General features: G+C 50.6%; 2 protein-coding genes across 3 annotated transcripts; one reads left to right on the top strand and one right to left on the bottom strand.

Annotated features, from left to right (window-relative positions):
* Nucleotides 1-33,531: 33,531 nt before the first annotated feature.
* On the bottom strand, nt 33,532-49,263 carry MRRF (mitochondrial ribosome recycling factor). The gene is made up of 7 exons (XM_063144517.1): nt 49,229-49,263; nt 48,065-48,254; nt 45,583-45,732; nt 41,313-41,431; nt 39,059-39,150; nt 35,207-35,366; nt 33,532-34,064 (listed from the first exon to the last, which is right to left on the bottom strand). The coding sequence occupies exons 2-7, from the start codon at nt 48,231-48,233 to the stop codon at nt 33,987-33,989; spliced, it is 768 nt and encodes a 255-aa protein (XP_063000587.1). The 5' UTR covers nt 48,234-48,254; nt 49,229-49,263; the 3' UTR covers nt 33,532-33,986.
* Nucleotides 49,264-49,362: 99 nt separating this feature from the next.
* On the top strand, nt 49,363-65,388 carry RBM18 (RNA binding motif protein 18). 2 transcript variants are annotated; one of them, XM_063144519.1, is made up of 6 exons: nt 49,363-49,409; nt 52,372-52,499; nt 61,072-61,198; nt 63,245-63,331; nt 63,504-63,589; nt 64,588-65,388. In XM_063144519.1, exons 1-6 carry the CDS (start codon nt 49,404-49,406, stop codon nt 64,745-64,747), a joined length of 594 nt encoding a protein of 197 aa, XP_063000589.1. In that variant the 5' UTR covers nt 49,363-49,403; the 3' UTR covers nt 64,748-65,388. The 2 variants fall into 2 exon arrangements, with proteins under 2 accessions (XP_063000589.1, XP_063000590.1); XM_063144520.1 differs by lacking the exon at nt 49,363-49,409 and adding an exon at nt 49,491-49,528.
* The last annotated feature ends 4,685 nt before the right edge of the window (nt 65,389-70,073 follow it).

The raw sequence follows: 70,073 nt of genomic DNA, 5'->3' as shown, positions 1-70,073 counted from the left end.
TGTCTCCTTAGCCTCACTTGCGAAGAAGGCACACTTCACCAAGCCCTAAGCAAAAAAGAGCTTTCCCCGGTTTCCAACAAAAGTACAGAATTAGGGACATGCTTTGGGAGTCGAAGAAGGGCCCTCAGAAACCTTGTCTGTAGCCTATATCTATCTCAGATGTTAATCCCCCTCTCCAGATGTTGGAGGCATAGAAAAGCTGGGCTGCAGACTTGGCATTAAACATTTTGATGGCCGACGGTATAAACATTCCCCCTTTAGTAAAGAAAAAACGTGTTATTGCGGCTGAACTGAATGAAGCTTTGTTAAGTAAGGTATAGAGACATATGGGAAGGGTGTGAAAAAACTGGGGAAACTCTGACAGGCAACCTCTTTTCGTTCTTCTTTGTGCCAGGCATTTGGTGAACATCTCTCCAACGCTCAGATCACAGAGATTGTGCTCCAAGCGATAGACAATCTCACGAATGAAGACAAAGGTTTTTCTCAGGCTGCAGGAGTGCTGCTGAGCTCCTTCCTGGAGGAATGTGGGATGGACATGGAGGATGTAAGAAACAGCAGGGGCTGGGGGAAGCAGGCTTTCTATGAATGGATGTCAAGGCAGCAATTCCTGGGTTGTTTAATCCAGGAATTGCCGGAGATGAGCAGAGCACGTGAGCCATTTCCGCTTTTTCTTAACGACCCAGGAATGCCCTATTCCTGGGTTGTTTCATGATGTGCCAGCCCAGAAACTGTTGTGCCACAGAGGTCCCAGGGATACATGCCCAGGGATTAGGAGGAATAAATTGGAAACGAGCCTCAGAGAGGCTGACCATCATGGGTTAGCGGTCAAATAACCAACCCACGGCGGCTTGTTCTCAGGGTGGGTTATTGTGTGAATCAGTCCAGTATGATAAAAGGGATGGTCTTCGACTAGGACTGGGCAGACCTCAGCCATCTCCCTGGGGAATCACGATGAGCCGGTCACTACCTCTCCACTGATATCACAGGTGCAGATAATGGGGGGAAAGCATGGAGAGAGAACAGTGTAAGCCATTGAGAAAAGGGACAGTTACAACTGCAGTGGAAAAACCAAGGAATGCAACTTTATTTATTTATTTATTTATTTGTTACACTTCTATACTGCCCCCAAAGCCAGAGCTCTGGCACAGGGCAGGGGGCAGGCCCGGTTGCTGGAAACCCTGCACTTTTCGGGATTAGGTGCCACCACCCTGACGCAGCAAACACATGGTTTTGCTTATCCCATCGGCAATCCGTCAACAGGCAGGCAGCCCCCTGCATATGCTCATTTATTTCTAGCAATCTCAATGCAGCGTCAGGCTCAGCAATGCCCATGCTGGACAATCTAATGTTTTTTATCCTTATATCCACTAGCAAGGAGTTCCACAAGTTGCCAAAGTGAAAATGAGATGAGGAGCTTTGGCATTTTGGTTCCTGAGTGAGGAAGTCCAAGTCTCCTCCATCCCATCTCGCTAATAAACATGAGTCCCTATCCACTACTATATTCTTCTGCACACGCCCCATTGAAACGAACAGGAGCTTTGTGCAAGAATAATTGGTAACGTCACAGGCGCTAGCCAACTGGCAACTGCCATTGCACCTCTCAACGGGGCTTGCACAGGGAAAATGTCCCGGTGGATTGGGCCCCAGGGGGTGCAGATCTGTCTGTTTCGGTCGGTCCATCCATTTAGTGGCACCTGGCCTCATGGTAGAGTTGCTCCTGCCAACTATCTGCCCTCACAGTCTAGTCTTTAGCAAGGGTAAAGTAAAATGGAGGAAAAGTCATGACCCAAAAATGTGAAGTGGAGCGATCCATCCATTTTCTAATGCGAGGGGGGCAACTGAATCCCAGGGGCTTCCTTCCCCTGGCCCCCTGCTCATCCATCAATTGCTTGGTAGCTTCCTGACTTCTGCACAGTTCCCCGCCCCACCCTGTCTAAAAGTTTTGAACTGTCTCTCTTCAGGCTTCATCCCTGGCAGGAAGAGCTTCGGGCAGCAGCAATACGCTGGCATTCCAGGGTTCTGGTGCCCATTTGGTGATGGAAGCTCACTGGGTGGCTTTGGGCCAGTCACAGTCCTACCTCACAGGGTTGCTGTAAGGATAAAATGGCAAGGAGGAGGATTATGCACGCCACTTTGGTTTCCTCAAGGAGGGGAAAAAAAGGTGGGATCTAAAAGTAATAGATAAATAAATAAACAAATGTTTTTGCACTATGGCCATGCCCCTTTTTCATTTAGGTCCGCCCCTCCACCTTCAGTCCCACCCACCAGTGGAATGCACCTCCCCTCCTCCCCCCCACCCCTGGCCTGAGAGCGTTTCTGAAACAGAGTTTATTTATTTATTTATTTATTTATTTATTATTTTATTTTATTTAAAATATTTATATCCCGCCCTATATCACTAAGATCTCACTAAAAACATACAGTATAAAACAATAAATATACACAGTTAACAACAAATTAAACCATAATCCAAGTTAATATATAATTTAAAAGCAATAAAAGCAATTAAAACAGTTAAAACAATGTGCCAGTGAGTTTAACCATCAAAGGCTTTGTTGAAAAGCCATGTTTTTACTTGGCGTCGAAACGCAGTCAACGTTGGCGCCAATGGGGCCTCCAAGGGGAGGGCCTTCCACAGTCGGGGGGCCACCACAGAGAAGGCCCTCTCCCTTGTCCCATCATAGCGTATATGTTGCATTGGTGAGATGCGGAGAAGGGCTCCTCCAACACATCTAAGGTCTCAGGCGGGCATATATAAGGAGAGGCGCTCTCTCAAGTATCGAGGTCCCAAGCTGTTTAGGGCTTTAAACGTCATTACCAGCACCTTGAATTCCGACCGGAAGCGTATAGGCAGCCAGTGCAGTTCCTTTAAAACCGGGAAACTGTGTTCCTTTAAAACACAGTTCCCTTTAGCCAAGAGTTTGCCCCTTGGCTAAGAGAGGTTCAACACCTATGAACATCAGAAGAGCCCTGATGCTGGATCTGACCAAGGGTCCAGCTAGTCCAGCACTCCGTTCACACAGTGGCCAACCAGGTGTTGACTAAGGACCCACAAGCCCGACCCAGTGCAGCAGCGCCCTCCCGCCCATGTTCCCCAGCAACTGGTGTACATAGGCTTAGTGCCTCGGATACCTCTCTGCTATACCTGCTTTCTTTTCTTACAGGGTTTTGTCTGTTGGCGTTTCTCCTCCGGGGAAAGATATTACAAGGGGGGAGAGTTTCTTATCTGCTTTGTTGCAGGGTGTTTAAGAACCCAAGCCTGCCATTGGTTTCGCAACAGGGATGCTGGCAAGTTGAATTGTGCTGCCCGCTTAGCGCATAGCAATGTTTCCGTTTTGTGGGTTTTTTGTTTTTGTTTGTTTTTTAAATCTATGTCTGTAAAAATATCTGGAATGGCATATTCTAGTGGAGGAACAGGCAAGCTTTTAGATCCAGCAGATCTCTTCATCGGAGGTGAGGCAGAATCCAATTTTTAAATATGTACCATGATGAAAACTGAAAACAGCCTTCCCCGACCTGGGAAGCCCTCCAGATATGTTGGACTGTGACTCCAATAACTGCGCTGCCTCTGAGCAACGGGAAAGGTAGGAATAACTCTGTGTGACTCAAAAGCTTGCTTTCTTCTGATTCAATGTAATAGGCAAGGAGGAGTGGAGAGAGAAGCCGGGTGGATTCTGGGACTTAGGGCACAATCCTCTGCTGGTTCAGGCAGAAAAAAAGTCCTACAACTCCCAGCCAGCTATGGAAACCAGTTGCTGGGGGTGGGCAAAAAAGGCAGGTGGAACAATGTTGTGGGCATCTCGTTGGCCAAGGCGGGGAACAGGATACTGGACCAGCTAGACTGTTGCTGTCTGTCATCCACCAAAGCTCCTCTTCTTGTGTTCTTAAATGAGCTTTTGCAGGGAGATAAACCTATCTGGACCCCATCTGCTTGGATTTGCCAAGGTCCCCCTCTTAAAGCTCCTGACTATGCCGATTACGCAACGGCGATGTTTCGGCACGTTTTATGATCCGGCTTACCGTTCTCTGCACGTCGTTCTGGTGGTGGTAGTGAAGCCTTAGGATGTTCCGAGGCTGCATCTCAAGGGCCGGATCTTGTACCCAAGCCAACCTTTCAAGCTTGTATCTCAATCGCCTGCTTAGGGAGAGGCTTCCTTCCACAGACACCCACACCCAGCACAGTTGGCAGGCGTGAACTGCACTGCGTGGGGGGGAGTTGAGCTTCACAGATCTTTGTATGCTGCTCACGGAAGTCTGTTGTCGTCGATGGTGTGGCGGAGGCGGGGCTCACAGGAAGGCAGCGCTGGGACCCTTTTATTAGCGGGGGCTCTGATCTCATCTGCCACCCCCCCACCCCCCAGAATTCCCTGTTCCCTCTGAGCTGAGCTGCAACACTCACAGTAGCTGGAGGGGAAATGAATTTCCCCAACAGCAACGCAAAGTATTCCTGTGGTGAAGAAGAAGGAGCCGTTGATCTGCCCCTCCGTTGGGAGATGAGAGGACGGAGCAGGTCCTTCCCACCAGCCTAAACAGTCTCCTTAATTTCTTTTTATTTTCTCCCTCTTCCCTCCCCATCCCCTTTTCCTTGTGTGTCGTGTCTTTTTTAGAATGTAAGCCTGAGGGCAGGGACTGTCTTCTTAATGATCAATTGTAAGCTGCTCAGAGAGCCTTTTTGGCTGAGGTGCGGGATAAAAATACTCTGAATAAATAAATAAATAAATAAATAAGTATTTTGGGGTAGACTGGTCTTGAATGGGCAAAAACTGCTAGGACTATGGGGCTGTCTATACGTCTGGTATACCGCAGGGCGGCTGTGCAGTGGGGCTGCATTGCTTAGATGACACAGCCCCCAACTTACAGCCACCGCTGGCTTCCCTGCCCCCCGCAAACTCACATTTTAAACCTTTCCGACTTACTGCGCCTTTTCCCGTTGTCGTGAGCTCACCACCTTCTTTCTGCCATCTGTCAGTGGTGATTTTACTTTGGGTTCTAGCTGGGGGCATTACCAGGGGTGAACTGAGGCCCAGAGGAGGTTGCAGTAAGCCGGGAAGGCAGGGCAGAGGGTGGGGTGGGGTGGGTGGACTCAATGCTGTGGCTTTTTTGGCCAGAAAGCCCGTGCTGCCTCCTGCAATCGAGACTTTGCATTCCCACCTGATAGCTGCGATGTTGCAGGGTTTGGGGGGAATGAGTGGCAAATGTGTCACTGTCAAGACACAGACTGGTTTGCTGGTAATGGATCAACTCAGCAGCTCGGATTTTGGGACTCTTCTTCTTTGGGCCGCGGCTATGGGGATGGTGAGAACAAACACCTGACTTCAACATGGCCACTGGCCACTCTTACCCCTGTCCAGAAAGTGACCAGTTCAAGGATGCAGGTAGTTATGGGCCATTTCTATAGCACATTGTACACATTTATTTTAATTTCTCTCTCTCTGTCTCTCTCTTACACATGCAGACGCATGCTTACAAAAAAAACCCCATGGCTAGCCTGTCCCAACCTGGCACCTGTTAGATGTGTCAGGCTACAATTCCCATAATCCCCAGCCACAGTGGCTGGGGGTGATGGAAGTTGTATTCTGCCACACCTGGAGCGCCCCAGTTTGCTGTACAGCGTCGTGTCCATTAAGGTAATGTGCATTACATCTTACATACAAACAGCAAGCTGGTTCCTACGAGTATGGATTTTGTGATAGCCGAAAATGGCCCCATCCACGTGCAGGAACAGGGGAACAAAGCCTCTTTAGGTGATGTTTGGGAAACACCCCAGCCACCCCCCGCAAAAGGCAGCTCAATGAGCCCTCAGTATACCCAGTGGGTATGGAACACTGAGCGTCTGTTGGGGCAGGAGACGTAATGGAGTCTCCTTCGAAAGAGTGTGGCTGGCTGGAACTCCACACTGCAACATTTTGATGCAGTGGTCAAGTTATTTTTGAACTGTCTCTGATGGTTGTTGTCTACTATTCAGAATCCATAAGAGCGGAATGCCTTCATCAGCCTAATAAAGGTATTACGCTATATAGATGCCGTTGTTGTTTTTCTAGTAATCAACACACAAAAAACCTGAGCACCAGTTAGGTGGAGACATTATTGTCGGTCTAGTCCAGCCTTCACCAAGATCATGCTCTCCAGATGTATTGGACTACATCCCCCATCATTCCAAGACAGACTAGGGTTGATGGGAATTGCAGCCCATCACATCTGGAGTGCACCAGCTTGGATCAGCTGATCTAGTCTCTTTATATTTTTGGCTCTCTCTCTCTCTTTTTGATATTTGATTTTCTGCTTGGCCTTGGGGTGGGCCACGTGGCGTGGCTGCTCCAGAAATGCCACACGTCTCGTTCCTGCTTCAACCCACGGTCGAACATGATCAGAACTTATCTGGAATTTCCAGCAGCTAGTTAAAGCGATAAAAGAAAAAGTGACACAGTGGTGAATTTTGGACAGCCCTCCGCTCCCCCTCCCTCCAAGTCATGGAGGTGCGTGATCCAGCCTTACTTTGCTCTTCAGTTTGGATCTTTAGAGATCTGCTTGTGGTGTGTATGTGTGTGTGTGGGGGGGGGTGTCTTGGCAAAAATCGCGTGCACAGCCCTTCCACGAAGGCGGATTCCGGATCCAACCCGTAGTTTTATTCTTGCCCAGTGATTTTTTTTCATTCTGCTCCATTGTTACGCTTTTGTGGCTATATTATGGTTCACTGGAAACCCGGGTAATAAAATAAATAGCCCTCCAAGGCTTATTTTGAGATCAGGGGCGGACGTGGCCCAGTCCTGTGTTATGTTTCCTTCTGAAGCTCTGTTCTGAACATTTCTGCAAATACGGAACTCAGAACGGGGAACTGAGAACTAGCGACCAACTTTAGAATCTTGGCAGGATGAACTAAGAGTCAGCATGTAATGCAGTTGCCCCCTCAGGAAGGAAGAGAGGAAGAAACAGCAGGATCCAGGGATAACAAAAGCAGAAATATACATTCATATGAATGTCCATTTTCTATTCTTTAACCCCTACCTTTCCCCACTCACCGTGACACATTGGAGCCGGACATGTTTCGAGTAGACCTGTCTTTCCTAACGAAGTGCCTTCCAGATCTGCTGGACTACATCTCCCAGCATGCCTGACTATTGGCCGTGCTTGCTGGGGCTGATAGAAACTGTAATCCAAAGCATTTAACAAGGAGACTTCGGTTAGTCATCATTTCTTCTATTTATATCACAAAGGGCCCAGGGCAGCAAATAATCTACACAGGACACCACGTAAACGACATTAAAATCATGACTCCAAAATCACACACATATATATATATATATATATTATTTATTTAAAGTATTTATATCCTGCTCCTCAGCCAAAAGAAGGGGGAAAGGGGGGGTTTCCCAGAGCAGCTTACAACCAATCAGTAAAAGGAGATAGTCTCTTCCTACAGACTTACAATTAAAAAGTCATGACACGCAAGGAAAATGGGATGAGGCGGGAAAAGGAAAAAAACACCATATACTATAAACTACAAGCATGACTAACATAGCTATTGATTTCAGTGGAGCTGTTGTAAGCCTATCTAAATCTAGGTGCCGCTCAAAGACTATTGCAAAATCAGTGAATTCAGCTGACGGGGAAAGACCTCAAATATTCGGTAAATTTAAATGAAGGCATGGTGGGGTTTAGACAGAGAATGGCTGTGAACTAATTTGAACGGAGTGTTCCTTTTCCTTCTTTTTCTTAAAGAAAGATTTAAGTCATAAGATTGGCATCTTCTTGGCTTTGGCATTCCGTTGGCTCAAGATTGGATTGCCTGGTTATTTTTTAAATCTCGGCTAGGGTCGCTCACTCAAGCGGTTGCAGTAACAGAGCGTTGACAATGGCAGCTGCTCACAGGAGGCAATGGACCTGATCCATCGCTCTGATTTAGGCGCAGCGGAGCACAACGGTCTTTCCTTACCTGCCCAAACGTCAGGCGTTCCCACTCTTTCAAAGTCAGGTCTTCCGGTGAGTGAAAATGGAAGTGATGCCGCGATCACTGTGGCAGTGCCGGAGCTTCACCAAAGTGAGTCCAGAAATAGAGGAGGCTTCGTGGACCGAAAACAACAAGCTGGTTCTAGCAGTTTCCATCGCCTTCAGGAACAGGGGTTTTGCTAGACCAAATGGATCTCGTTGCGGGGAAAATTCCTCCTCCCTCCAGCTACTGTGAGGTTTGCAGCTAAACTCAATGGGACTTTGGAGGGGGTAGTGGTGGAGGCAGGTGACCTGCTAATCAAAAGGTTCCGGGGCTCTGGCCCTGCGAGCCCTGGGCCCACGACACCACTGAAAAATGGGGTGTGTGTGTGTGTGTTAATTAGGGCCTTATGGCGCCACCTTTTTAGTTCCACTCCCATCCCGCTGCGGACCTGCGATGCCTCAGTCGTGCAATACGGCTCCCGTGTGAGATCCGCTAACGTGGGAGGATGCTGGAATGCAACGATTTGGCGGGAGCCTCTGTAGCGAAGGAGCAGACGGATGAAATCGTGTCGCTTTCAGATAAAACAGCCGGCCTGGAGGCAGCCCAAAGTGTGAAGAACAGTCAGCTACTCCATCTTTACTGGAAGAGGGTGGAGGAAGGAGCATAGGACCCCAAGCAGATCAGAACATTTCTCCATTAATGGGGGACAGCACCCCCCAAATGTCACCCAATATCCCACACAACCTTTTGTAGGAGATGAGCAGCATCGAGTTGGAACCAGTGGAGGCCAGGGGTTCCATGTCAGTGCGGTGGTGAATCCACTCCAGGATTCAGTCCGAACCTTGGATCGCTCCTTCAGAGTTCTGACTGAACCCCGGAGTGGATTCCAGTGCTTCTGTCCCATGGTGTAGCGGCATCAGGGCCCTGCAGGGTCGAAATCCCAGGACCTTTTTCTTAGCAGGGATACTGGTGCCATTTGCCTCAATTCCCCCAACTTCCCAGTTCCTTCTGAACTTAGCTCCAGCCCTCACATTAGTTCAGAGGAAAATGGATTTGCTCTCTGGTACTCGGAAAACAAACGGCTGGAAATTCTTGAGCCTGATGCTGTTTGGCAACTTGTCACATCTCTCTTTCCCTTTCCTGGGCTGCCTCAGGTCTCTCCAGGCGAGATCCAATGTGCTAACTGCTCTTTTGCTCTTTGCCAGCTCACTAGTCCATGTTGATCAGCTAAGAAATTGGTATAATGTTATGTATTTCTGCTCTTGGTTAAGAGCAGAAATATATAACTTCCTGGCTGTTAGAGCAGTACGACAATGGAACCAGTTACCCAGGGAGGTGGTGGGCTCTCCCACACTAGAGGCCTTCAAGAGGCAGCTGGACAACCCTCTGTCAGAGATGCTTTAGGGTGGATTCCTGCCTTGAGCAGGGGGTTGGACTCAATGGCCTTGTAGGCCCCTTCCAACTCTGCGATTCTATGATTCTATGATGCTAAGACAACAACAGCCCTGCTGGATTAGACCGAGGGTCCATCTAGTCCTGCACTCTGTTCACACAGTGGCCAACCAGCCGTCAGCCAGGGACCCACAAAGCAGGACACAGTGCAACCGCCATGTCCCCCAGCAACTGGTGTATGTAGGACACAAGTGCAACAGCACCCTCCCACCCATGTTCCCCAGCAACTGGTGTACACAGGCTTCCTGCCTCTGGTATTGGAGGTAGCATGGAGCCTTCATGGCTAGTAGCCGCAGATAGCCTCCTCCTCCTCCTCCTCCTCCTCCTCCAGGAATGTCTCCAACCCCCTTTGAAAGCCATCCAAATAGGTGGCCATCACTACATCTTGTGGTAGTGAATTCCATCGTTTACCTCTGTGCTGTATGAAGAAGTCCCTCCTTTGATCTGTCCTGAATCTCCCATCAATCAGCTCCATGGGAGGACCCCGGGCTGTGGTGCATAAACATACAGATACACAGCTTCAAAGAGAGGAAGGGGCAGAGACAGAGATCAACGCACAGCTGTCTAGTTCTGGACTCTTCTTGGGGTGTGGCAATGGGCGCTGTCATGACCTGCACTTGCATGTCACAAGCGACAATATATATATATATATATATATATATATATATATATATATATATATATAATATTTTTATTATTTGGATTTTATAACACATACAATAATCATGCTACGTCAACTTAATATACCACAATAATGAAATTAAAAACAACAACTTATTGAAATAATATAATACTGTCTTGTGCACCCCACCCCACCCGGGACCCTTATTCTCCTTTCCAAAATTGTAATGTATCCTGTGACGGTTTACTCCCTTTCCCTTTTTCTAATACAAATTTAACAAATGGACTCCAAACTTGATCAAAGTCATTTCGCGTCAGTAATCCTCTCTTAACTTTAATACTGCTCGTGAGTCTGTCATTAATAGCTATATCCCAGACTACTTGTTACCATTCTTCTATTTGATAATCCCTTTGTTCCTTCCAATTCCTGGCAATTATTAATCTAGCTGCAGTTAATAAGTTGTTTATCAAGTCTTTACTATTTTGTGTACATTTAACCCCTTCGTATAGTGACTATTATCCATTGCTTTTATCACTTTAACTGACTGGTAGAGATCCCAGATAAACCCGGAGAGTGTTCTGATCTTTCTCGCTCATCAGCTGAAGCAGGAATGAGAATCATGGCATTTCTAGAGCAGTCCCTTCTCTCCAAGATGCCTTTTGAGAAGGCTCACTGAGCACAATGAGGCTTACTCCCAGGTAAGTGGGAACAGTACTGTGGCCCTTACTGAGTAGCTGACAGGCTGCACTTGATTCAAAACCTCTCCCAAGTGCAATGGTTACACTTAGAGCACTAAGGCCACGATCCTGGGCACACTTACTGGGCAGTAATGCTCACCGAACACTTCCTTCTGAGTTTGCATGCATAGGAATATTACACACACAATACATCCACCACCCATATCATTGCAACAACAGCATCATATATGGACAGCAAAGCAATCTTCAAAGACTCTCTTTGTCCACCCCAGTCTGTCCGTTTGGGGTAATCTGTTTAGATAAGTGCTGTAAACAAAAGAAATAATAAATAAATTGTCCCCGTCTCTTTGGTGCTTTGTCATTTTTGACTTTGTTGCTTCCTTTGCTGCAAAGATCCTGGCACAGCATTCTGTTTCCATTCGTACAAAAGCTGTCAATCCCTCGCTCCATCTACTCCTATGTTGTCGACACGGACTGGCAGCAGAGCCTCTCCAGGGTTTCAGGCAGGAATTGTTCCAGCCCGACTGAGTGACACCACCGGGAATCGAATCTGGGACCTTCTGCATGCAAATCAAGGTCTCAACCACTCAGGCTCGTAGCCAGGGGGAGGTTAGGGAGCCCGGGCCCAAATGATCACAGAACCCAAAGACCGCCTCCAAGTCAGTAGCCTTTAAAAGGGTTGCACTACAACTCCCATCAACCCCAGCCAGCATGGCTAACGGCAGTCGGCCTCTGGATACTGTTTGCAAAGGAACACAAGCACTTACTGTGCTCATGTCCTGCTTGAAACGTCTCCTTTCCCATTAAAAGCAGCATAGCAGTTGGAGATTCAACACGATAGCCAGAAATTCAACAGGCATCTCTCTTTTTGTCCCAGATGTGCAGCAACTGGGAATGCAGCTCTACCTGTTGAATATCTCATGGGAATTGTGCCTTTTACAGCTGTTTGGCCATCAGCGTAAATAGGGTGACCCTATGGAAAGGAGGACAGGGCTCCTGTATCTTTACCAGTTGCATAGAAAAGGGAATTTCAGCAGGTGTCCTTTGTAGGCATGCAGCACCTGGCGAAATTCCCTCTTCAGCGCAACCGTTAAAGCTGCAGCAGCTATCCCAGAGTGACCAGATGCAACAGAGGGCAGGGCTGCTGCAGCTTTAACAGTTGTGATGAAGAGGGAATTTCACCAGGTTCTCCAGATATACAAATGACACCTGCTGAAATTCCCTTTTCTAGGCAACTGGTAAAGATGCAGGAGCCCCGTCCTCCTTTCCATATAGTCACCCTAGTGTGACACATTGGGAGGGCACCTGGTTGGGGAAGGCCAAAAGTTTTAGCCTAGATCGCTGGGTCTCGATGCTGATCTCTGGGCCCCAACCCTCAGGTCTGTTCTGGCATTGCATCCCCCTTTGGCTCTGCTGGCCCGCCCAAGCCTCGCTTTTCCTCTTGTCCTTAGCTGAGCCGCCGTGCGCCATGCCACCTGACCTGCCGGCAATGTTTACAGATGCCTGCCGTGGCTTTTGCAATCCCGGCGCCCCGTTCCAGGCCCAGAAGAAACCCGGCGTTTACATTCCCAAAGGCCGCTCTCCAAATGTTGCTCTCGGCCTAGCGCTTCCTCCGTAGTCTCTGAAAGATAACATTCCTGGGTTCAAACGCTTCTTACCGGTTTATTTCCCGCTTCTGTGTTCTCTTGTGTTAATATATGGTTTTGTTAGTGATTTCACAGATGGCCACCTTCTCTCTCTCTCCCCCCTTGGCTGGGCTCCGTTGCTTTTGACAGGGGAAACTCACAAGGTGAAACTTTTCCTGCCAGCCGAAGAAATGAGAGGAGGAAAAGGGCGTGACAGACATTTGGAAGCTGCCTTTTGTATTTGTCTTCCTTCGTATCAAAAATGTGACTGTGGTTGCAACCCTAGGGGTATTTAATTAGACGTAAGCCCCATTGAATTCAATGAGATGTATTTATCCGTAAAGATAAATATGCAATATTCTCATGAGGCCTGATGTAGCTCAGTCTCTTAGCTGCAACATCAGCCTTTACCTCGCAATTGCAAAATGGAAATGATAATACCGGCCTACTCTACAGGGATGTTGTAAAGTCTACTGAGAAAAACCTAGGAGAAATGCACAGAAGACTCTAAAGTGCTTTGAGAACTGCCAGGGCTTTTGTCCGAGTCGTGCTTGCAAAATGTTCCATCTGGCTTATTCTATTAGCCTTTGGTATGAAGTAAACTATCCGCTGTTTATCCTACATTTATACAAACGAGGTCGGGAAAAGCCTTTTGTATATTTGCCAAGAATTTGCATGGAGCCCTCTTGTTCACGTCTCTCGACCCTGTGCGTGCTTAACACGTTCTGTTCCAAAACAAAGAGAGGGAGCGGTTGAGGTGGGCAAGCTATCCAGAGCCAGGCTGGGCGGGTGCAGGTATTTGTTATTATGAGCTTATTTAAGCTGCTTCCGCATTGCTGGTCCTCCCAGGATCTCCAAGCGGTTCTCATAAAAACCACATACAATATAGTATAAAAAACCAACGTAAAAACAGTACAAAACCACAAATACTTTGAAAACCTTATGACAAAAGCAGTAAAATAGAACAGTTGTTATGACCGGTTACAAGTCAGGGAAAGTCAGCGAGCTTTTTTACACAAGGTTGTTAATCTGCTGTATCTATTTTCGGTTTTGTTGCAGGATTGAGTTCTGAGCGCTAGACCAGGAATGTTTCCTTTCCTGCTTTGCAGTTACATAGCCTCTAGGTGGCACTGTGGTATAGCGGAACAGTGCAAACACACAAGAGGGAACTGTGCTTTCTTTCACATTCACAATTAAACGCTGCATTTTCCGTGCTCTAGAAAAACTCGCCAAAAGTGCTGCTTAGACACAGATGCGAAACTGGAGAGCCATGTCTTCATCTAAAGAACCCATAAACAACTGTGAGGATGGAATGACGAGGGCACGGTAGATGCCTATTTAGAAAATACAATGTTTAAAGTTCAACAGTTTCCACCTCTTGAATCACACGTGGGTGAGCGTTCCACAGGGTGGGTGTCTCTACTGAAAAGCTGCTGCATGTGCTTTTACTTGACAACATGCTGTTGGTTGAGAAATGACTCACAAAGCCTCTTTGGACAACCTCAAGGGTTGATTTGTTGAATATAATAGGGGAAAGTGGTCCGCTACGGACATAAAATCCACCCAGAGAGCTTTGGCTATTGAGTGCGATAGATAAGAACATCAGGACAGTCGTGGTACATCAGACCCAAAGATTTTGCAGCCAGCATCCTGTTCCCTCCATGAATTTGTCTAAACCCTTTTTCAAGCTCTCAGGTCATCACTACATCTTGCGCTGGCCACTGGGGAACATGGGCGGGAGGGTGCTGCTGTCGCACTCACACCCTCCTTGTGGGCTTCACAGAGGCAGCTGATTGGCTGCTCTGTGGTCAGATCCAGCAGGGCTCTTCTAACGTTCTTTCGTAGCGAATTCCATAGTTTATGAGCTTGATCAGATGAGTGTTTTATTGCACGTTCGTTCCTGGGCACTCACAGATTTTCGCGGGTCCTTCTCACAACGTTGTCTGCCTCCCGTCCCTTCTAGCTTTCTTTGTGCGCACACAAAAAAGACCCTGGTAAATCTGAATTATTTTTAAAGACTGAACTTGCCACTATCCCCTGCTGTATGCAGAAGCAGCGGGATCAAAATGGCCCACTGAATGGGCCACGGGCACGTTGTTTACCTCCTCTTTCAAAAGAGGAAGTAATGGGGGACAAATGTGCGGACGGAGAAGCGATGGTAAGCAAACGGCCTATGTGCTGTGTGAAGAAGTATGTCCTTTCCTCTGACCTGAACAGGGCCGGAATCAAAGCCAGGCCTGGTTGGGCATCTGCAGCCAAGGGACCACACCAGGAGAGGCCCTCTGAAGCTCCGCCTCTTCCCCATTGCCACCTGCCCGTTCACCTGCCTCTTGCTCCAGCACAGACAATGGGCATGGTGAGAAGGTGGAGCAGGAGATGCCACAGCCTCCCTCCATGCCCCTGCCTCTCAAGCAAGCCAGGAGGAGAAAGAGGAGGAACAGGAGCAGGAACAGCTGGTGACCATGGTGGTGAGAAGGTAGAGTCCCTGAGGGAGGGGGCCCATGGAGGGTGTCTTGCCCAAGCCCCTCCCCCAAAACCAAACCTGGAGCCGGCACTGACCCTGAAACTCCCCCTGATCAGCTCCATGGCATGGCCCTGTTGGCTTCTTGCATGATAAGAGAGGGGGGGAAGTCTCCCTCTCCACCTTCTTCCACCCCGGGCCTAATTCTGAATGCCTCCATCATGTCTCCTCTTTGTATGCCTTCTTTCTAAGCCTCAAAGCCCCAAACATGATCCTTCCTCATCGCAGGGTGGCTGCACAGGGGGCACCACCCCCAAAAGAGGGTGATGATGATGCGCATAACATTTGCATGCGCTCATTGATATGTATGGATGCAAATTTAGAAACAATGGCCATCATTTCAATAGAAATACAATACGTCTCGCCATCACGGGGAGGACCGTGACCCGGGTCACCTGCGTGTTTGCAGTTTAGCTATGGGGATGCTCACTGTGGCTGAGCAAACCTTGTCACCCCTTCTTAGGTTTTCATTATTATTATCTTTAAACAGGCTTTGGCCTGGACAGTAGGGTGACCCTATGGAAAAGAGGACCGGGCTCCTGTATCTTTAACAGTTGTGATGAAAAGGAGATTTCGGCAGGTGTCATTTGTAGGCATTCTCTCTTCATCACAACAGTTAAAGCTGCAGGAGCCCTGCCCTCTTTTGTATCTTGTCACTCTAGGCAGGGCTCCTGAAGCTTTAACTGTTGCAATGAAGAGAGAATTTCACCGGGTGCTGCATGCCTACAAATGACACCTGCCGAAATTCCCTTTTCAATACAACTGTTAAAGATACAGGAGCCCGGTCCTCCTTTTCATAGGGTCACCCTACTGGATGGTCCATCAAAAAGGGGACACCTTCAAATAGAGGGCCGCCCTACTCCTAGGGGAATCGCTCCAGCCCCTGGGTCATTTTAGTTGCCCTTTTCTGCATCTTTCCCAGCTCTGCAATAGCTGTTTTGTTTTATTTACTGTTATTTCGTTATTGGATTCATTGCAGAATGCATCACTGCGTATTTTGTAGAAGGACACCTGGCAGGGGATGGGTTGCACCTCGAAAGAACTGGGAGGAACAGGTTCAGCAGAGTCTTGCAAACCTGACCGGAGGTGGCAATGAAATCTTTTTCGGGGAAGGACCCTGAAACAGAAGAAGAAAGCAAGGACAGGGCGCAGGGGGTGAAACTGACATGGGGGTGTGGGCACTCAGTAATATGCACGAAAAACCAGTAAGGGAGCAGCCTGGAAGTGCGACCCATGGTTTGCGTTGTCTCTACACTAATCGCACAGAGTATTGGGGGTGGGGGTAAGAAAGCAGGATGAACTTGTAATCTGAACACAGGAAGCAAATATAGGGAAGGTGTAGTGGTTAGAGCGTTGGATAGGGACAGGGGACTCGGGTTCTAATCCCCAGTGGGCCATGAAGCTCACAGGATGCGTTTAGGCCAGTCAATGAACCTCAGCTTACCCTACCTCACAGGGTTGTTGTGAGGATGACATGGAGAGAAAGAGGAAGATCATGTAAGCCGCCTTGGATTCCTTGCGAGAGGGCTGGGGGAAGGCTGGGATAGAAATGTCATAATAGTAAAATTAAGAGGCATGGCTAAAGATGAGCTTGGATTGTAAGGGTAGAATTCTAGAGGTGTTGGACTGCGACTCCCAGAATGCCTCATCCGCTGGCTGGGGGATTCTGGGAGTTGCAGTCCAACACCTCTGGTTTGAAGAAGGCTGTGCGGCGAGGAAGTGCAGAAATGTTGCAAATCCACCCTGGACCACTGAGGGGCAGCCACGAGCCATCTTTGAAAGAGGAAGGCTTTTTTCCTTTCTTTCACTTTTTCTTTTTAAAACTTCATGGCAATATAGCCTTGAGCTCTTGCCACACAAACCTGCTGGGATTCGCCCCTGCAAAATGAGAACCGCTTTCAGTCTATGAAAATACACAGCCTGCGTAGGAAGAGCCTCCTAGATAAAAAGTGGCCTTGTCCCAACTCAACCCGTGGCCTCAGTACCGTCGACACCAGGGGTGTGCAAGTGATGGCCCTCCAGATGTTTTGGCCTACAACTCCCATCAGCCCCAGCTGTGAAGGATCATGGGAGTTGTAGGCCAAAACATCATTCCCAGCTCTACCTAGGGGTGCCAGAGTTTGGACATGCGACTTTCTCCATGGCAGGCATGTGCTCTATGACTGATCTATTGTCCTTCATCTAGGAAAAAGCTAAGATTCCAGTCCCCAAGGTAATAAAGGGCTGGATTAAATAGCAGCAGAGGACGCTGCTGGACCGTGAGTCAGACTGTTGTTCCCTCGAGGCCAGGATTGTCAGCATGGACTGGCAGTGCCTCTCCAGGGCTTTAGGAAGATTTTTCTGCTCAACTGGAAATGCCAGGATTAGAACCTGGAACCTTCAACGTGCAAAGCAGGGGCCCGACCACTGAACCACAGCCCCTCTGGATGTCATCTACCTGGGTTCATGACCTATCATCTGAAGGCCTAACCCTTGTGGGTTGAGGAATATCAGAGGAGCCCTGCTGGATCAGTCCATCTGGATCATGAGCCTCAGTCACTTATATACTGCCCCATAGCTGAAGCTCTCTGGGCGGTTTACAAAAAGGGATTGTGATGAGCTCCCCAAGGAGCTCTCCAAGCTGGGAGAGCGGGCGTCCGAATGGCAGGTGCGGTTCAATGTCAGCAAGTGTAAAGTGGGTCCAAAGAAATCCCAACTTCACGTATAACCTGATGGGATCTGAGCTGAAAAGGGAAAACCCCACGTTAGGCACGATTATTAGGAAAGGAACTGACAAGTAAACGGCCAGTGTCCTACTGCCTTGATACAAATCTATGGTGCGACCCCACTTAGAACACTGTGTATAGTTCTAGTCACCACATCTAAAAAAAGGATATTGTAGAGCTGGAAAAAGTGCAGAAAAGGGCAACGAAAATGATTAAGGGGCTGGAGCAAGAGGCAGCTGGACAACCCTCTGTCAGGGATGCTTTAGGGTGGATCCCTGCATTGAGCAGGGTGTTGGACTCGATGGCCTTGTAGGCCCCTTCCAACTCTGCTATTCTATGATCCTATGATCTCCCCTAGGAGGGAAGGTTACAACAGCTGGGATTGTTCAGCTTGGAGAAAAGGAGGCTAAGGGGAGACATGATAGAGGTGTACAAAACTATGCCTGGTGTGGAGAATGTGGGTAGGGAGACATTGTTCTCCCTCTCTCAAAACGCTAGAACCCAACGGGGTCCTCCCATGAAGCTGATTGATGGGAGATTCATGACAGATCAAAGGATGTCTTTCTTCACACAGGATACAGTTAAATTATGGAATTCACTACCAGAAGATGTAGTGATGCAAACCAATTTGGATAGCATAAATTCCTGGAAGAGAAGGCTATCAATGGCTACTAGCCCTGATGGTTATGTGCTGCCTCCAGTATCAGAGGCAGTAAGTCTATGTGCACCAGTTGCTGGGGAACATGGGCGGGAGGGTGCCGTTGCAGCGTGTCCTGCTTGTTCATCCCTGGTCGATGGCTGGTCGGCTACTGTGTGAACAGAGTACTGGACGAGATGGACCCTCAGTCAGAGCCAGCATCAGGGCTCTTCTTATGTTCTGAGCAAGGCAAACGGTTCACCTGGACACGTCTGTCTGCACTATGCTGAAATCTACTATATTTCTATTGAAGTTACAATCATGATTTCTACATTTAAATCCAGATGTATAAATTAGAACACACAAATGTTATTCAAAAAGGTATCCTCTTTTGGGGGCAGGGCAGGGGGTGCATTTCCTCTGCCCCTCCCCTGGTAATTTGTACGCAGCCACCCTGAAAAGCGCGGGGCTCGTGAAGGTGCCCCCAGCAGCAAGGGGGAGTTTAGGCGGCTTTTTCATTGACTGTTTCTACCAACCTTCCCCAATGGATCAACTGGAAAGCCACGTCAATGGCCGTCGAAAGCCACGTAATTGACCAGCATTATTTCCCCAAAGATCCGGGGGCCCATCTCCACGCTTCTGGCCCAGGGGGCCACGAAACCTTCAGAGCCTGCAAAGTGGGCAGACGTGGCCCTCCTGCCCAAGAAGGAGAGAGGAAGAGGGCAGCTGTCTCTGGAACCGCAAGGAGCAGCCGACAGGCAGCGCTTAACAAGGAAGAAATGGAAAAGAAAGAAAAAAGAAAAGAAAAAACGCCCAGCCAGGACAGGAAGTCTGGGACCTCGAAACTCAATCCGCTGGGCGAGGGGCTTTTCAGCAATCGGATGCATCGTGGTCTCCGGCGCAGACTTGCCACCACCCGGCGGATCCCCAGCAATCCTGAGCCGCCAGGCGAGAGAGGGATTTATTTCAGAAGCATAAATGCTTCCAGGTTGCCAGGGAGATGCCACAGGTCAAGGGAGCAGTGCTGATTACGCCGCATCTTTCGAGTGCTGGACCCCTGGCCCTGGCTTTTCGTTTTATGTCTGTTGCTGTAGAGCTGTGAGGCACGCTGCCCCAGCTATTCAAAGATGCCAGGCCTGAGTCACGGTGATGGGCACATGCAGTCACAGGCCGCAGCTGGCCTGGGCTGGTTTCTTCCACTGCCCGGTTCCAGAGAGAAGGCCCGCATTGACTTGGTTCACACAGTAAGCTAGAGTACGGGTTGAGTGTGGGTTGTTGTTGAACCATGGGTTGTGTTGTGTGAACCCAGCTGCGCTAACAAACCCATGGTTTGTTAAGCATGAACAACCCACAGTTCACAGCCCAACAGCAAACTATGAGTTCTCTTCATGGGTTGTTTCTTGGCACAGACAGATTCACACAATACAACTCATGATTCAATGAGAACCCACACTCAATCCGTACTCTGGCTTGTCGTGTTGTGTGAACCCAGTGCTAATATTTCTTCTGCAAGGTGCTAGGGCTCAAAGTCACATGTAAAATTACCTGGAATTCTCTCTTTTTAAAAAATTTCTTTTCTACCTTTGTAGTGAGTGGGTTGTTTTGGTTTTTGGGGCTTTTTTATGGGGGTGTCCTGAGGCTTGCTAGGGCTTCATCCAGCTGTTACCTGGTATTTCTCAGGAAATTCTCCGTTGAGTGAAGCTTCTGGGCATGTGTATAAAATGACAGTGTTTTAGAGTTGGAAGGTGACCGAGTCCAACCCCGTACTCTATGCATGATCTGCAATAAACAGGATACAGCAACAGCATCTGTGCCAGGTGGTCGCTCTGCTAAAATCCCTCCAGTGAAGGAGAGCCCACCACCTCCCAAGGCCAAGTCTGTTCCGTTGCAGAACATCTCTCCCTGACTGGAAGTATCTCCTAATGTTTGGCCAAAATCCGCCTCCCTGCAATTTTCACCCGTTTGTTCCAGCCCTGCAACACAGAATAAGGGTGCTCCATCTGCTGCCTGAGGGCCTTTCAGATTTTTCTCCCCTTCATCTTCTCTTCTCCAGGCTAAAGGTACGCAGGTCTTTCAACCCTTTCTCATAGGAGATGGTTTTCCAGACCAAAGTGCCCCAGTGCCAGGAATCCCCTTGGTCAGCCAGCCAGGACCCACACCGAGAACAGGTGACCCATCTACCTCACAGGGCTGTTGCGTCCGTTGACCCAGGGCTGTTGTCCCAGTGGTGTCCTTTGAATCAAGAATGAAATAGGTGCAGGAGCAGAACCCTCCCTGGAAATGATCTTGTGTTTCTCAAACTTTCCGTGCTGTTCCCCCACCCCCCCTTTCACTCTGGTTATATTCTGTTTTAATCTTTTACATTATGTATTGTAATGTTGCATTTGAGGGCTTTAATTTTTGTGAACTGCCCAGAGAGTTTTTGGCTGTTGAGTAGTTTAGAAATATAATCAATCAATCAATCAAGTCTTAACCCACAGGCAGTGGGCATACTGAAAACCCATTTATGCAGCTCCTGGGGAAAAATAGGCTCAGAAAACCCCCACTGGGTGGTTCTGCTGAGATGTGTTGGAAGAGTAGGAAATGCCTTTGGGGAAATGTGTTCAGGGGAAGACTCTCCTTTTTACTTTTACATGAAAAAATATGGCAGCCAGGTTGGTCACTGGTACATCTAGGGGTGACCACATTACACCAGCTTTAAAATCACTACACCGGCTGCCAATTAGTTTCTGGGCAAAGTACAAAGTGTTGGTTATCACCGTTAAAGCCCTACATGGTTTGGGTCCAAGTTACCTGTGGAATCGCCTTCTCCCGTACAATCCGCCCCGCACACTCAGGTCCTCTGGGAAGAATTGACTCCAGCCAACAAAAACAAGGCTGACAACCATTACCCAGAGGACCTTTTCTTCTGCTGTTCCCAGATTATGGAACCGCTTGCCGGGAGAGATTCGTCAACTTAAGAGCCTTCCGGAATTTAAGAAAGCTATAAAGACTGATCTATTCCGGCAAGCCTACCCAGATGAATTTCAAGATGCCTTTTAATAATGTGCTGCTTTTTAATAATGTATTAGTTTTATATGTTGTAATCAATTGTATGTATTTTATGGTGTTTTGCATTTGTGTTGTACCCCACCTTGGTTCAGAGGGAGAGGCAGGTAACATTATATTGATAACTGGAACAAGGAGGTTTGAGCATATAACACCGATTCTGGCCCGCTTGCATTGGCTGCCTATACGTTTCCGAGCCCAATTCAAGGTGCTGGTCTTAACCTATAAAGCCCTACATGGCTTGGGACCACAATGCCTGATGGAACGCCTCTCCCGACATGAACCTACCCGTACACTGCGCTCAACATCTAAGGTCCTCCTCCGAGTGCCTACTCCGAGGGAAGCTCGGAGGATGGCAACAAGGGAGAGGGCCTTCTCAGTGGTTGCCCCCTGACTGTGGAATGATCTCCCCGATGAGGCTCGCCTGGCACCAACACTGTTATCTTTTCGGCGCCAGGTCAAGACTTTTCTCCCAAGCATTTAACACCATTTAACACCGCTAAGTTTGTTTTTTAACAGACCCCCAGAACTGTTGTTTTTAAATGGATACTGTTGTTTTTATACTATAGGTTTTTTATGTTTTTAAATTTTGTATACTTTTAATGTTTACTGTTTTTAACTTTTGTAAACCGCCCAGAGCGCTTCGGATGTGGGGCAGTATATAAATGTAACATACGCTGCTAATATTTTTGCCTCTGGTAGCTGTCATTGCAGGTGGGAGGGAGGGACAGAAGGAAAGATGATGGGCCTGTGGGCATAGGAGCCCCCCCACCTCAAAATTAGGCCTGATGGTTAGCTGACAGGGCGGGGGGGGGATGTCTGGCCGGCTCTCGCTCTCGGAAGTTGGTTCCGGCCTGGCCAAAGGTCAGCGAGAGGCATGAGCAGGGAGCCATGCGCAGGCCGGAGTTCAACATGCGCAGCCATCCGTCAGTCACGGTCAACGCCAGAGGGCAGGAAATTGCAACGGACGTGAATCTAAACAGAGGGCATTGCTTCCCCTCTCCGCCCACCCCAGGTTATCAGCTGCCTCCTGCCCCCAACCTTGACTGTCCCACAGCTTAAATAGGGGGTGATGGGGATTTGCAGAGGCTCACTTTTCTCCTGCAGGGCTTCCCCCAAAAAGCCAGATTCGGTTCTAATTGGGGGTGGGGGGCACGGTTTCTGTTTGCCCCACCTTGCCCCCACTCCACAATTTCCCAAAAAAGAAAAGGAAAGCAGGTTTACCAAGCAGCTGCAAGGCAGTAATTTAGCGTATGGGATCATTTACCTGATTAGAGAGTTTATTTTATAAAAATTGCTTCAGAATGGGGTTTACATTCAGGGAGGAGCAGGAGAAAGAGTGAGTACACTCTGGATATGTTATGGGGCGGGGGGTGGGGAGCGGCCCTCCAGGAAAAGTGTACCTGTAGAGTGACACAGTGGCAAAAGAGGTTGCTCCCATGAATTAAACGCCGATTAAGAAAAACTGGCAAGGAGCAATGTCAAAAGCAAACTGGGGTGGGTGTTTTTCCCCCTGACCCCCTCCGAGGGAGTGTGGGCGTCTATGATTTCCAAATTAAGCTCCAGAAAGTGAGTTCTTTGTGGCACAGGTAGCTTTTGACAAGGGCGGCTTCCCCCTTTCCTGCCAATTGTTTCGCTGCTGGTCTTTTCGTTTATAATGAGGATTACTTTCAATTAGCACGGCTGCTTGAAGAGAGAGGGGGGCTGAGATAGAACAATGCAGGCCTTCCTTTGTAGGGGGAGGGTGTTAACCAGGTGGTAGTGATGGGGAAAGACCCTCTCAAGAGAAAGAGGAATTGATACCTCCAAAATATGCCCTCTTTAACAAATATAAGCGATTCCTCTTTATTTGTGGATGCAAATCTCGATTATCAGAATAAAATGACCCAATACTTAGAAATGTTAAATGGCATTGGGCCCATTCAGAAGACACCTTAAACCATGGCTTTAACCAGGGTGAATAAGGCTTTTTGCTTTATTCACCTTGGTTAAAGACATGGTTTAAGGTGTCTTCTGAACAGGGCCATTAGCTACTAAAATTTTGATATTCCTCCATCTGCTCTGCTAGAAGAGTTCATGCTGGCGTCCTTGTGGGATTGGAGAGGTTGCACCCGTCACCCAGGTCTTCTTAGATGGCGTGTTTTAAGCAGAGATCAGAGTGAAGTTATTGTTGGCTTGGAGGAAATTTTCCCATGAAGCAGAGAAATGCTTTATTTCTGTAAAGAACAGGCATCAGGTTGAGGGTCTTCGCAAGGAATATTACACCCACCCACCCACTTTCAATTATGGGTATAGTTGTATTTATGCTGGTCTTTGACTGTAATAATTCTTTCATTTCATTTGGATATCAGGAAGTCTAATCAATGTTCAAAGGCAGGATGAAAAGAGTGTCGCCAACATTTTCTACCTGGCCCTGCTCCTGTGCTTTCGTGGGGTCACCAACTAGCCAAGAATGGCTTGCCCGGGTGTTTTGGTTTCTGTCCAGTACTTATTAAAAACGTATATTTTCTGCTTTTCTTTCAATAAGCTACTCAAGGTAGCTAACTAAACCCCCCAAATAAGACACACTGAGTCATCAGATGCACAATAACATTGATTAGAAGCCTTAGAAAGCACGTGCATGTCCCGCCCCCAGCAAAATTATTTAAAATAACATGTAGCAGGAAACCAAGATGCTAAACGTGACTCTCTCGCCCCATAAATGATCATATATATATGTGTGTGTGTGTGTGTGTGTGTGTGTGTGTGTGTGTGTGTATACACTTTTGTTCACCTTCTCCTGACCACGTGCCCCTGAGATGTTTTGGACAACAAACCTCCATTATGTATTTTATTTTGTATTATTGCCTTTCCTCCCCCTCCACCCATTTCAAGGAACCCAAAACGGCTCACATGGTCTTCTTCCCCTCCATTTTATCCTCACAACAACCTTGCGAAGTAGGATAGGCTGAGAGCCAGGGACTGGCCCCAAATCACCCAGTGAGCTTTATGGCTAAGTGGGGACTCGAACCCAGGTCTTCCAAGTCCCAGTCCAACCCTCTAACGACTACATCACACTGGTTCTCTGGCCTTTATCCCTGACCATTGGCCATCTGTACAGCACCATGTACAATGATGGTGCTATATAAATAAATAAATAAATAAATAAATAATAATAATAATAATAATAATGCCGGCTGAGGCTGATGGGAATTGTAGTACAAAACATCTGGAGGTTTTGTCATGCAACAGTACACCTGGCCTCCTCAAGGGATACCGGCTTCACTCATTGGACAGTTCTGCCCCCTCCCCTTATGTAGAAGCTCCACCCCTAGACGGCAGAATTTTCATTTATTTCACCAGTGGGCAGCCTCAGCAGATAGGAGCAACTTGACAGGCATCAACGGAGCTGCTTTTCTTGGCAAGGAGATAAAAGGAAAGGAAAGAAAGGTTTTCCCTTGGTGAAATTTCTCCATGGCAGGCTGCTGTTAAAAGCATGGGAGAATCATAGAATAGCAGAGTTGGAAGGGGCCTACAAGGCCATTGAGTCCAACCCCCTGCTCAATGCAGGAATCCACCCTAAAGCATCCCTGACAGATGCTTGTCCAGCTGCCTCTTGAAGGCCTCTAGTGTGGGAGAGCCCACAACCTCCCTAGGTAACTGATTCCACCGTCGCACTGCTCTAACAGTCAGGAAGTTTTTCCTGATGTCCAGCCGGAATCTGGCTTCCTTTAACTTAAGCCCGTTATTCCGTGTCCTGCACTCTGGGAGGATCGAGAAGAGATCCTGGCCCTGCTCTGTGTGACAACCTTTGAAGTATTTGAAGAGTGCTATCCTGTCTCCCCTCAATCTTCTCTTCTCCAGGCTAAACACGCCCAGTTCTTTCAGTCTCTCTTCACAGGGCTTTGTTTCTAGACCTCTGATCATCCTGGTTGCCCTCTTCTGAACACGCTCCAGCTTGTCTGCATCCTTCTTGAATTGTGGAGCCCAGAACTGGACACAATACTCTAGATGAGGCCTAACCAGGGCCAAATAGAGAGGAACCAGTACATCACGTGATTTGGAAGCTATACTTCTATTAATGCAGCCCAAAATAGCATTTGCCTTTCTTGCAGCCATATCGCACTGTTGGCTCATATTCAGCTTGCGATCTACAACAATTCCAAGATCTTTCTCGTTTGTAGTATTGTTACAAACGAAGGGCCAGGAAACATTGGCAAGCGAAGATGGCTGGACTTCTCCAAGGCCCACTATGGAAGTTTAGACACGAAAAGAGTCCGGCAACTCCCAGCATTCCCCAGCCAGTCATTGTAGGATTGTAGGACTTTTTTCCTATCTAAACATGCATAGGATTGTAGGACTGTTTTCTGTCTAAACATGCATAGGATTGTAGGACTGTTTTCTGTCTAAACATGCATAGGATTGCACTCTAAGTGCGCATATTAAGCTTATGGAAATGTAGGGCTGTGTTGTCTCCTTCTGCCTTTGGCCTGGAGACTCAGATTTTGGGCCCCATTCCCATGGTCCCCAAACTTATAGGCCTGTCAGCTCCTAGTCTCAGATGATGTGGGTCTAGGCGCTTTGCAGAGGTGTTATTAAAGCACTTCTTTGCTGGATCATCTGCATCCATCGGCCAGAGGACTAAAGGCGAACTGGGGGGCTGTCCCCCGTCCCCCCCCCGGCCTTTTAGGACAAACATCATAGCAAGGGGGAAACCAACGTGGCCCCACATATCAACCAGGGAGGGAGCCGCTGCAGGCAGTTCCTTTCACACCTCCCTGCCAGAAAGAACCATGCCTCTAAATCCTTTTCCTTTTGCATCATCGTTTCTTTTAAGACTGTACGCCTGAAGGTCGGGACGTCCCTATTATTAATCCGCTATGCCATACTTAATAAATAAATAAATAAGCCATCAACAGCGGTGAAAGAGAAAACAATGCATGTTGCATATTCCCTCCACCCCCCCACCCGCAGACGTCCCTCCCCACCCCACAGCGGAATTCCCCCCAGTGTAAATTAGCCCTCTTTTTTCTTGAATATTTCCATTTGCCAGGAAAGTCCTGTGGATGTCCCCCCGCCAGCCTCCCCCCAGCCTGTGGCCTTTGCAGAATGTGAATTTAGATGCTGCTGCTGCTGCTGCTGCTGCTAGACCCCGTAGCTGATGCATGCAGGGGTCTGTAAGAGGGCAAGGAGAGCCATGGGTCTGCATACATGGGGTCTTCTAGGGAGGCGGCAGGATCGCCGAGGGTGCTCTTTGTAAATGGCAGAGAGGCCATTCATGGCCCTCCTCAAAGGCCGCTGTTCCCAAACCACCTGGCGTCCCTCCATCCCACCCCTCTCCAAACAGTTCCCTGGGGAGGAGCAACGTGTGGGGGGGCACACTTTCCTTAGAAAGAGGTCCTGGGCTAAGAGGGATTCTGTGGCACTTGCTGGACTGAATTTGAATTACGCCCAGGGCATTGGAATATGTCTAGAAAAACTGCCCTTGAGTGGGAAGTTTAAAGGATGTTGGCACTTCCTTTAAACACACACAAACACCAACAACCAATGATTAAGTTTCTAGTCCTTATGCACTAGAAGATCCTGCAAGTCTAAAGTCTCCCTGCCCCACTTCTAGGGGAGCCAAAGGGGGGGGGGAAATGAAGTGTCCTCTCCACCCCCTCCTTGTTCCAGGGATGCTGGGGGGATTGCAGGAGGGACTGTTCCGTCTCCTCCTGGTTTTCCAAATTTCATTCCCCCCTCCTCCAACACATACAGTGGAGTCATCGCTAGGTATTTAAAAGATTCAGAGCCCAGGCCCACAGGATTCAATTTTACATAAAATCTGCATATGCTAATTTATATCTTTACATGCATATTTAAAGATAATTACTAGGATGTATTACAATTTCACCGGAGGCAAAGCCAGTGCATTCCTCATTCAAATCATCTCAAATAAAATATGTTCTTCCATTAATTGGGCACCCTGATCATCCCAAGCCAATGGGAAAAGTTTTAACTCAGCTGAACTGCCATGCAGGGGAAGATATTTTTTTTGGGGGGGGGGAGGGGATTGTTGCTGCCTGTGAGGAGAGGAGAATTAGCCCTTCTTTCCCTAGCTGCAATTGCCCTTGAAAATTGGCCCCTGCATATTATTATTATTATTATTATTATTATTATTATTATTATTATTATTATTTATACACCACCCCATAGCCGAAGCTCTCTGGGTGGTTTAATTGTCATGCCAATTAAACTCAGAAAAACACCTTCCATTCACCTCAATGGACATTCAGGGATCTGTGGAATAGATTCGGGATGCCAGGAAACAGATTCGGGGCCCTGGGAAACAGATTCAGGGCCCCGGGAAACTGATTCGGGGCCCCGGGAAACAGATTCGGGGGCCCAGGAAACAGATTTGGGGCCCCGGGAAACAGATTCAGGGCCCCGGGAAACTGATTCGGGGCCCCGGGAAACTGATTCGGGGGCCCAGGAAACAGATTCGGGGCCCTGGGAAACAGATCATCCAAACTCCCTTTTGTGACAAGATGGAGACGAGGGCAGCCCACCCGGATTCAACAGCAGACCCGCCGGGCCACTAGTTCCTCACCCCTTCCAGCCCCTGAGCAATCCAGACCCACACCCTGCCATTTCTTGATTTGGTGCATTCAAGCCATTTGTAGCCTGGCCTTCGTGCTCACCAAATGGCCAAGAAAGCCTGTAACCCAAGAAAGCCCCAGTGTGTTGGAGGGCCGCTGGTCAAGACACCTTCAGTGGGGGGGGGGGCTTCCTCAGTGAGTCGCTCTTCTCACCAGCTGCTCCTTCTCCTCCTCCCTTGCTCCCTCTTGCTTGCTTGATACCCAGGGAGCCAGGCAGCACGAGGGCCGTGGCGTCTCCTGCTCCTCCTCCTCCTCCCGCCAACATGGCCTGGGCCAGAGCGAGAGGCAGGTGGACAAGCAGCTTGCAATGGTGAAGAGGGGGAGCAACTCCAGGGGCTCTTGGCGGTGGGCCCCTGGCGGGGTGTGGGCCCTCGGCACGCACCCAACCACGCCTACTTGTGACGCCGGCTTTTCCAAAGGCACTGGGCACCAACAACAGAAGCAGCGATAAAGCAAGACAAACAAGTCAAAATCCTTGAACCGCAAACCAGGTGCCTTAGCAAAGAAGGCACTTTAGTGCACAAACATACAACTCAAACGAGTGAGCCAAGCTGCATTTTCGCCGGGAGGGAAGGATTCATGGATATATGTATACGGGGGTGGAAATCTTTGGCAGCTTCTCTGCTGTGCTGACGATTCCCCCATCGGCTTTATTTTGTTTTCGAGCATCCCTTTCTCCCCCCCCCTTTTTCTTTTTTTGGGTGATATATATTTTTTCCACGCCGCCGCTGCTGCTGCTCGGGGCTCATTTGCATGTGTATTGCGCCTACCGCCACGGGTGCCGGGGTCAATTGAAACTCGAGAAAAAGAGGGGAAATTTTATGCAAAACTGTTGATTGCATTTGTATGTAATGAAATCATCCAATATTCATCCGACTCGGGCCTCTAATCTGAGAGGAGAACTGGAGGACATAAAGAGTCACTGGGACGCTGCAAATGAAGCGTCTGCAGTGATTAAAAAAAAGCACTTCAGCCGCTTGACAATCCAGCCGCAAAGCACGCCTAATCAACACTGAATGTGGGAGGCAGGCGATTATACCGCCGCTGCCGCAGGTCCTCCCCACCTTTGCGCATAGCGCACCACAGAAGATGTATGGGCCTCGTAAACTCTTGAAATGCCAGCCCCGCACAAGTCTTGTTTGATACAAATCCAGGAAACGCACAATCAGGGAGCTGGCTCCGACGTCCTCCACACAAAAGCAATTGAGCTGTCGCCTGTGCTTTCCCCCTCCGACAGGGAAGCGTGCAATCACCTCTCTTTTGAAGCGCCGTCTTGGGTTTTGACTCTGCAGAGGGGCTCCAAGCCCCCTCCTGCCTTTCCCACTCCAGCCCACCCACCCCCATTCCCCGCCTTTCACAAGATTGCTTAGAATCCCAGAATAGCGGAGTTGGAAGGGGCCTCTAAGGCCATCGAGTCCAACCCCCTGCTCAATGCAGGGATCCGCCCTAAAGCATCCCTGACAGATGGTTGTCCAGCTGCATCTTGAAGGCCTCTAGTGTGGGAGAGCCCACAACCTCACCAGGCAACTGATTCCATTGTCGTACTGCTCTAACAGTCAGGAAGTTTTTCCTGATGTCCAGCTGGAATCTGGCCTCCTGTCACTTGAGCCCATTATTCCGTGTCCTACACTCTGGGTTGATCATGGCTGATTTATTATTACATTGATTATAGACCTGGTTGTAGAGAGGCTCCTTTGAGGGCCCTCTGGAACAGAATTCCCTTGTGATGCCATGGAATGTTCACTAACATTTTGTTACCTTTATATCCCACCTTTTCCTCCAAAGAGGTTTACATGGTCCTCCTCCTCCTCTCTATTTTGTCCTGGCAACAACCCTGTGAGGCAGGTTAGGCTGAGAGTGAGTGACTGGCCCAACATCACCCAGTGAACTTCGTGGCCTGAATGGAGAATTGAAACCCGTCTCCCAAGTCCCAGTTCAACGCTCTAAGCACTAGGGCACATTCACTCTTGCACTCTTTACTCAGTGCTTAGGTCAACCTTCTCCCCCACCACCCTCCCAATGATGTTGGACTACAACCTCCATCACCCCTGACTATTGGCCATGCTGGCAGGGGATAGTGGGAGGTGGAGTCCCAACACATCTCGGAGGGTACAACGTTGGGGGAGGTTGGCTGAAGAACTCAGCTATCATCTTTCCTGGCAAAGTTGGACCTCGCCATGGTCATTCATGCCGTAGTAACCTCCGGACTACCTTAGGCCAACACACTCTGCCTGAGGCAGACCTCAAAAAGCACCCGGAAGCTTCCATTGTACGCAGAAGGCCAGCACCCGCCAGTTGATCCCTTGAAGTTAGTCAATTGGGACATTTATTTATTTATTACATTTCCCCCCTGTTGGTTGGGCATTTACTGTCTCCCAAAGAGATACACATCAATAAAAAGAGAGAGAGGGAGGGAGGGGCTCTATTATCAAGCTGGGAAATTAAAAAGACAAAGGCACGCAAGGAATGGGGAGTGGAGGGCAAAGGAAAAGGATCATCTTTTTTTTCCCAAGGACAGAGGCAAGTGGTGAGCTGTAAGCAGGCCTTGAAATCCACTTTGGGCGAAGTTGATACCCCGCTTGCTTGTGTTTTTGCTTAAACAAGGCTCCTTTGCTGGATGGCAAAGGGAATTTCCCACCCACTCCCTTACTTCTCAGGGCAGCCACAGTTGGAGCAGAGCGTTCTTCCTGGCAGGGCGGGGAAAGTGAGCTCCTTGCCACTGCTCCTCTTCTGGCCGATAGATGGGCCACGTTGGTCTCCCCCTTGGCGTGGCGAACTTCCTGGGGTTCAGCCGCCACATGGCCCAAAGTCCCTTAGCTGATGAAAGAAGACAGAGAGCGCTTCCCTTCCGCTCTCTAGTTAGCAATCTGGTGCTATCCACCAGGACTTACTGGTTTGCAGCCTCAATTTATGATGCTGGATTCAGCCATTAAAGCCCTATACCTAGGATGGGGAATTTCTGCCCCTTTGGGGGTTCCTCATCCACAAGCTTCTTTTGCTGTTATCTCCGATTACCTATTGGAAATAAGGCGGTATTTAAAGCCAACTGACCTTTAAACCCACCGCAAACAATCCAGCTGTTGTAGATTGCCAGCAGCGCACGTTGCAAGCAGGAAAGCTGCTGCACAGAATGAAGGTGTGCATTTTACAGGCAGGTAGGCCTGCTTACTTTTGAGGAGACATGCACAGGTATGGTATATGGGCATGCTATTTGTACCTGCTGCTGGATGATTCAGTCCTGCTTACTTTCTGTACAGACATGTAAAAGCCTTGTCCTGCTTTCTTCTGAGTAGACATGCAGCAGCCTTGTCCTGCTTAATTCTGAGTAGACATGCAGAAGCCTTGTCCTGCTTTCTTCTGAGTAGACATGCAGCCACCCAGCCGTTTATTTCTGAGTAGACATGCAGAAGCCTTGTCCTGCTTACTTCTGAGTAGACCTGCAGCTGCCTGACCCTTCTTACTCCTGAGTAGACATGCAGAAGCCTGGTCCTTCTTACTCCTGAGTGGGCATAAAATGGTAATAATCACATTTGACCCTGCTCACTCTGCCTTTGGCCCAATCCATTGACAGAATGTGCCCCCATCACACCTTTCCCAATTTGCAGTTTGGCCCCCCAGGCTGAAAAAGGTTCCCCATGCATGCCCTAAATGGTTGGGACTTGGGTGTCTTGAGGACCAGTATCTTGGGTACATGCGTTCACAGATGCTCCGTTCAACACTTGAGGCTTTGCTCTGACTGCCATGCCTTAAAGTGGTGACGTCTGGTGAGCATCCTCCAACAGCAGGTCTTTGCTGTAGTGGTACCAGTAGCAGACCCCCACCCCACCCCTCCCCCACCCCCGGAGAACTTTGCCAAGCCCTGATGCTGGTTTCTTACAGGCGCCACACCAAAGTCTGACTCTCATCTTCCAAACTTATTTGACACTGATGTAGTCTTTTTATCTTTCTTGCAGGTTTTGGAGATTTTATCCCCACGTCCCGTGGTGCTCAAAACACATCTTCGAAACAGCCATGAGAACCACCACGCCACCTGGCTTTGTATCGGCATTTCTTTGCATCATGGGGGGGGGGGGAGAGAAAGAAAGGGGAGCCCCCAGAATACAACCTCCATCACCCTGCAGGCAGTCACACGGCCATGCTGCAAAGAGGGGGGAGCGCATGCACTCCGATCTAAGCCCCCTCCCCGGCGGGGCTCCCTGGTGCTGCGTCTTCTCTGCTCTGCAAATAAACAGCCCAGAGCAGAAAGTTAACTTTTGTGCGTCCGCATGAAGTTGGGAAATGGGGGGTGGGGTGGGGAGAGAATGAAAGATTTTTCATTCCTCGAAGACCCCACATGTCAACAATTTCTCTGCTTTGTGTATTTTGGCCAGAAGCACCTCCTCTCTTGATAAATGAACGGAGGGGGGAAATGAACGCCCCCGCAGTGCTCGCTTGGTTCAGCAAATTGCTTTCAGCTCGGTCGTTGGAGGAAGCGCTGCATTTATCAAACGGGGCCCAAAGAGGAAAGGGAGCAGGGGGGGGCTTGACCCGCATGCCGCAAGCCCACGCCTGAATGGAAGATGCCTCGTGCCTCCACTGCTCGGGAATCTTGCCGCCTCTTCCTCTTTTGGTGCACCCAGATGGGATTTTGCCAGATATACATTTTACGACAAGCCGTAGTGGCAAAAATCCCATGGCTGCCCTTAAAGGTATGTCTCCTCGTGAGGAGACACTGCCCGCCGCAAAATCAGGGATGAGCCTTGCCCGTGCAGATGTCGCACTTGTCAGCCCTGCAAGATGCGGAGGTGATCTTTTACCTTTTGCCCCCATGGTCTCCTCACGGTGCCTGTGGCGACTCACCTATATCCTTATGCACATGTGGGCACACCATGCCCAGTTATCAGGGCTGCGCACTAAAGAAAATTGATATTCAATGACAAGGAAAGCTAGATCCTGCAACCAGAACAATCAAGAGAATTGGAAGAATTGTGCATTCTGATTACTTTGCGTAATTTATGCAGGCTTGGTTGCTCATGGAGAGGGGCCAGAGGGTCGTCGGCCAGCGAGGAAATGTCTTGTTCAGCCGCCCCGAGCTGGCTCCAGAGATTTCAGCGCGCGTTGCCCACCCAGGCCTAACCTTTGCCACCATAAGGACTAGGCTCTTGAACGCTGAGTTTGGTACCCAACAAGAGACCACAACCTGCTTCTCTACGAAACCAAGGGATTCACACAGCCTTGTGCTTTATATCCTGAAAAAAGGACGGCCGGGATCGGTCGAGGGCTCGTGTGGTTTTGGAGTAAAGGAAGGGAGCCTCGCAGGCGGAGGTGGGCTCTCTCGACAGCCGCCGTCGGCAGCAGATAGGTGAGAAGCAGAGAAAGGGCATCACTTAACCTTTCATAGGAACACACGGAGCTGCCTCCTACTGAGTCAGTCCCCTGGTCCACCCAGCCCAGTATTGTCGACACTGACTGGCAGCAGCGGTTCTCCAGGGTTTCAGGCGGGAGTCTTTCCAGCCCTATCGGGAGATGCTGCCATGGATCGAACCGGCGACCTTCTGCCTGCAAAGCAGGGGCTCCGCCCACCGAGCTCCAGGCCCCTCCCTCTGCCGCTTTGCTGAAGAGGCCCTGCCGCGTGCTCCCTGTCCTGCACTGCATACCTTCCTCCAAGGATAGAAGCCATTAGATCATACGAGCATCTCGGGACTCCTGGAATATTTTATTTCACAGGCGAGTTTCCGGGCACGTTCATGAGGATGCCGGTGGCCCCGTGGCGCCGCCTCGGGCCCTTGCCCAACCGAGGGCTGCTTCCTTGGCCCCATCAGAGTTTGCAAGCGAGACACGGCAACACCAAGCACCAGCGGCGGGTGTCGCGTCTGTGTCCGAACGTCCTGCCCGACCGCTCTCAGAGTTGGTAGAGGCAGCCGAGGAGAGAGGCGAGCCCGGCACGCATCAGACGCGAGTCTCCGTCTCCCCCCACCCCAACGCCAAACCAGAGGAGGGCGGCAGGGCCAACCAGACGCTGTGCCTTCGCCTGCGGAGCAGTCCAACGCTGGATCGATGGCGTGAAACGTCACCGGGCAGGAGGCGGCGGCTGCCCAGGAGGCCACGGGGCGACATCGGGCTGGCGGCCTGGTGTTCCCGCCCGGCAGGGACTAACCCAGCAGTTCCTTCGTCTTCGCTGCCAACAGCTTGTCCATTTCGGCCGTCGTGTCGTCCGCCATTTGCTGGATCTGTAGTAAATTTGAGGGAGGGCCGGGGAAAACAAACAAACACTGCCTGACCTCCTTTCAGTTTTAACAAAGGGACGGAGCCCCACCCCACCCCCCCGCTGCCGTGGGGTGGATCCGGCATTTTTTAAAACAAAAACAAAAGCAAACAGCATCAAGACCGGAAGGACGTAACGGCAATCCCAAGAATCGGGCCAAAGGTCCTTCGAGTCCAAACCGAGTTTCCCACCAGTGGAGGCTGGTGGCTCCAATGTCAGTGGGGTGATGAATCTGCTCCAGGTTTCAGTCCGAACCAGTCTGAACTCCCGAGGGGCTCTCCCAGGTCAGCCTGAATAAAAGAGCCTCCTGACGCTTCTACAAACCCCTTGGGTGAACCGTCCACAGGGGGTGGAGAAGGTCAGGAGTTGTGGGCAACTTTCCACGCTCCCCAAACAGGTAACGGAAGCGGCAAGGTGGTGCTCAGGGCTCTTCTCACGCTTTCCCCTTCCCTCCGAACCCTCAAGACACTGAGGACTGGTCTGGTGCAGGGGCTAAGAAGCCGAGCAAGTTAAAATCTCTGCTCAGTCACAAAGTCACGACGCAGCCATAGGCAGGCCTCCCCTTGCCAGCCGGCCCATCTGGCCGCCGATCGCCTTCTGCAAGACGGTGGCAGTACTGCTGGCTTACCTCACCTGTTTGTCGTAAGGATGGCTGAGAAAACGCCTGGGAAGCCCTTTGAACGTTTGTAACATGTTATATGAATGAGAAGTATTTTTACTACATTTTATTTACACAGACGTAGGCCCCCCGCGATTTCATTAGAACTCAGAAGTGATTCAGGAGGGGTCTATACCACCTTTGGGAATGCCCGCAGGAGGGCCACTTGCATGAATGCACGGCGTCCTCCCCAGTGTGCTGGCTTTCCGTACGTGGGGAGATTACTTTTGATGAGGGTCCATGTCCTAACGTGTCCCGAGGGTCTACGTTCCTGTGAGAGGGCCATACCACGCAGTCCAGCGTATCGCTATGAGTCAGCTATGTTCTGCTTCTTACTACCGCTGACTTTAACACACCGCACTGTCTTTGTTGTGCAGTTAGGCGGTAGCCCTTCTCATGACTCTGGGCTAAGGCAAATCAATCAGGCCCGCACGCCCATCAAACGATACCTGTTTCTCTATCAACTTGATGGTGTCCTCTGAGACGGTTCTTTTGGCCCTCTTCGCCTGGTTGACAGCCCCGGAGCGCACTTTCCGCAGGGACTCTTTGGCTTTGTTGGTCAGCTGCTTGGCCGCCACAGCCAAGTTCTCCCGGTGCTCACGGGTGACCCTGGTCAACGAGAAGCAAAGGGGGGAACGGGTGTTGTTGGGGGGAAGCACCCGTCCTTTGCACTCGAGTGCAGGAGGGGGAGGCGGGCCGCAAACGGAGCTTGAAAACCGTGCCCGGATGCAAATCTGGATGGCACTGGAAAGGGTCGGGCGGAGGCAGAAGGAAAGCCACAGAGAAGTAGGGCTTGTGAACCGCCCAGAGAGCTTCAGCTATTGGACGGTATAAAAATGTAATAAATAAATAAAAAAATTGAACACCTCATTCCTTCTAGAGATCTTGGAAGAACCGCCCATTTATACCGCCTCCCCCAACCAGGTGCCCTTCAGGTTTGTTGGAACACAACTCCCATCAATGATGGGAGGAAGGTCGTCTCATGGCCTCTAGCCTCCCCCAATGGCACATGAGTTCTGGGATGCAGTGTAAAGCTATCTTCAAGGGCAGTGGAGGCTGGTGGCTCCGACGTCAGTGGGGCGGTGAATCCGCTCCGGGTTTCCATCGAAACTCTCAAGGAGCTATCCAAGGTGCTCCTTGAGAGTTCTGACTGCGTCCGATGGAAACCCGGAGTGGATTCACCACCCCACTGCCGTCGGAGCCACCAGCCTCCACTGCTCCAGGGGAAAGGCGCCCACGCGCAACTCCGGCCAGATGCGGCGATACTTGCGTCAAGAAGCCGTTGTGCAGATAACCAGCCTGGCTCCGTCGCTGCAAAAGGAAGCGCAGGGAGAGAAACGCACAGACGTGCGCACACCCACCCACCCACCCACACACACACCCCGTCTCTCTTCCCCGTTCTTGGCTTTCTCCTCCTCCCCCGTCATTCAAAGCGGAGGGTGACCCCGGAGCACGTTAATGATCAGGCTGCTGTGCCAGCCACCTGAAATCCCTGGCAATTAGGAGTAGATAATAGCAGCCTCCTTCAGAGTGGAGGGAGGGGGGGGTTGGAATAAGAAGAGAGGCAGGCAGGCGAGAAAGGAAGAACAGGAGATGGAGAAAGCAGAGGAGACACAGGGGCGCCTTCCTTGGCGTGGATCGGTTTTCTCCGACCGATGCTGCACGTGACGAAAGCGAGGCCTGCCTCCACCGTTCAGGAGCTGCCATCTTGCCGGTCTCCTAAGGCGAGGCCTTGCAGGGGGACGGACGGACGTCCGGCGTGTTTTTTTCGTCAGAGCACCCAAATCCAAACAAAAGTTTCTTACCACTTGGAGGCAAATGCAAGATCTTCCAGCGTGCTTTTATAAAAACAAAGGCACACTTCTTGGTGGGGAGAGCTTAATCTTTCAGCCCAGTATTTCTCAGTCCCATCACATCCTCTAAGATCAACAGGGACTAGCCTCTTGTTAATCCCTCCAATGTGCGCCCACCAAAGAGAGGTGCTCTGAGCGACCACATAAAGAGACAATGGATCAGACCAAAGATTAGTCCTGGGCCCTTTCTACACCTAAGGGTTACCCAGGAAAATGGAGGGGTCGTCCCTGTACATCATTTGGATGCACAGGAACGATCCCGGGGGGAAAAGCAGGTGTAGAAACAGCCCTGCTCAGCAGCCTAGTTCCAAAGCGGATGGCCAAAGCATGGCCTTCCTCTGCCCCTAGAATCCGCTTAGGATAGAATCATAGAATCATAGAATAGCAGAGTTGGAAGGGGCCTACAAGGCCATTGAGTCCAAGCCCCTGCTCAATGCAGGAATCCACCCTAAAGCATCCCTGACAGATGCTTGTCCAGCTGCCTCTTGAAGGCCTCCAGTGTAGGAGAGCCCACAGCCTCCCTAGGTAACTGGTTCCTTTGTCGTACTGCTCTAACAGTCAGGAGGTTTTTCCTGATGTCCAGCCGGAATCTGGCTTCCTTTAACTTGAGCCCGTTATTCCGTGTCCTGCACTCTGGGAGGATTGAGAAGAGATCCTGGCCCTCCTCTGTGTGACAACCTTTTAAGTATTTGAAGAGTGCTATCATGTCTCCCCTCAATCTTCTCTTCTCCAGGCTAAACATGCCCAGTTCTTTCAGTCTCTCTTCATAGGGCTTTGTTTCCAGACCCCTGCTTTGAAATAAGGAGGTTCCATTTTACAATTTTGGCATTCATAGACTTGGTTCGCACACAGTGAGAAGCCGCCATGGGTGAATTTCCACGCAGGGCTTCCCGTTGTGGTGGCGACCGCCATTTTGAATATTCAGGGCACGGCGGCGCACGCTTCCCGTTGCGTGAGAACCTGGCAAAGGCAGGTTGTGGTGATGGTTGACAAGCCACCCAGAACCCATGGGCTGTTTTCAGGTGACTTGTCAACACCTAACAACCCACCATCGCCTGGTTTGTGTACTTTGACGGATAACTGTTGTACCTGTTTTAACCTTGTACGTTTTAATTCTATTGCCAGTCATCTAAATAATAATGAAATAATTATTACTATCCATAATAAGAATAATAAAATATGTGTGAAGAGAGCAATTTGCCTCTCTTTAGTCATAAAGGAGATTGCCAGCCAGCTCTTCTGGGCAAGTCTAAATGCTGAGAGAGGTAACTGCTCCACCATGGAAAACTCCCCTCCAGGAGACTCACCAAAGCATCGAGCTTCTTTGATACCCTGTTAAAAGCATGTCTGTCTGTCTGTCTATCTATCTATATCATGTCTTCATTGTTAACACAGAGATGCCAGTGCTGCCTTTTAATCTGCCTCAACCAGGTGGGACGTTCCTCCGCCGCAAAACTTGCCCATTTTGCCTGTCTTCTTTATTTATTTTAGTGGGGGTGGGTGGGGCAGTGGAGTTGCCCTAGGAGGCTGGGGGCATTAATACCGGCTGTGTTTTTAAGGACATGGCTGCTGTTCCTTGCTCGGCACAGCAGGCCCTGGAGGGACTTGTGGAACGTCCGGACCTTGGGCAGGTAAATTCAGAGCCCTGTTTCCGATGCCTAGAATACACAGGGGTTAATTAGAGGAGCTGCCTTGTGACAGCAAAACAGCAGCAGTGAAACAAGAGCTTCAGCGGGTGTCGTTACGCAGCTCCTCCGCCGAAGTAAAATTAAACCAGCCACACCCCGAGGGGTGCAGCGGAAGCCCAAGCCACCCACTGCCCAAAAAATGTCTCCTGCAAGCCGGGGAGGAGGCAAGAGAGGAGGGGGGGAGTTCTTTGCAGCAGATCTCTCTCTCTCTCTCTCTCTCTCTCTCTCTCTCTCTGGGGATTCTCCTATTCATTTAACTTTGAAAATATATTTCTATCCCTGCCTTCTGACGAAAAAAACTCCCGGACTTCCAGACTGAATACGCGAAGAACGTTAAAATAGTAAGAAGGCAAGAGAACGCTGCCAATAATAATAATAATAATAATTAACACGCAAAACAAAAGAAACTAATGCACAGCAGATACAGCGGCAGCCTTAAAAAGGGAGTCTGTCATTGGGACATTTTTAAAAAGCCTGGGAAAACAAGGAAAATTCCCCCGGCATTGAAAGGACATTGCGATGGGCATGGGGTGGGTGGGGTCACAGCTGAGAAGGCCCCGTGGTTCGCCGCAACCCGTCTCACTCAGATCGGAAGCCGTACCTGGAGGGAGGTTGATGTAGGAGACACCCCTTCAGAGAGGTTCTTCCCAGGCCCCCACATATCTGGGATGCACAGAGCTGGAATCGCCCGGGACAATACTGTGCCGCCCTGCCCCCACTCAGTCCCCGAGTCAGAGAGACGGCCGTTGCGGTTCCTTACTTAGGCAGTGGCACGCGGATGATCGGGCCATCTGCTTCCGGGTTTAGGTTCATTCCACTCTCTCGGATCGCCTTGATAGCCGCAGCTGCGCTCTGCCGAGAAGAGATCAAAAAGGCAGAGGGAATTAGCAAATAATTATTACCAGACGCCGGAGCCCTCCATCAATGGGGAGCAATCCATCTTGACAGAACATGGAAACGTTTAGTTCAGTTACCAGCGAGACCAGGAAGTTACATCGGCGCAGGCTGCTTTGATCAAACTGAATTGCACACTGCGGCGCTCCCCCTCGCCGCCCCCCCCAGTACAGAGGTATCGGTGAAGCGGCTGGGACGGGGCGGGGCAGGTGGGGAACGGCGGGTGGGGAGGGAAGAAAGCAAAAACGAAAATGGAAACCATTCTGACGGTTTGAGGCAAGGCAGATTTTCTAAAAAGACAGCGAATTCTCGAGGGGGGCGGGTGGGTGGGACGAGACCCTGGGAGTTCGCAAGATGTAGGACGAAAGCAGATGAAAGGTTCCGGGGCCCGACGCTGCGTGCCAAAGATCTCACGCGCCGGGGAGCTTAGAGGGAAGACGTGAACCGCGGGAACCAGTTCCACATTGCCACAGGCAAAGTGTGAAAAGAAGGGGGATTAACACGAGGCCTGCGCTTTACAGCTGCGGATTTTCAGGCTGCGCCGGAGAGCTGCCAGCTCCATCCGCAGCACCACTGCGAGGCAATGAGGGCAGGGCGAGGGAGCAGGCAGCCCCTCAGGCGGGCAGCGTGGGGGAGGGCTGCCTTTTCTCTGGGACAATTTTAGGGGGGGGGGGAACCACGTAGTCAAAATTCCACACCCTGAAAAGCTGGATCCTGCACCTTGCATGACTTCGCCAAATTTGCCTGAGTTATTCTGCTTTTTAAATGGAAAAGGAACAGCCAATTTCGCACAATTTACTGTAGTTTTGCTAGTTGCGCGGAGGGGCTCGGAGCAGGCAGGGCATTCAAGTCAAGCCTCCTCGATGGGCCGTAGCGCAGTGGTAGAAGATGAAGAGAAGATGAAGCCAAAGGAGCCCCTCCAGGAGTTTAGGGCAGCCGTGTTTGGAGCAGCTTTACTGTAACATAATATTCAGGCTTTGCTTGCAGAAGGTCCCAGGTTCGATCCCCGGCGGCATCTCCAGAAAAGAATCCCGCTTGGAACCCTGGAGTGCTGCTGCTGCCAGTCAGTGCTGACAATGCTGGGCTAGATGGACCAAGGGACTGACTCAGTACAAGGCCGCTTCTGACGTTGCTCCTGAGAGCTGGACATCTTAGCCGCCGTCACCCCTTCTGGCTTCACACATTTCAGCAGCCCAGGTGTTTTTAAGTGCGTCATCATAGCCATAAGGGCTAGCCATTTGTTTGTGCTTTTATTAAAACTGGATTTTTGATGGGATGGCCTGCTCGAAATCTGAACATGACGAAGCTGCCGTATACCAAAGCCGGTCGGTGGCCCGTCCAGCCTAGCCTAGCAGAAGGGCCTCGGTTCAGTGGCACAGCCCCCTGCTTTTTGTGCAGAAGGTCCCGGGTTCAATATCAAAGACCCCCAAGCAGAGCTGGAAAAATTCCTTCCTGATCCTGGAGAACTGCTGCTGCCAGTCAGTGCTGACAACACTGGGCTAGATGGACCAAGGGCCTGACTCAGTATAAGATAGTTTTGATGTTCCTGTTTAATTCAGCCCTTTATTTAGAAACATAAGGACTAGAAACTTAATTTAAGGGAAAGTGCAATGGCTCAGTGGTAGGAGATGACCTTTGCGGAGATCCCGGCTGCATCTCCAGGTAAGGCTGGGAAAACTCCCGCCTGAAACTCTGGAGAGTCGCTGCTGCCAGTCAGTGTCAACAATGCTGGGCTAGATGGACCAAGGGTCTGACTCAGTAGAAAGCAGCTTCCTATGAGGTCTCTCTCAGCCTTCCCCAAATGTGCTGGACTACGACTCCCATAATTCCCAGCCAGCACGGCCATTGCCCCAATGGGCCCCTATTTCTCCCCACCCTTCCCCTGATTCTTTTTGACCCTGCATCAAACCACAACAGCAAGAAAGGGGAGATTCACTCCCCCAGGAAGTGTGCAACCTGAATATTTCAACCATGGGGCAGAGGCAGGACGGACACAAGATGGCTGACAACAAAAAAGACAATGGCAGGTCCTCCTAAGTCTTACACACACACACTCACACACACACACGCACACAACCAGGGCCCAGCTATGCAGGAGTCCATGGAGAGAGTCAACTTACCTCTGGGAAACTGCTCATGTTGACAATGATGAGCTGTGGGGACTTCAGGGAGACCTGCGCAAGCTGGTTTAAAGGAAATTTCCCGTCCTCAGTTGCGACTGTTATATGATCGAGAGCCCCTTCAAGGAGAAATAAAACCGGGTCAACACCCCCTGGGTGCTTGTGGCGACAAAAAGGACACGAGAACAGCTAAGTGGAGCCGTGCAACTCCGGGCCAATAGTCCAAACTCTCCAAGAGGGTGAGAACAGACAGTCAGAGAAACACAGATTTGGAAGGGACCGCGGAGGTCATCCGGCTCACCCCCTGCCCAATGGAGGCCCCTGCAATGCCGGATACAACAGCAGCATCCTTGAAGGACGGCTGCCCAGATGCTGCTGAAATCCCTCCAACGAAGGTAATACAAGCCCCAGCCCAAGGAGCTGCCGCCGCCGCTGAAACACTTTAGGAGCGGGGGCGGCTTCTGTTTCGGAGGCGGGGTCTTCTACCTGGCCACTTTTCTCACATCAGCCTCTTCATCGTTCATTTATTCTGCAGCCAGACCAACCTGCAAGGGAGGCCGTGGCTGCTCCCTGCCTCGCTCGTGCAGGACTGAGGCTGAGGGCAGAAGGCTGCAGCCGGATTGGCAACAGGGGCGGCTTATCGCCGGCACAACGCACCTACACCGAGGGAAGCTGCCCTGGCTGCCTGCCTGCCTGCTTCCGGGCCAGGTTTAAGGTTAGGGTCCTTGTTTAAGGCCAGGTTTAAGGCTTGGAAGAGCCTCGTGTGGCACAGAGCGGTAAAGCAGCAGTTTCTGCAGCCGAAACTCTCCCCACGGCCTGAGTTCGATCCCAGCGGAAGCTGGTTCTCAGGCAGCCGGCTCGGGTTGACTCAGCCTTCCATCCTCCCAAGGTCGGTAAAATGAGTACCCAGTTAGCAGGGGGAAAGGTAATCACGGCCGGGGAAGGCAACGGCAAACCACCCCGCTATAAGGCCTGCCAAGAAAACGTCAGCGAAAGCTGGCGTCCCTCCAAGAGTCAGTAATGACTCAGTGCTCGCACGAGAGGTTCCTTTCCTTTCCTTAAGGCTTGGGTCCTGACCCCCTGCCAGCCTGCTCAGTTACAGCATTAACCAGGAGATACCTTCCTGGTGGTACCCAAGGTTTCGGAGGTTCAGTCCACGAGGGCTCAGAATAGGGTCTTTAGTATCATAGCGCCCACTCTCTGGAACTCCCTCGCACTCCAAACTAGGCAGGTGCTGACCTTTCTGGGTTTTCAGTGCCTAGTGAAAACATATTTTTTCCAGCAAGCATTCCCAGGAAGGTAATCTTGTCTTCTGCGTACAGTGATAAAATGCAGTCTTCCATGATAACCTTACACTGCACTATGCTCCCTCCAGTATCCGAGGCAGTAAGCCTACATGTGCCAGTTGCTGGGGAACATGGGTGGGAGGGTGCTGTTGCACTCGTGTCCTGCTTGGGGGTCCTTGGCCGACAGCTGGTCGGCCACTGTGTGAACAGAGCACTGGAATAGGTGGACCCTCGGTCTGATCCAGCCTCAGGGCTCTTCTGATGTCCTCATTGTTTTATACATCGCTTAGAAATTCCTTTTAAGGTAAGCAATTCATAAACACAGTTAAATAAAGATAATGTCCACCACATGCAAATCGAACTTTCATTCGTTAACCCATTTAAAATGTTAGTTCATAGAATCATAGAATAGCAGAGTTGGAAGGGGCCTGCAAGGCCATCGAGTCCAACCCCGCTGACTAACTACTTATGAAGGCAAACGGTTCAGCAGCCTGCAGCAATTCAAATGTCAGCCGCCCAACCTGTTTGGTGCAGTACAGAGGGCCTGGCGTGAAACCACAAATTGTTACCTGTGGCTTCAAACTTTCACCCCCTACAAGCTTTTTGGACCAAGCCTTCATGTTTCCTGTGACAGAACATTGTGAGCCAGAAAAGGTTAAGGAAGGGGGCGGCCGGGGGGAAGCACTTGAACCGAAACAGACAGCTGAGCAGTTAACAGCTACAATATTTAAGACGATTCACGTGACGCAAGCCCAGCTCTGCATGTGTCCGTGACACTTTCTGTGGCTGAGCGTTTCTAGTCGTTTGCCTGCGTGTCTCCCTAATTTTGGATCGGTAAAATTTAGTCTAACTCCTCCTACAAAAGGACAGACCCACGAAGGCCGCGAGGCGAGGGGCGGTCTTGTGGCTGCACGGATCCAAATCTGCCGCCAAAGAGCCCCTCCCCCACGTCTGGATGGCAATTTCCAGGAGGCTAATTTAGTGCCAATTGCACCTTTCCTGCCCGGCCACGCTGGTAGCTGACAAGTCCTTTCTCCGTCACATCTGCAAACGGTTCGCTTAGACGCTTCTGACGTCTCCCACTTGCCATGGCCGCCTGCAGGAAGCTATTAGCAAAAATGGGCCCTTCCTGGTCAAGCTCAGGGCAAGGAAAGTGGGCTGGGGGTGGGTGGGATTGGGTTAAGGATGTCAAGGCAGCCGTCAGCGTGGTGCCCAGTGCGCAACTTCAGAGACGTTGCAGCGGCTACAGCTTCGACAGCGGTGGTATGCAAGGTTGCTGTCGTGGCACGTTGAAGAGCCTAAATCCTCCCTTCCTGTTTATTTGCCTTTTAAAAAGCAGGGCAAACGGAGCAGCCTGCTGGATCAGGCTGAAGGACCATCGGAAGCTGCCTCATACTGAATCAGACCCTTGGTCCATCTAGAACAGTACTGTTAACACGGACTGGCAGCAGCGGCTCTCCAGGGTTTCAGGCCAGGTTTTTCCCCCCTGTCCTACTGGGATCTGCTGGGGATCAAACCTTGGACTTTCTACATGCAAAGCCAGGGGCTCTACTAATTTAGCCCCGGCCCCTCCAATGTCCTGTTTCCACAGTGAAGAATCCAGATGCCTGGGGAGGGGCTGTGTATCCATGCTCTGATAACCTCTCGTTTGGATGACTGCAATGCGTTATACGTGGGGCTGCCTTTGAAAATGGTCCAGAAACTTCAACTGGTACAAAACAGGGCAACACGCTTACTAACAGGGACTGGCCGAAGAGAGCACATTATGCCAGTCCTTTTCCAGCTTCATTGGCTGCCAGTCCAGGTCCGGGCCCGATTCAAAGTGCTGGTATTAACATTAAAGCCCTAAACGGCTTGGGGCCAGGCTATCTGAAAGACCGCCTCCTCCCATATGTACCTGCCCGGACCCTAAGGTCATCCTCAGGGGTCCTTCTCCGCGAGCCCCTGCCAAAGGAAGTGAGGCAGGTGGCTACCAGGAGCAGGGCCTTCTCTGCTGTGGCACTCTGGCTGTGGAACAAGCTCCCTAAGGAGGTTCGCTTGGCACCTACATTATATGCCTTTAAATGCCAGGTGAAGACCTTTTTATTCTCCCAGCATTTTAACAGTCTATAAATAAATTTTAACTTGGTGTTTTAAATTTGTAATTTTGCATTGCTGCTGTTTTTATCTGGCTGAGCTTTTATATTGTATTTTATATTATGGTTTTATACTGTTGTTTTATACTTTGAATATTTTTAATTTTTGTGAACCACCCAGAGAGCTCCGGCTATTGGGCGGTATAGAAATGTAATAAATAAATAAATAAATAGCTCAGTGGTAGAGCTCCCCGCTCTGCAGGCAGTTCAATCCCTGGCATCTCCAGGTGAGGAAAGATTCCGGCCTGAAACTCTGGAGAGCCACTTCTGCCAGTCAGTGTCGACGATACTGGGCTAGATGGACTTACACTGAGTCCATCTAGATGGCCTTGACATAAGGCAGCTTCCTATGTTTCTATGCCTCTGGGAAGCCCGCAAGAAGAGCTGCCAGTTTCCTACCCCCAGAAGGCTTAATTTACGCCTTCTGAGAGCTCCTGTTGTAAAGACATGTCTGAAAATGCCTCCTGTGTTGTTGTTGTTTTGCTGAGCTTCTGATCAACAGGGCCGCTCCAGTAACGGTGCGGAGCTCCTGTATGTATGAGCGAAACTTGGCCTGTCCGCTGAAGCGAAGGCGGAAAGTTCACACCTGCAGGAGCTCCTGGTCCTGAAAAGGAATTGCTAGAGGGAGTCTTGGTGGGGCTTCTAACCATGAGAAATGGGGTGGGTGGGTGTGAAAAGGACCAGACCTCTTCACTCAGCAAACGCTCCAGGACGCCTGTGTGACCACCTATAAACCCCTACCTGTTATAAAAGGTGTTTGCATGTGACGACGTCTCCACGCACCACAGGTAAATACGAGGCTGTCACCACGAGGCAGGCCCAGCAACCCCAAAGAAGCAAGGGACTCACCTGGAGAAGTCCTGATGCTCAGGTTCTTGCTGAAGTCCTCCTGCAGGGCTTTAACCACGGAGTGCATCTCCTCGTTCACCTCTTCCAGGCTGATGATGTCCTCGACTAAAGAGGCGTTGATGCTCACGCGGGGCTGGGCTTTCCCTTTAGCTGGCAAGAGCGCACAGAAGGTTAGCTCCCTCGCATGCCAGCGAACAACAGGAACGAAAGGGGCCTGGAAGCTGAGTGGCGCCCCTCCTGTTCATTTCTTGGGGGCTTGCGTGCGGGAGAACTTCCCAACGGACAGGGGCCTTTGGTAGGCAAAGGCTCGAGTTGCACAGAACTCTTCGGCCGGCACAGAAAGATCGCTACATCTTCTGCGTGTTTAGCAAGCAAGTCGTGCCACCTGGGTTCAGATGCCAGATGCTTCAGGAAGGCTGACAAGCAGGGTAGGAATGCAAGACTATCTGCTACTCTGGGCTAGACTGCCTCTGGACCTGGAGGTTCCATTCCTATCATGGCTAATAAGAACGTCAGAGGAGTCCTGCTGGATCCAGGCCAAAAAGGATCTAGATTGGCATCTTTCTTCTGGGAAGTAGCGCCCAAAGGAAACAGCCCTCCTCTGTTCCCTGTCCACAGGAACTCATCTTTGAAGCAAGACTGCATTTGCACGTGGATGTCCCCTTAGCCATCATGGCTAATAGGTGCCAAGAGGCTTGAGGCTGTACTTAGGGAGAGGAGGAGACGGGGCCATTCCACCAGCCCTGCTGAAAGACTTGTGGTTTCCCCCTCCCCTCTTCCTCCTGACTTTTTAGACTGTAAGCCCCCAGGCAGGGGCTGCCTTATTTAACTGATTATACCTAACCCATTACTGGAGAATTTTTTGGCTGAGGAGCAAGATAAAAAAAAACCTTTGAATGAATAATAAAAAAAATCTCTTCCATTATTTGTTTACCCCTTTTTTAAAAAAACTTAAGGCAGTGGGTTTGGGGCACGTTTGGGGCAAGGGAGTTCCATCTTTATGTACTGGGGGAAGAAATCCTTTTCTTCTGTCCATCCTAAATCTCCTTCCAATCAGTTTCATTGGGTGCTCATCTACCCTGGCCCAAGTTCTAGCATTATACGAGGGAGACAAAACTCTCTCATCCATTTTCCCCACACCATTTAGAATCATAGAGTAGTGGAGCTGGAAGGAGCCTATAAGGCCATCGAGTCCAACACCCCACCCCACCCCGCTCAATGGAGGAATCCACCTTAAAGCATCCCTGACAGGTGGTTGTCCAGCTGCCTCTTGAAGGCCTCCAATGTGGGGGAGCCCACAGCCTCCCTAGGTAACTGATTCCATTGTCGTACTGCTCTAACAGTCAGGAAGCTTTTCCTGATGTCCAGCTGGAATCTGGCTTCCTGTAACTTGAGAAGAGATCCTGGTCCTCCTCTGTGTGACAACCTTTCAGGTATTTGAAGAGTGCTCTCATGTCTCCCCTCCATCTTCTGTTCTCCAGGCTCAACATGCCCAGTTCTTTCAGTCTCTCTTCATAGGGCTTTGTTTCCAGGCCCCTGATCATAGAATCATAGAACAGTAGAGTTGGCCTATAAGGCCATCAAGTCCAACCCCTTGCTCAATGCAGGAATCCACATTGCCCTCCTCTGAACCCCTTCCAGCTTGTCTGCATCCTTCCTCAAGTGTGCTGCCCAGAACTGAAAGCAATATTCAAGATGAGGCCTAACCAGGGCCGAATGAAGTGGAGTCAGTGCCTCACGCAATTTTGGAAGCTATACTTCTATTAACGCAGCCCAAAATAGCATTTGCTTTTTTTGCAGTCACATCACACTGTTGGCTCATATTCAGCTTGTGATCTACAACAATTCCAAGATCCTTCTCATTTGTAGTATTGCTGAGCCAAGTATCCCCCATCTTGTAACTGCACATTTGGTTTCTTTTTCCTAGGTGTAGAACTTGGCATTTATCCCTATTAAATTTCATTCCGTTGTTATCAGCTTAGTGCTCCAGCCTATCAAGATCACTTTGAAATTTGGAATTGTATGAATCACTATCATGTCCCCTCAAGCTTTGGGCGCACTGTTGGCTAGGGAATGCTGGGAGTGTAGGATATTTCCTGCCTAAACAGGCATAGGGTCCAATGCCATCCAATGCAGGGCTGGAGGAGCGGTGGAGATGACCTTTGCCTCCCTGTCCTCCTGTTTCATATTCAGAACCATGAGGACTGGAATGTTACATTATTTTTAGGTGAAGGACAACAGCTCAGTGGCGAGCTGAAACCCTGGAGAGCTGCTACAAGTCCGTATGGACAATACTGAATTAGATGGACCAAGCGTCTGATTCAGTATGAGGGATTATGTTTCTAATAATACAACTGTTTAAAGCTTGGCATCGTTTCTACTGAGGGAATCAGTGACTCCTGCACTTCCCCAGTCATCAGGATCGAGTGGTCTAAAATATACAGATGAATAAAAAGGGCAGAAAAAGACATTCTCCTCTCACCTTTGGCCTTCTTGGTAGCAAGATGCCTGGCCTGCATCGTCTGACCAGCCCAGCTTCCCACACGGCCCCTGAACTTCAGAGGGGCTTGTGGGGACGGCCTTGTGACGCCCGAGGCGGAGTAACGGAGCAGGAGAGGGAACTGGCGGAGGCACCTGAGTGGCCCCGCCATGATACGCGGCTGAAGAGCAACCTAGAAAGGAAACGACCCAAAGCTGGGATCAGGCGATCCCTTCACCAGTCCAAAAGGCTCAACATTGTAGGGAAGGTTTTGAGATCAACAAAAGACGTTACAAAAGATACTACAAAAAGCAGGGTGTCTGAGGAGGGGAAAGAAAAGGCTGATCTGATGTGGAAGTCTGTACTAACAGGGTCTTATGATGGACTTCTCCAACCTGGTGCCCTCCCAGTGTGACGGACAGCAACTCCCAGTATTCCCAGCCAGCATATTTTATTGTTTATTTATTTGTTACATTTATATCCCACCTTTCTTGCAAGAACCCCGAGGAGGCCGACATGACCCTCCTCCTCCTCTCCATTTTATCCTCACAACCACCCTGTGAGGGGGGCCAGGCTGAGAGTCAGGGACTGGCCCAAAGTCACACACTGAGCTTCGTGGGGGCTGAAACCCGGGCCTCGTCCAACCTGGTGTGTGGTCCAGATGTGCCAGACTACAACTCCCATCAGTCACCATGGGCCATGCTGGCTGGGAAGGACGAACAGGCAGCAGACTGGGGAAACCTGGATAAGGTACCCAGGGGGGAGCCAGAAAGAGGAATGAATGGGGTTTGGAAACCGGGTTAAGCGCTGTGATGTGGACAGGCTTAATCCAGATCCTCCTCCATGGGGCCCTTTAGCTATGCAGGAGAGAAGCAGCCAGGCCCCGCCCACTCAGGCCACTCCCACTCAGGCCCCGCCCACTCGCTCCTCCAGCGAGGCCGATAGGGCTCTTAAGCCCCGCCCCTCACGGCCTTTTCTAAGCCCCGCCCACCACGCTCGCTTCTTTTCCTAAGCCACGCCCCCTTAACCCGGAGCCCCCGCAAACGCCAGAGAAAACAGGAGGGTCTTTTTCCGTGGGCCCTCTCGCCTCTTCCCGTCGTCCCCTCTCCCTTCCTTCCCTCCCTCCCTTCCCTCAGCCTCAGGCGCCGCAGCCGACCCTGCGCTCACCCGCCGCGCCGCCGAGAAGAACCAGCCACAGAGCGTCGCGGCCTAGTGACGTAAGCCCTCCTTCCTCCGCGCGGACGGGTGACGTCACCGGGCCGGGACCGCCGCCGTTCTCGGCGCGGGCCAGTGACGTCACAGCGAGAAGAAGACGGGGAAGAGAGAGAGACGCGCTGAGGGGATGCCGGTGAGTCTGGCTCTTGGGTGAGGATTTTGCACATGCTCAGAGGCCCGCTCTTGCTTCCTCTCCCTCCCTCCCACCCCTTATACGTGGTTTCTCTCTTCTCTTCACAACGACCTGGCGAGGTAGGCTAAGGCAGAGAGGAAGCCAGCGGCGTTGGGCTGAGCTGAGCAGGGGGCTCCGTGGCTTTATAGGCCCCTTCCAGCTCTCGGATCCCATGACTCCACAGCTCCCATCAGCCCCAGCCAGCGCATGTTGCCTGGGGCCGATGGGAGCTGTAGTCCAACCCCCGTTGGAAGGCGCCGAGGTTTGCGGAAAGCTCATTCATATTTCTGTTTATTTCTTCGTGATGTTTTATATACTACTAAATGCTATAAAATCCCTAACCGGTTTGCCTGTAAATATTAAAACTACGTTTAAAGTACAAATATAATATTAAAAGCAATTGGGCTCTTTTGGAGCTCTCCTAGAAATGGGCCTCCTGGCCTTTGAAGCTGGGAGGCCTTGGAAGCTGGGACTCGGTCACCAGCCCTGGAAAGGGGACCGAGGAGGACCAGCTGGGAGGGGCAAAATGACAGCACACACCCACACACAAACACACACACACACAAGCACACACACACACACAAGCACACAAGCACACACACAAACAAACACACACGTACAAACACCCACGGCTGCTGCCCCTCTCCCTCACACCGCGAGCCGACGGGCTTGCTCAGCCGCCTGTGAACGGCAGCCGTCAAAACTCCCAAGGAGGTAGATCACTGTCCTATCTCTGTGTGGTACCTTCTGTGATGGGTTGGTTCCCTCCACCCCACCCCACTTCCTTGTTTTTGTCTGTAAAATGTCTGCTTCCTTTCAGTTGCGGCAAGATCTTGGGCTGACTTATGGAATTGGACAAAAAACATACACTGATAGTTGTAAAATAAAATAAAAACCATAACAGGTCTGCCTAATCCAGCATTCTGCTCCCACAGTGGCCCACCAGCTGTCGAGCAGGGAGCCACAAGCAGGACACGGGTGCAACAGTACCCTCCTGCCCATGTTCCCCAACAACTGGTGTATATAGGCTTACTGCCTCTGATGTTGGAGGTAGCACATAGACATCAGGACTAGTGCCCAAGTCTTCTCCTCTTCCTCCAAGAATTTATCCAATCCCATTTATTTATTTATTTACAATATTTATATACCACTCCCCATTCAAAATTTCGGAACTATGTACAAGATAAAATACAATAAAAAGAGAATAAAATATCTATTTAAAATAGATATTTAACAGCAAAATGAAAGTTGAACTGTGAACCATGGCAGGTTTTTAAGGAAAAGCTTCCTGAAACAATGATGTTTTCAGGAGGTGCCGAAAGGTTAGTGCCCACCTGACCTCCAGAGGCAGGGAATTTCACAGGAGGGGGGCCACCACACTGAAGGCTCTTCCCCTGGTGGACTCCAATCCAAAGCCATCACTACATCTTGTGGTAGCAAAACCCATTGTTTAACTCTGCACTGCGTGAAGAAGGACTTCCGTTGATCTGTCCTGAATCTCCTCCAGTCAGTTCATGAGATGACCCTGGGTTCTAGTATTATAAGGGAGAAAAACCTTTCCCTAGCTACTTTCTCTACATCATGCATAATTTTATTCATGTCTGTTATGTCTCCCTCTTCTATGCCTTTTTAAAGTAAAGCGCCCCAAACATAATTATTTTTTATGCAGGGTGGGGGTGGTGTTGCTAACTGTTATCAATCTCCACAGTGCTGCCACAACAATATATATTATATTAACACTTGCTTTGTGGAGTGTATCTCATCTGAAAAGCAGAGGATACAAATAGTCTATATATTTAGTATGTGCCAATTATGTAGTTAATTTCAGGGGTGGGGTACACTCCAGCCAAAGCAATGCACTGTGTTTTAGTGGCACACCAACACTGTGTACTCTGCTAGTCTGCTGTAGTAATAATATTAATAATGAGAATAATAAATAAGAGATTATTTCACAGCATTCTATACTGTATGTGGAGTTTACAGTCTCATAAGCAAGACAAGAGCGGTTCCTGCCCTGATGACGTTTACAGTCTAAATTTTGACAAAGGGGGGGGGGTGTTTGCATGTATGAATTATGTGTAATTACATTTATATCCCACCTTTCATTCAAGTTGATCACGATGGCACAGATAGTTTTCTCCCTCCCATTCTATTCTCTCAATGCTCTTGTGAGGTTGGTGAGGCTGAGAGGTGGATCACCCAAGATCACCCAGTGAGCTTCATGGTTGGATGGGGATTTGAACCTGGGTCTCCCTAGTCCAGAGTTGGGGGAGGCGGTGGGGCTATGGGTGAGAGGTCAAGGGCTTGCCGAAATCTAATTCTAGTGAAGTCACAGCCAATGCGTCTCCCTTATTTCTCTCCCACCTTTCTTCCTTGTTGGAACGCAAGGTGGAAAACATGGGCTCTCCCATCCAGGTGCTGACCAGACCAGACCCAGAACTGCTTCGCTTCAGCAAGACGCTGCATCACCAGAGTGTGTTAAGCTGGGACTCAGGAGATCCCCACTCGGCCATGAAACTCACTGGGTGACTTTGGGCCAGTCACTGACTCCCAGCCTAACCTACCTCACAAGTTTGTTGTGAGGATAAAATGGCGAGCAGAAAGATTGTGCAAGCCGCCTTGGGTTCCTTGCAAGAGGAGCACAGGTGGGATTTAAATGAAAATGATAATGATAATAAGCAGCAGCAGCAGCCCATGCAGATACAGGGCCATGCTCAATGCCTTTGCCTCTATGCTCTCCCAGTGCATTCCACTGCTGTGTTTTGGGGCTGAACATGCAGAGGGCATGGATTCAGAAGCCAAGCTGTTGCTTGCAGCAAGAACAGAGCTTAGTTATCTTGTGCAGCAGCCCTTCCCAACTTCGATCCTAACCCTGCCCCTCATCAGCCTCTCCTCATTGTCTTCTCGCCTGGCCCTCCCGCAGGTGCGGATGGCGGCCGCGGTGCCTCCCACGCAGAGCCTGCGCCTGGAGAACGCGTCCATCCTGTCCGAGGGGGCCCTGCAGGATGGGCATCGCCTCTGGATCGGAAACCTGGACCCCAAGATCACGGAGTAAGTGAAGGGCGATGAGCGGAGGGAGCGGGGAACGCAGCCCGGAGGGATGGGAGGAAACGGAAGGTTGCCTTCCAAGAAAGGGGGACGACACACGATGGTTACTTTCCGCTGCTCTTTGAGTTCTTAATTAGCACTGACGATACGTGCCAGGGTTGGAGAAATCACTGCTGTCGCCCTTCTCTGTGCGTCTCCCTCAGAAAGGTCTGTCTAGGCATTAAGACCCAGAGAGAGAAGGGAGTCACACAGTTTCTTCTTTCAAGCTAGTTCTTAGGACTTATGTGAGAAATCCTTTCTGGGGCCACCGAAGCTGCCCCTGCTACCTGACTTCCTCGTCACAGGGGCTCTCTCCATCCACAGTTTAGTTCTCGATTCTTGTCAACTGCACGGGCCAGATTGCTTTCGCCCGCGCCTCCGAGGTTCCCCCAGCGGCCGAGTAATGGGGATGCCCTTGGCGAGCCTTTGTGAGGATGGACAAGGGCCCGGTGGACGAGGGGGCCTTGGAAGCGCCGTCGGCCCAAACCGCTTTGGGCTTTTCTATTAACCGCCTCTAATAACTGCAGCTGCGTGAGCCCCGGGCCCGTTTCTGGTGGCAGTGAAACGTTAAGTGTGTGCGTTTGACATTCCCTTGGCCTCCCAGTGATTAGCGCCTTTAAATTGCGTGCTAACGCGTTTGAGCAACCTGAAGTAGGGCAATTAAACACCGAGGGAGGAGAGCTTGATTGCTCAGAGGCATTTGAGATGCGCTGGGCCGGGGTTCTGGCGGCTGTCTCCCCACCCCACCCCCGGGCCTCCAGCTTTACAAAACAATCTCGGATTTATGCATTCCAAGTGGCTGCTCCCGCTTTATCCCCGGATATTGTGTGCCTCTCAGCTGTGGAAGCAATTTTTGCCCGGCTTCTTGTGTTCCGGCAAGTGCTTTGAGTTTTTTGTTCCAAGTGCTGCTCCTTTCAGCCGGCCGGCGTCCTAATCGCGCCTCTAAGTGGAGTCCATCATTAATGTAATGCCCTCTTCAGGCGGCTCATTCAGCGCTGCGCTGACTGGCCTCTTCTCGGTTTTGCATTAATTACCATTTCCTGCCCAGTGTTGATATTGCTGCGGCTTCTTGGCGCTGGGTAATTGTGCACGTTGCTCAGCTGACAGGCTGCCCGGGCCTTTTGAGAAGGCTTCGCTTGCTGAAGTTTGGGGGAATGAAAAGCCCAGGCGTGGCGTGAGGAGAAAGAGGCTCTCGGGCCCGTTTGACTTCCACCCAGGAAACCCGAGATTCTCGACTCTGCCAAAACTTAGGCATTGTAGTGTATTTTGTTTATTTTTGGAAGGCAGGAAGGATCCGCAGCGCTCCCCCGACTCCCAGCTCCTTCGCAAACTGCCCCTCATCTGGAAGCCTGACGGCCTTCTTATGCCTAAAAATCTGATTCTGGCATCTGGGGAATGGAGGTGGGTTAGGGCTGTTTGAGGCTTTGTGAGGGCGGGGTGGGGTTTGCAGCTCTGTAAACCCTGACCTTTTCAGGTATTTGCAGAGTGTTGAGCCCGAGAGCCAGACAGCAGCCTGCCGCCTGGTCTTGGCACCCAGCAACTGGTGTTCAGAGGGGGCCTACGTCCCAACCTGAAGGCTTCACTTAGCCATCTTGCCTCTGCAGCCTTCGAGAGACTTCCTGTCTGGGAATGGGTGCAATCCAGGGGTGTCCAGTGTTGTGCACTTCCCTTGGCACAACACTGGTTTTTATTTGATTTCATAAGATTAGTAAAATGATAATTATTACTATTTTAAACTGGGAGGCCGGCCTCCTGCAAAGCGAAGGGCTGCCCTCTGGCTCCATCTTTTATTTGGGTTCAGGGAGTGCTTTTAGAGCTCAGAACTCACCTCTGCCTTGTGCTTAGTTTTGTGGGCAAGTTTCTTTTCTTTTAATCTCACCAGTTTGCCTTCTGGGAAATGAGTATTTTATAATTGCCTGTGCCCCCCCCCCCCCCGTGGCAGCCATTTTCTGATTGGGCAAGCCCCCCCCCGGCACCCATTTTGTGGGAATCCTCGCAACATGTGCCAGTAGATCCCAACATTCCTTCTGCCTCCGCCCCCACCCCCAGTCCTGAAGACGCTGCCGTGGATTCTCGCTCTCCGATAGTGCTACGGCTGTCAGTGCATTGCAGCTGTCTCTGTGCGCTTCCGTTCACCCCTCTGCAAGGAGTCTTTCTCACAGAGGGGTCCACAGAAAACAGCTCTGTATGGTTAAGATGTGCCTTCCAGCACCGCTCCTTTGGGTAGGGGAGAGGGGGCTTGGGCAGGCACTTGGCCTCAGCTCCCTGCATCTCCTCCACCTGAGGAGCCTCCCCCCACAAACGACGACTTGGACAACAGCTTGCTGACTCCCAGCAGGGCGAGATTCTCACCCGTAATGGCTTTAGCATGTGGCCGGGGCCATTCCCGTATCCTTGGGACGGCATTGTTCAGAGGAAGCTCTGACTTGCCGTTTGAATAGCTCTTAGGGTGCCAGGAGGAAAGCTGGCGGAAAGGGAAATGGGACTTTGGACGGGTTGTCCCCCATTTGCTTCGGATGACAGGAAGCAGGAACGAGGCCTGGCTGCAGCCCGCGACGGAGATGTGACCCTCCTCTTCCCCTGCCTCGGGGCACATCGTTCCAGGTACCCCATCAGGATGGCTCTGGCCGTTTCCAGCAGCCTGGCTTCCTGTTCCCGCTTCATCATGGAAGTCTCCCATTGCTCGTAAACGCTTTCTGGGCCCCTGTAATAATTCCTTGGAAATAGCAGTCAAAAAAATTGGAAGTGAAGCGGGGAGAGGGAGAGACTTGAGACTCTGGTGATGAATCCAGAGCAAAATGTGCAAGTAGCCTCTAGGAATGTGCCTCCTTATGACTCTAGCAAGTGTATTTATTTACTGCTACATTTCTATATTGCCCAAGAGCCAAAGCTGTCTGGGCGATTCACAAAAGTTAACCCACCCACCCAAATATGACATGCTAAAATAGAAAAGGTTTGAAAGTCAAGGTTGTATGCCGATTACTTGTCTCTGGGGCTGTTCACAGAACATGCTGATCCACCCTCGGTGGTTGAGTGTGGGTTGTTTTGAACCGCGGGTGAGCGTGTTGTCTGAACGCAGCCAGGGTGGCTTATTTTTCTTGGACAAGTCACCTTGAGAACCCGTGTTTTGTTGTTGGGTTGTTCAGCGTGGTTAACAAGCCAAACTGCATGGCTAACACGCCACCCTGGCTGCATTCAGGCAGCATGATAACCAACCCTGTGGAAAACATGCTGTGTTCAGACAACATGCTAATTAATCCACAGTTCAACGAACACCCCATGGTTCAAAATATGTATCATGTTGTGTGAACACCCTGTCTATATTATTGATCGGCTCCCAGACTCTGAGTGGATGTGGTTTCAGGATACTGAACCGAAGCAGCTACAGTTTGGGTAAACCATGCAGCATATAGATTTGCCAAATTCTCCAGTGGCGTTAAGGCGGGCAGTGCCATGAAGGGAAAAGGCACATGGAAAGCTGAAACCTTTGTCAAACTGGCTTCTCTACCTGAACATAACTAGAGCGCTACCAGATCAGACCAAAGGTGCATCAAATCAAGTATCCACAGCGGCCAAGCAGCAGGACATAAAAGACCAGTTTTCATTTTGATGTACCCAACATATGCTGCGTCAAGATAGACTGCTTCTGAACATGGAGGTTTCACTCCTAACCATCATGGCTAATAAGAATTTCAGCAGAGCCCTGAAGCTGGACCAGGACTGTGGCTGGATGACAAACTGGAAGTCCTACCAAATTGAACATCCTGTTTCCCACGGTGACCGGCGAAATGCCTCTGGGAAGCCCATGCAGCGTTCAGGAGGGCTTCTTCTCGTTGCCCTCCAACACCTGGTACTCAGAGACACGCAGGCAGCCCCTGGGAAACACTGTTTTCGCTGCTGCTGCTGCTGCTATTATTATTATTGCCATCTTTCAAAATACATTTTCTCAAGGCAGTGTTTAATAAAATCAGTTTAAAACATTAATCAGAATAAAGAAATACAATTAAGAGCAGGAAAACAATAAAATAAAATCAGTCCTACTAAAACATCTAAAAAAGCCAGGACTGCTAAGAACAAATAGTAATCTATCCTACCTCCTTAATAGAAAAACAGTCTGATTTCTTTTTAGAAAAAACAACATGCTGTTAGAGCCACCCTGAAAGACAACAGCGGGCCCTGCTTAATCATATCTCCCCAGGTAGGGAGTTCCACAGGTTTGGGGCTGCCGCCAAAACGCCGCCCCTCATCTCTCTTGTATCGTCCAACCGAGCAGGGCATCTGTACTGCTCTCAATTTGGGGGTGGGCCTGTGTGGGTGTGGTCCAGCTTTCCTCAACTCAGTGTCTTCCAGATGTGCCCGGGACAGTGGGAGTTGTAGCCCAGCACATCTGGAGAGCATCAGTTTGGGGAAGACAGATGTAGATGGTTGTTTAAGTCAGGGGTGGGCAAAAAGGTGGATCTGCAGCAACTGGTAGATCTCTGGGTGTTTTGCACTATTTGCCAGGGATTTCTGACTGCCAGTTGTTTAGCAAGAGCAGCAAAATTACCCCTCTTCTCCTAACACAAATTGTGCTATAGTAGTGAAGAAAGTTTGAGGGGTCACCAGGACTGTGGGTTTTTTTGTATGTAAAAGGACTTTGAGCTCCGTTTAGTCCTGGTACTGAAAATGAAGTCCTGGTTTCAGAATTCTTTAGTTCTTAGTCTTTTGCACCAAGCTCTGGTTGGAGGCTCTTGGGACTCCAGTAAAAAGCAGAGAGGATTCTGCAAGTCTGAAGTCTGCCTACCCTCAATTGGGGGACTTCCTTCAGCCAGCCTAAGAACTTCACCAGAGCCTTGCAGCTGCGTCAGACCAAAGATCCATCTAGTCCAGTAGCCAGCCGGGTGCCTGTGGGAGGACCTCCAGCAGGGCCGTGGCTAGGAGCTGAGTGCAGCGCTCTGCTCTCCCTCCTCCAAGCCTTCATGTAACGCCTTTTGAAAGGCCCTGAGCTGGGGGCCGTTGCCCCATCTCCTCGCAGTGAATTCCATCCATGGGTGGCGCGCTGCAGGTGGAGGTTTTTTCTCCTCCTGGGAACTCCTGCCGATGCTTTGAGTGCGGGAAACACTTTGGTTTATTCGACAGCCTGTCTGGGAAGACAGTGGGCCGTTTTTGCAGCTGAGCAGGCAAATTATTTCTGTCCTTGTGGAAACCTTCCCCAACTTGGTGCCCTCCAGATGTGTGGGGCTGCAGCTCCCAGCCAGGTGAACACAGTGGAGGCTGGTGGTTCTGATGTCTGTGGGGCTGGGAATCCGTTCCGGGTTTCAATCAGAACTGTCAATCAGAACGGATTCACAGCCCCACCGACCTCAGACATTGGGGAATGTTGCCTTACAGCACAATTCTACTGAGTCTACTGAGAACGAAGCCCCGTTTAGTTCAGTGAGACTTCCTCCCATGTGAGTGCATATCTTGAGATTGAAGCCTTACATCATCTTCTTTTTTTGGACTGGTCCAGAGACCATCAAGGCAGCTATGTAAAACCCCACTTCTGTGTGAGCATTAAAAAACAGTAATAGCCAAGCTGTGATCACGCTGCAGGATTGGAAGTTCTTTTCTGTACAGCTTTGGTTTTGCCTTGGTTTACCTCCTCTGAAGCCTTTTCTCTCCCTCGCCTGCTCAACGTGCTTTGGTTAAGCCCTGGTTAAGCACATGAGAGCCCTGAGGCTGGATCAGACCGAGGGTCCATCTACTCCAGCACTCTGTTCCCACAGTGGCCCAACAGCTGCCCATGGCAAACCCACAAGCAGGACAGGAGTGTAACAGCACCCTCCCACCCATGTTCCCCAGTAACTGGTATACATGGGCATACAGCTTCTGATACTGGTGGTAGCATAGAGCCATCCGGACTAGTAGCCATTATGGCCTTCTCCTCATCCACAAATTTGTGCAGTCCCCTTTTAAAGCCTTCCAAGTTGGTGCCCATCACTGCATCTTGTGGTAGTTAATTCCTCTCCGCTGCATGAAGGCTTCTTTCTTTTTATCTGTCCAGCTTCATGGGATTTGACCCCGCTGGGTTCTACTATGATGAATCATAGAATCATAGAATAGCAGAGTTGGAAGGGGCCTACAAGGCCATCGAGTCCAACCCCCTGCTCAGTGCAGGAATCCACCCTAAAGCATCCCTGACAGATGGTTGTCCAGCTGCCTCTTGAAGGCCTCTAGTGTGGGAGAGACCACAACCTCCCTAGGTCATGGGTTCCATTGTCGTACTGCTCTAACAGTCAGGAAGTTTTTCCTGATGTCCAGCCGGAATCTGGCTTCCTTTAACTTGAGCCCGTTATTCCGTGTCCTGCACTCTGGGAGGATTGAGAAGAGATCCTGGCCCTCCTCTGTGTGACAGCCTTTTAAGTATAGGTTTTAAGTATATGAGAGAAGGAGAAAATTGTCTCCGTGTCCACTTTCTCCACATCCTGATAATTTTGTACGCCTTGGTCACGTCTCCCCTCACTTGCCTTTTCTCTCCGCTACGCAGTGTCTGTCGTGACCTTTCCCCCTAGGGGAGATGCGCCAGGGCCTCGATCCTTTCCGTGGGCCTTCCCTGCTCTTTTTTCTAACTCTACAACATCCTTCTTTAGAATTCCAGTCTTGTCTCTTGTATGTGCCAGGCATCATACCTTTGCCTGTGACTTTCCTCGTGAGGCATTTGCTTTTAGAGTTCCCTTCCTCCCTCTCTCTGTCTCTTGCCTTCTTGCACAGAAACGGAACAGCGCAGCCAACGCAAGAGAGCCCGGTGAACTGGGCATCTGTGCGGGGCATTGCTAACTCTGCCCACGTTTGAACACCGCAGTGGCAGGCCCTTGGGGTTAATGTGCTCATCACGTTGCACTCTAAATTGGTGCAATTTAACATTCTCCCCCCCCCCCCAGCAAAATCCAGCACGCTATTTCAGCTCAGCGACTCTGCGTCTCCGTTGCTTCCCAGCTGGGCTCCGTGGAGATGCCACGGGAAAAGATGCACGTTGAATTCTGATGAAATCAAGGCTGACGCGCGGCAGCTGCGCCAACGGGCCCTAAAATTAGGCGCTCTGCTGGGGGTTGCCAGAGGAAATCTAGTCGTGTTCCTCTTGGCAAGGGGCACGGCGTTTTCACCTCAGGGACCGGATGAGCCCACGGCCTGAGGAAAGCCTTTGGCGTTTGCTAAGACAGAGAAGGCAGTTCTAGAGGGAGGGGGAGGGGGTTGTTTTTGTACTTCTAACAATAGCTAATAAATCTTGATGATAACTTTCAAAAGTAAATAAGCCAAAGCTGCAAAGCGTGTCTCTGTGGCGGAGTATTTTCCTTGGGCCGTAGAAGGAGAGACATCCAAAGGGAACCGCTGCCGTAGACGCCTGAGGAAAACTTTCCTCCATTGCTTCGTTAAAATCTCCCTTAGCCTGTCTGTCTATCTATCTATCTATCTAGTTATTTAGTTAGTTTATATATTGGACTTTTTTTAATTATTCGGATTTTAAATGTTTTAAATATTTTAATATTGTAACTTGTTTAATTTATTGTTTTAATTTTTGTATATCCCTATTTGTTTTACCTGTAGATGTTTTAATTTGTAAAGCTGCCTTGAGTCCCAGTTTTGGGGGAAAGGCAGGATATAAATATAATAATAATAATATAATTTATTTGTTTATTTATTACATTTTTATACCACCCAATAGCTGAAGCTCTCTGGGCGGTTCACAAAAATTAAAACCATAATAAAACAACCAACAGGTTAAAAGCACAAATACAAAATACAGTATAAAAAGCAATAATAATAATAATACTGTATTTCTAAGATTCTAAGACACACACTAATTCAGTACCACCCACAGGAAAAAAAGCTTTGATTCTAAGAAATAATAAACGCACCCGCGATTCTAAGACGCACCTCGTTTTTAGAGATGTTTATATGGGGGGAAAAGTGCGTCTTAGAATCGAAGAAATACGGTAATAATAATAATAATAATTCGAGTTGGCCTCCTTTCCGCACTGTTCCAGGAATGCCTTTGCAGCAAGCCAGGCCCAAGAGATTGTTTCAGTTCCTGGAATGTTCTCGCTCGTACTGAACTGCGGAGAGAGATCTGGCCGGCACCTGTGTGACCATGAGGTCAGCGTCTTGCTGGCAGCCTGGAGCGGCCACTGCAATTTGGCCCTGGCCCTGGCCTGTGCGTGGACTGCCCCAGCCTAATAGTCGATGGCAGGGCTGGGATTCCGTTGGCTACCTGGTGACAGACTTCAGCCGACCAGCTGGGGCAGCGTCACGGCTTTTGGAGCACCTTTTAGCACCAAACGTGATCAAGCCCCTTGCTTCCCTTTGCTTCTGACGTGAGCTCAGCCTTCTTTCTTTCAATCCCGAGCAGTGATGGATTCCTGCATTGAGCAGGGGGTTGGACTCGATGGTCTTATAGGCCCCCCTTCCAACTCTACTCTTCTATGATTCTTTGTGGGAGCCGTTGGGGGCTGTCTTTCCCGTTTCCTCTCACTTGTCACCAAAGGCCTTCATTGGGACCCCCATTTTCTTCTCCCAGGTACCACCTCCTCAAGCTACTCCAGAAGTTCGGCAAGGTGAAGCAGTTTGATTTCCTTTTCCACAAGTCGGGCGTGTTGGAGGGCCAGCCCAGAGGCTACTGCTTTGTGAACTTTGAGACCAAGCAGGTAAGGTGGAGGACCCTCTTTGACCACAGGAAGCCGCCTTACCCTAAGTTCAGCCCGGTAATTGTCTAACTCGACTGGCGGCAGAGTTTCCGAAAGGGCTCTGCATGGAGATGCTGGTGATTGAACCTGGAACCTTCTGCATGCAAAGCAGGGGCTCTACCACGGAGGTACAGCCCTTCCCAAAGAAAAGAACGTAAGAAGAGCCCTGAGGCTGGATCAGACCAAGGGTCCATCTAGTCCAGCACTCTGTTCACCCAGTGGCTGGCCAGCTGTCGACCAGGGAGCCACAAGGAGGACAATAAATAAAATGAGTGCAACAGCACCCTCCAGCCCATGTTCCCCAGCAACTGGTGCACACAGGCTTACTGCCTCTGATACTGGAGGTGGCACCTGGCTATCAGGACTAGTATTTATTTATTTAAAGCATTTTTATAGCGCCGCCTCACCATTTCTGGCATCAAGGCGCTTTACAATGACATATAAAACAATTCCATTAAAACCCTCAACCCACATTAAGACAATTCCATTAAAACCCTCACCTTCAAGCCATTAAAAGCCCTCAACCCCAATTTAAACCACCCCCTCCCCAGACTCTTGTGAAAATAAAAACGCCTTACAAAGGCATTTGAAGCAATTGAGAGTGGGAGCCCGTCTAATCTCCAGGGGCACATTGTTCCATAACCGGGGGCCAGCCACTGAAAAAGCCCTGGGCCCTGCACATTCCAATTTGTAGCGGGGGACCATCAGGGCACCCTGCTCCTGAGAGCGAGTCTGCCAATGGTGAGACACAGGAGAGAGGCGAGTGCTCAGGTATCCAGGACCTAAGCAATGCAGGGCTTTATACATGGCCAACAAGACCCTGTAGCGCACCCTAGCAGCCACCGGCAGCCAATGGAGCTCTTGAAGCACCAAAGTGATAGAAGACCACTTCGGAAGCCCCTTGACCAACCTGGCTGCTGCATTTTGTACAGTCTGTAGGCGTTGGATTTGATTCAAGGGAAGCCCTGTATACAACAGGTTGCAATAGTCCAGTCTGGAAAGAACCAGGGCCTGGGCTGCGGTGGTAAGATCAGCCCTTGGTAGCCTTCTCTTCCTCCAGGAATTTTTCCAACCCCCTTTTAAAGCCCTCCAAGTTGGTGGCCCTCGCCACATCCCGTGGAAGTGGATTTCTGGGCCATGGAAGTTCTTTTCATGCCTTTGATCCTTGAGGACAGAGGGTTGCTGGTCTGTTGCGTTCCATGGCTTTAGGATCACAGAATTGGAAGGTACCTCTGAGGTCACCTAGTCTAGCCCCTTGCTCCGTCCAGGATGCAGCTACAGCATCGCTGCTGGATCCCTGCCTGACGGCCTCAGTTCTGCCATCTGTAAAATGCACCTAATAAAGATCTGGCTTATTTGGGGGGGGCGGGTTGTCGGGTTGAAAGTGACAGCGAATTACTCTCTGCCCTGAGCCTGGGTTACTACTCCAAACAAATGCTGGAGACAGGTGCACCTGCTGTGGAGAAGGCTTTTCTTAAGGAATCTGTTGCTTTTCTTGCCCCACCAGGGAGCCCATTGCTAGCTGAGATTCCATGGGGCTTCGCTGTACAACGTCATTTCCTGCCCCCGAGCCGTGCCTGTTGTTGCTGGACTTCCTTTCAGCAGAGCGCTGCCTTGGGGAGAAGTGACTGTTGTCCCCTTGCCAACCTTCAGTTTGGGCTTGCGGTGGGTGCGGGGGTGTCTAAATGGAACTGTACTGTCTTGCGGAGGGCAGTGCATCAGCTGTTTTTCTTCTTGGTCTGCCTACTCTTCCAGCAGCAGGCATGGGAAACCTCTGGCCCTGGGGCCAGATACGGCCCGCAGAGTTTCCCTGTCCGGTTCGCCAGCTTCTTCCCCAGGCTCCGCCCCCTTTGAGGTGGAGCTTACCAGACAACGTGCACTAAATGGCATCCCTTATCCATTTAACTTCCATATCTCAGGTCTTTTAGAAACGAAACAAAAATCTAACTTTTCCCCGTGAACTTCACAGAAGCGCAGAGATTGAGTCGGTACGTTTTTCTCTTGCAGGAAGCCGAGCAAGCGATCCAGTGCCTGAATGGCAAGCTGGCCCTCTCCAAGAAGCTGGTGGTGCGGTGGGCCCACGCCCAGGTCAAGGTGAGCAGAGCTGACGCACCTGTGCCCTCCTCGCCTCCCCTTCGGAGCAGAGCAGGCAGGAGGAGCGTCTCTCTGCCCCTACCCGGGAGGGGCTCTGTTTCCCTTTGGTCGGTCAAGGGCCGGGTCTTCCTGTCTTCCCTTCGCTGAAATAATTTCTGCTCTTTTCTCCCAGAGATATGATCAGAATAAGAATGAAAAGATCCTTCCCATCAGCCTGGAGCCCTCATCCAGCACGGAACCGACCCAGTCCAACCTGAGGTGAGGCCGCTGGTGTGTCGCATGCGGCCAGAACATGCTCCCGGGTGCGGGGGGGGGGAAAGGGAGGCCTGTCCTTTGACCGCAACAAGAGCCCCGCTGGTCCGTCTTGCACAGCGTCCTGCTCTCCGCAGGGGCTAACCAGAGGCCTCCAGGAAACCCACAAGTGGGTCAGGAGGCTTCTCCCGTAGTTGCTCCCTGGCATTCCTCTGAACGTGGCTGTTCCATTGAGCCCTTCTAATCCTCTTCTGAAGCTATCTAAGGTAGCGGGCATCCCGCACCCAGGGGCAGTGAGTTCCGTAAGATAATTCAGCCTTGTGTGAGGAAGTCCTTTTGGTGGGTTTGGGTTTTTGGGGTCCTGAGCAGGACCGGTTTTGGAGGGCCCTTGGGCCTCCATGGGGGCCCCTCCCTCAGGGAGTCTGATTTCTCCCCCCACAGTCACCGGCTGCTCTTGCTGCTGCTCCTCCTCTTTCTCATCATGGCTCCCGCTTGCTTGCCTGCTTGCTTGGCAGGCAGAGAGCCAGGGAGCAAGGAGGCCGCGGCGTCTCCAGCCAGCTCCTCCTCCTCACCACGGCCGTTGTCTGGGCCAGAGCGAGAGGCCGGTGGACAAGCAGGCTGCCGGGGGTGGAGGGTGGGAAAAGGAGGAGCAGCTGCAGGAGACCCTGGCCAGTGCGCCTCTGCTGGCGGGTGGGCCCTTGGCAAGTGCCCAGCCAGGCCTACCCCTGGTTCTGAATTCAGCCCCAGCCCATTTCCCCGGCCAGCCTTGAGTCCCAGCGTTAAAAGAGGGTTTCTGGGCCATGGTGTTTCTCAGACCACCAACCCCCTGTGCTGCCTGGCCAACCGCTTTGGAAATGAAGGGGCTTTCCAGAAACCTTTCGATGTGGCGCTGCTTTGAGTATGGGGCCGTTGTTCGGGGGGCACGGGGGTTAGGCCCTGAGTTTCAATTGGGGGCCCAGGACAGGTTGATGCCCAAAGCCAACGCCTGCCCTCTTCCCCCACAGCGTCAGTACAAAGATCAAAGCCATCGAAGCCAAGCTGAAAATGATGGCCGAGAACCCGGACACTGAGCTCCCGCCGGCGCCACCGTACACCTACTTCAAGCCGCCTGACAAAAAACGGACTGCCCCGTACTCCAGAGCCGCCTGGAAGTCAAAGAGGTGACTCTGGGGCGCAAGGCAACGCCGTCCCCCGGCATTCTTGTGTGAGTTTATACAGTCCTCTAGGAAGAACAGTGCGCTGCCTTGGTCTTCAGGGGCTTCCCGGAGGGCTCCGTGCCGGCCTTCGGAAGGCTCGTAGCTTCTCTGGCGTCTCCTTCTGCACACGGGCGCGAATCCACTCCGGAGGAAATGAACTGCAATGCCACCCCCAGGTCTGTAAAGAACGTCTCCAAACGCCAGTGGTTTTCCTTAGGACATCCAGAAGCATCTACCCCTGCCAGACCTATCTCAGAAATCCAAGGAGTGTGTGTGTGTGTGTGTGTTTTCACTGCTTAAGAATTTCTCCTAGCCCCAAGGTAAGAGTTGCGCTGCAGTTCACAGTCTGCCTGAAAAACATCTTTGACAAACAGCTCAAGCAGTGAATCGAGTGGGCCTCAACCGCAACAGGACCTGCCAAAAAGCCAAATGGTTCTTGTAGCTTGAACATGGGGAACAAGCTTGAATCCTGAAATGGGTGGGATGTCTGGGGGTGACGTTTCGCTGTGACTTCTTTGCCCAGTTGAACGCATTTAGGCCTATGCATCAATACATTTTTTTAAAAAAACCCGATTGTACAGGAATAAAGTTATCCCGGCTTTCAAAGTGCACCGTTTTGAAGACTGATACACTTAACATAAGCTCAGCATCCTCTGCCTTTCAAATGAGAGAGTCAAATATCTGCAAATCAAGAACATTTGCATAATTATGCGTGGAAGGGACAGCAGGAAGCTGAAGGAGTTGCTGAAGCCGTGACATGGGCCGGGGATCCCTCTTCAGCCTGCCGCCCCCCCACCCCAGTGACGTTTTTCGGAGCCACCTGGCTTGGCCTATGCTTTTTGGAGTCTCTTCTTTTTCATGTAGAAAAGCTTAAAAGCACTAAAGGTTCAGATTTTGCAAGAAGCAGAATTCTGCACTACGTCCCAGGATTTTCCTGTCCTGATGCAGAATTCCGCCACAGTCCCAGCCCTTGACGACAGCATCTGCTATATGTTAATGTGGGTGGATGGGTGGGTGGGTGGGTGGGTGGGGAAAATCTCAGGCCCTTAAACGTTTGCTAGCCAGGGAGCAAGGTTTATAATCAGTTACTCAGAATAATCAATTAAAAAAGGTGTCCCCCAATTAATCAGGTATCAGAGGGTTGTTGTTTTTAAAATTGTTAGGCACATATAAAAACTACTTATAAAATAGGTGCTTATGAAAGCTGCAGATGGCAAGCACCCCCCTACGCCTCTTCTCTTTAGAGTATTTTTATGCTGCTCCTCTGCTGAAAAGTCTCCCAGAGTGGCTTACAAATAATCAGATGAAGAAGTTCTTGCAGACTTACGATCTCAAAAGACACGACACACAAGGGGAAAAAATAGGGAGGGAAGAGGGAAAAGGTGGTGCTATGACTTGTGTGTGCATCACCCGAAATGAAGGAAGTGTGCTTCATGCTTAAGAAATAATTGTTTTACCCATATTGAAATTTTAGTTAGATCTATCCATCAACAAATCGACTCAAACTCATATGATAACCTAGATAAGATTTCTTTAATGGGATCATGGATGAAGGAAGCTTTATCTTGAATTACAGGTGGTTTGGATATAGCTTACATTACATTCAGCTGTTTGTGCTGCGTATCACAGTAAGGAAAAGGGAATGTGTACAACACTTCTTAGGTTCTGGTTTGGAAACCCATGTTCTCCACATTTATACGGACAGTTCCTTCGTGGGCCATGTTGTACATTACATCAATGCAAACACAGTTTTGCCACCCGGTGTCGTGGAGTTGAGAGGGAATTGCACAACGGCCTGCTCTCCAGTCAGTAAACCTGTGTGGCGCACCTGTCTGCAAACACATCTTCGTTACGTTCACATTTTTACATTTGTAGATGCACACTTGAAAACACCCTTTGGCATATACTTAAAGGGGGGGAACCACCCCAAAATGTGTGTGAAATGGCCTGGCTTAGATCGCGGGGATGGGGAAGCCAGCTTGTTGAATGTTTACTGCTTGCTCTCGAGTAGAGTTTAGCCTGTACCAACCAGGCAGTATGGACAAGATCCTATTGCTTTTGAGGAGGAACGCAGATGGTTCCGTTGAGGCTGCACCCTTGAAACAAGCAATCCAGAATCTCAAAACGTTTGCTCCCTGAAATTCAAATCCTAATCAAACACTGAGCTGTTACTCTAGTGGAGGCAGGTGGCTTCCATGTCAGTGGGGCGGTGAATCCGCTTCAGCTTTCAGTCAGAACTCTCAAGGAGCTCTTCCAGCCGGAGCAGATGCACTGACATGGAAGCCACCTGCCTCCACTGTATTACTCCCAGCTCTTATGAACCTGGTGTCCTTGAGATGCGTTGGGCTGTAACACCCGTTCCCTGCATCCAGCATGGCCACTATGTTGATCTCAGACCCAGGGTTCGAATCCCCACGGGGGACTTTGGCTCTCAACCTAACCTACCTCGCAGGGTTGTTGTGAGGATAACATTGCAGAGACGACAGAGAAGCCACCTTGACTTCCCTTGGAGGAGAGTTAGAATATAAATGCAACCAAGAATTGCATGCAAAGGTGCTCAACTTACAAAACCTCTTGCTGGAGGCCGGAGGCAGGATTTTTCTGATTTAGGAGTGAGTCAGTGGGGAGGAAGGTACAGAAACACCCCCCTGTCCCCCCAAGAATTCTGGAACATCTGCACAACTGCAAACATGCAAGCAAGGACCTGGGAACCGACCCTGAACAGTTGTTTTTACATGCAAGGGAAGACATTTTTGAATGGTTTTTGTGAGCTACTAGAGGCCTTTGCACCAAACGGTGGCATAGAAATGCTAAGATGATCCCGGGGTTCGAGATCTCCAGTTTAAAAAGATAATCTGGGAGCGGGGTTGGGATTTGGGAGAGCCGCTGCAAGTCGGAACAGGCGGCGCTAGGCTGGATGCGCCAGCGGTCTGACTCCGGCGGAGACCGCTCCATGGGCCCCTCTGAGAAGCCTCGAGGGGCCCCAGGGAAGGCCGGCCGCTGATGGGGTCTCCATTTCGCTTTCGTCGTCGCCAGCGTGATGTTTTGGGGGCTGCAACAGCAGCTCCGGCTGCCTCGCAAACGACTTCCCCTCTCGCTCTCGCAGGCCAATTTGGACGTCGGGTTCAATCAGTGTGATTATCCATCGCCGGCCTCTCATGTTACTTCCCTCGAACCGGCTCCTCCGCCGCGGAGCAGCCCTGGCCAGGCTCTTGCGCCCCACGAGGGAGCGATCGGGTTAACGAGCGGCCCTCTTGGGCTGCGGCTGCCAAGAGGCCAAGGTGATGGATGGGAGCTGGGCTCTCGCCTTGCCAGGCTCCGGCGGGCTGGTGGCGCGCACAACGCGGAGGCGGTGCCGAGTCTCGGCAATGAGCAGGCCACGATCCGCAGCCCAGGCTGTCTCTGGCGCGGTCTTCCTCCTGGGCGGAGCTTCAGGGGCTGCCCAGGACGTCCAGGGGTCAAACCTGTTCATCTAGATGACACACAGGGGATCCAGCGCTCAGGCAGGGGCGAACCCTGGGTGATCCCAGGAGAAACCTTGGGTCTAGCTGTGACCTCTGTGGCCGAAGGGGGGAGGCAAACTGCGCCACGCGCTCTCCAGCGGGTTGGGGGAAGTGTTGGGATTGTTCAGCTTGGAAAGAAGGAGGCTGAGGATAGACATGACAGAGGGGTACAAAATGATGCCTGGTGCGGAGAATGTGGACGGGGAGACATTTCTCTCTCTCTCTCTCCCATAATACTAGAACACAAGGGGGTCATTTCCCATGAAGCTGATGGGTGGGGGATTCAGGGCAGAGAAAAGGAAGGACTGCTTCACACAGTGCAGAGCTCAACGATGGAACTCACTACCACAAGATGTAGTGATGGCCACCGCTTTGGATGGCTTTAACAGGGGCTTGGACACATTCCTATGCCTACTAGTCCTGATGGCTGTGAGCTGCCTCCAGTATTGGAGGCAATAAGCCTATTTATTTATTTGCAATATTCATATACCGCCCCTCCCCATTCAAAATTTCAGAATGGTGTACAAGCCTATGTACACCAGTTGCTGGGGAACATGGGTGGGAGGGTGCTGTTGCACTCATGTCCTGCTTGTGGGTTGATAGTTGGTCGGACTGGATGGACTCTTGGTCTGATCCAGCCTAGGGGGTTGTGGGCTCCCCCACACTCGAGGCCTTCAAGAGGCAGCTGGACAACCCTCTGTCAGGGATGCTTTAGGGTGGATTCCTGCATTGAGCCCCAGGGGGTTGGACTCGATGGCCTTGTGGGCCCCTTCCAACTCTGCGATCCTATGATTCTATGATTCTGTTCTTCGCTCTGTGGTAGAAGCCCTTGCTTTGCAAGCAGAAGGTCCCAGGTCTGATCCCCGGCAGGGGCCAGGAAAGAACCCTGCCTGAAACCCCGGAGAGGTGTTGCTGCCAGACAGTGTTGACAACCCTGGACTAGGTGGACCAAGGCAGCTTCCTACGTCCGTTAATGGTGCAGTCCAGCAGGGTGTGTCCTGTACATCCTTGAGACTCTGTGTTGGCATCGGAAAATGGCTATTGGCCCCCAAATATAGCAGCCTGAGCATTTCAGCTGTCATAAGAAAAAATAAAAACCAAGGCTCTAATTCTGATGGAATTGAAACTTCATGATTGTGGCTGGTGAAATTTGAAAAGGAGCTTCTGCGGAGGCGCCCCGGAGCATTCAGCGTGCTCATTTGGGTTTCTGGAGGGAGTAGAGCAAGCCCTGCTTTCTTTCTTTTTTGAAAGGGGGAGGGGAAATTCATTGTCGAGGTGGGCCCACTGCGGCTAGGGGACACCTGTGGTGCCCACGTGCCCAGCATTGGTGCCCACCGATGCTTTGGTGATTAGGGCTGGAAGAACTGCTGTCTGAGTTTTGGAGAGCCACTGCTGCCAGTCAGCATTGACAATACTGGGTTAGATGGACTCGAGGGCTGTTCGGGATGAATCAGCCTCCGATGTCCCTAGGCCCAAATTGTCGTGGGTGAAAAGAGCCATTTCTGAACAGGAATTTGGGGTCCAGCCCAGGAGATGCGGTTTTCCCCAGAGAGAGGGAGACGGGGAGAGGCTCCCCTGAGCACACTCCCGGAGGTGCGCGCTTTCCACCCTGCCAACGTTTGTGAGAATATTTTATCCCGGCTGCCCAGCAAGAAGGCAGGTGCCGGGGCTGAGCCCTTCTCCTGGAGCCCAGCCCCTCCCTCCCTGGTTCCCTCTGGCTTGTGCTTCCACCCCCACCCCCACCGCGAGGGGGAAGAACTCTGCACATCCTCAGAGGTGCTCTCGGTCTTA

This window comes from Elgaria multicarinata, chromosome 19 (genome assembly GCF_023053635.1).
Source record: "Elgaria multicarinata webbii isolate HBS135686 ecotype San Diego chromosome 19, rElgMul1.1.pri, whole genome shotgun sequence".
In the NCBI taxonomy this organism is placed as follows: Eukaryota; Metazoa; Chordata; class Lepidosauria; order Squamata; family Anguidae; genus Elgaria; species Elgaria multicarinata.
The sequence above is the reverse complement of the archived record's forward strand: the minus strand, read 5'-3'. Positions and strand labels throughout refer to the sequence as shown.

Bases quoted from the DNA above. Each gene is read 5' to 3' on its own strand.
- MRRF (XM_063144517.1), bottom strand. From the start codon at position 48,233: ATGGCGGGGCCACTCAGGTGCCTCCGCCAGTTCCCTCTCCTGCTCCGT. The intron at 39,151-41,312 runs GTAAGTTGACTC...TCTTCTCGGCAG, and splicing joins ACATGAGCAGTTTCCCAGAG to AGCGCAGCTGCGGCTATCAA. The intron at 34,065-35,206 runs GTATCGTTTGAT...AATTTACTACAG, and splicing joins TCAAGTTGATAGAGAAACAG to ATCCAGCAAATGGCGGACGA.
- RBM18 (XM_063144519.1), top strand. The intron at 52,500-61,071 runs GTAAGTGAAGGG...TTCTTCTCCCAG, and splicing joins CTGGACCCCAAGATCACGGA to GTACCACCTCCTCAAGCTAC. The intron at 63,332-63,503 runs GTGAGCAGAGCT...CTTTTCTCCCAG, and splicing joins GGGCCCACGCCCAGGTCAAG to AGATATGATCAGAATAAGAA.